The sequence below is a fragment of the Coffea arabica genome, chromosome 7e (genome assembly GCF_036785885.1).
Source record: "Coffea arabica cultivar ET-39 chromosome 7e, Coffea Arabica ET-39 HiFi, whole genome shotgun sequence".
Lineage (NCBI taxonomy): Eukaryota > Viridiplantae > Streptophyta > Magnoliopsida > Gentianales > Rubiaceae > Coffea > Coffea arabica.
Window position 1 is genome coordinate 8,945,696 of NC_092323.1, and position 61,702 is coordinate 9,007,397.

Sequence of the window (61,702 nt, forward strand, 5' to 3'; positions counted from 1 at the left end):
TTCGCGTAGTGCGGCCTTAGTTGGAACCGTTGATTTATAGAGAATGCATTAATGATTTTTCTCAAGATAGTGCAACCTTGGAAATGATCGATATTATTGAGACATCCCAGTTAAAATTAGCAATTAAATCTGGCACAAAAGATATTTATTTTGGAAAGAAAGGATGATGATTGAAAAATCTCTTAGGCACACTACTTGTTTTGAGGGAATAGGAGGGAAAGAATATGGAATTTGATATTTGGATTACTTTCTGAGGAGGAAAAGAAAATAATTGAGAAAGATAAGATTTAGTTATTTTTTTTTTATCAACTTACTTTCTATTCAAAAGTGGGTAAAAACAAAGTAAAAAAAAAAAAAAAACCAAGATAAATGAAAATTTTAAAATCCCTAAAAAAATCTATATTTTTAAATTATTATGAATAAAAACGAAACTAATGTGTGATAGTTTCCTTTTCTAATGTTTTCTTTTTTTTTTTTTTTTCCTTTTGTATTTAATCCAAACAAAATAGACGGAATCTGCTTTCCTTTACTCTCATTTTCTTTTCTTTTTCTTCCTTTTCCTTCAACCCTAATGGTTGTGCTTTAGAGGTCTTGAATTCCATTATCCTTAGCTCTTTCCGGTTCTTACATCCAATCTAAAACCTAATCTCCTTATCCCTCCCTGCTTCTTAAATCCGACGTTGGTTACTCTGTTAGAAAAATATTTTAAAAAAAAAAGATTGGAAAATCTCTACAATGACCTCTTACGAACCCATAGTTTTGGGCTTAAAATAGGATCCAGTTGGTTATCAAATCTCCTGGTAGTTAGGATCCCATAAGAAGCCTTCAACAATTGGATTCTGTGGTATTCATCGTCCTTAACCTAAGGCACGAGCAGCCTAAACCTAAGGCCCAAGCAGAGCCTTCTGTATTTCCAACGGATGTACTAAACAAACTAACCATTCGAGGGTTCTGTCGTTCCTAATGGAGTTTTATGATCACTAAGTATCAATTTTTGTCTGTTGTTCATAAGCACAAACCATAATATCCAATTATTGAATTTTTAAGGCTATTTGCACTACTTCCAAATGAAAACACGCTCAACATAAACAAATGAATAGATCACGAAGAAACTTTTCCAAGATTGAAGACACCTCCATTGTTTAGGGAGCCAGCTTTGTCACTTACGATAGTGGTTTAGGATGGTATGCCGAAATAATAATAATAAAAGAAACAACGTGGAATGATTTCTAGTACTTGCAGAATGCAGGATGAGGCGGTCAGAATTTCTTCTTCTGTAACTAAAAGTCTGAAACATCTCAGTACCAGACCTTATTAGTTCACAAGATGAGTAGTTACTGTTGTAATTGCCCCGAAAAGGAAATGTCTGATGGTGCCTAATGTCAGTCTTTTTTTTTTTTTTAATAAAAAAAAAGTTAAATTAGGCAGTAAGCATATATAGAAGGAGGCCAATTAGTCTTCAATGTCTGCATTTAAATGGTAAAAATCTAGGTGTATTATTAAACAACAAACGCTGTTTTAGGAAAATCCGAAAAGGGAAGTCATGGAATCCTTTTGTGTATTATTATATTTAAAAAAACGCTGCTCATGCTCATGTACTTCTTTTCAGGGTCTCGAATTTAGACTTGTTCCTGATATTTACACAATTTGAATTGGACAACTTGTTTAATAATTTACAGACAGAGAAAAAGTTTCCTAACAAATTCCTGCTCCTACTCTTTTGGATCTACGATATTTTCTAACATGCACCCTCTCTAGTTCTTCGGGAAATCATCTTCCTCCTCAAATCCAACACAACAAACCTCTCCTTCCATACTCCAATCTCTCAGCAGCAACCATGGCCATAGGGAAGGCCCGCAGCAACAAGAGATCATCCAGCAGTTCACGCTCCTCCACTTTGACAACCACAATCTTGGTAGCTTTGTGTATGTTCGGATTATGGCTGCTGGCACCCAATACTCTTATTGTTTATCCACGTACAACTACTCGAACTTCCGCTACAACTTCCTCTCAATCATCCTCCATGTCCGACTCTCATCAGATTCATCCCACAGAACCTATCCCCAAGAAAAGCCAACCCGTTTTCCAAGACACTCAAGGGGACCTCCCAGAAGATGCCATTCAAACTGATCACGGGGCAACGCATAATGACCACACAGATGAATCGTCAGAACTCCCAAACCAGAGTTCGACCGAGAGCAAAGCTCAAGCAGAAACTGACAATAATGTCAGTGAACAAGAAAATAACGGCGATTCGGACAGCAGTAGTGACGACAACAATGAAGCAGAAGGAGATGATGGTGGTGGTGGTGATAAGGGCAACAGGGATGTGAAGGAAACGGATCCAGATGTTGGAGAGAATCCACACGGCGCAGAATCTGTTGATGAGCAGCAACTACAAAATCAAAACTCCGAGGAAACTTCTATTACTCAAAACCAAGAAGCTGAGGAAACAAGGGAAGAGCATGCAAGTGCTTCAGCCGAAAACAACCAAGAAGAGGGTACCAGTGACGACAAGCTTGATGACCATCAAAGTTCAGACAACAATGAGCATGAGATATCAGATGAAGATCAACAAAAACGATTGGAACAGCATCAACAGCAGGAAGATGATCAAGTCCAACAAGGAAAATCACAAGAAGATACTCAAGGAACATCAAGCCATGATCAAGTGGAACATGATGAGGCACCCTTAGCCCAGACTGGAAATCACATTGATCAGTCACAGCTGGGGGGCCGGAAAAATCCTGAAACTCATGAAAGTCAGCATAATATTCTCCACAATAACAATTCCATAAAGAACATCTCAAGTGAAGAAACAGGCAGGAAAGCAACTAACCCGGACACTAGTGATTTCTTTCCAACTGGAGAGAGATCTCAGATACCCAAGGAGTCAAAAAAGAACTCCTGGTCAACTCAAGCTAACGAATCTGAAAACCAGAAAGATAGACGACAAAATGGACAAGATGATCAAGATGGCAGTATTATTAACTACAAATGGCAACTATGTAATGTTACAGCTGGTCAGGACTACATACCATGTCTGGATAATGAGAAAGGAATCGCAAAGTTACGCAGCAGGACACATTACGAGCATCGTGAAAGGCATTGCCCAGAGGATGCCCCTACTTGTCTTGTTCCACTGCCAAAGGGATATAAAAAACCGTTACAATGGCCTCAGAGCAGAGATAAGGTAGAATAATATACGATATACTGCAGTGCTTTACAGAAATGTGCATTAACTAATGCTTTTCTATTTGAACAAAGCAGATATGGTATCATAACGTACCTCACACAAAGTTGGCAGAAGTCAAGGGGCATCAGAACTGGGTGAAGGTATCTGGAGAATTCCTTACTTTCCCAGGAGGTGGTACTCAATTCATTCATGGAGCACTGCATTATATTGATTTCCTAGAAGAGGTAACTGCATGTACAACTATCATATAACTTGTCAATTTCCCTGAAACTATACTACATTTCAGTTCAAAATAACAAAGTCATATCAATTGAAAAAGGAAAATGAGTTCAGTGCAATAGAGAATGTGATGAGTTAGTATCATTTTTCCCTCCTCTCTTCTCACCTCCACCCTTTTCCTACAACTGGTGCAGGAAAAAGGAAAAAAATTGGAATTAAAAATAGGGATAATTTCAGAAACCTCCCCTGAGGTTTTCGACAATTTCACTCAGCTCCCTTGAGATTTACATAATTACAGAGACCTCCATTATTGTGATAAAAAAACAATAATGCCCATTATTAATTGTCAACTCATTGAAAAACTCTATCAAATATTAAACTCTCTCATCGATTATTAACCAATAATTCAAACCACAGTTTTTTCTATTTAACTATCTTTTCTTTTTCTCATATATCTATTTTTCTTTCAAACTAATTTATCTATTATTGTCAACCAAATGTGTACTGTCGCTACTAATAAAATCATCATACACGCTAAACCACCAATACTTATATATCTTAGTATTTATTCCCAATTCTCGATTTTCCATTATTAGTAAATAGTTTCCTTGCGCCCATTGTTGTTTCCAATTTTTGATAGGTATTAGCAAATTGAAATTGTCAAATGACAAATTGAATGCTAATTTCATTATCATTTTGATGGAGATGAAGATAGTGACAATGATAAAAAATAAAAATTAAGGATAAGAAGTGGAATAGAAACTAAATATAAGTTATACTATTATGGTTATCATGAAAAAAAGTATTCTTGATATATATTTATAACTGCATTGTGTTTCTATTTTTACTTTACAATTATTGTTATTATTCCCATAGAGAGAATTTGATTGATTTTGAACTCTGTGCCAATGGAATATATTGGATATTGATATTAGTAGTGATTGTTTAAATTATTTTGTATTAAAAAGGTAGCAGTCATGGAATTGAAATTTTGGAATATTGATGAATATTGTAGTATATCAAGTAAAATCTAATATTGTTATGAAATTGTATGTAAATTTTTGGATATATGATGTAGCATTTATAGTTGATACAATGGTCTGCATCCGGAATTTTTAAGTAAAAGAGAAATATTAGAATAAAGATAAGCGTTTATTTAATGATAATTTGGATGTTGATAAGTAAGTAATAGTGGTAGGAAATAAAGATAAATGAAATAGAGACTGGAAACCATTTTTTCCTTTACATTTTTGTTGTTAATTATAACTCAAGGGTATTATAGAAATTTTGGAAAAAAGTATATCCTTTTGGGTCTAGATATTACTTAAATAGTGAAAATAGGGGAGGTAAGTATAATTTTTAGAACTTGAGAGGAGCTTTTTGCAATTGTTAAAAACCTCAGGGGAGGTATGTGAAATTAACCCTTAAAAATAACTAGGAAAGGCATAAAGATGCTACTTGAGCTTTCCTTGGTATTAGGTTTTGTCCTGAACATCCCACTCTGTGCACACACACACTGATTTTCCCCAGTCAGCTTTGAGACAGCCCCTCCACTGCTTCTTGTGATTTTTCCAAATATATTTGGCTGCAGGCTGTTCCAGATATAGCATGGGGTAAGCATAGTCGAGTGCTGTTGGATGTTGGATGTGGTGTTGCTAGTTTTGGTGGCTACCTCTTTGAAAGAAACGTACTCGCAATGTCTTTTGCACCTAAAGATGAGCATGAGGCTCAGGTTCAGTTTGCCCTTGAAAGGGGAATACCTGCAATAAATGCAGTGATGGGTACCCAGAGGCTGCCATTTCCAAGCGGAGTCTTTGATGTTGTGCACTGTGCTCGCTGCAGAGTTCCATGGCATGCTGGAGGTTTTCCCCCCTAATTTTCTGACTTTTGTTTCTAATTAAATTTGAACTTACATTATGTCTATATTAACATTGCTTAGTATGCTAACTGAGAAAATTTAATCAAGGTGGTGCTCTTCTTCTGGAATTGAATCGACTCCTCCGACCAGGAGGTTACTTTGTCTGGTCAGCTACTCCAGTGTATCAAACACTTGAAGAGGATGTTATGATATGGAACGGTATGAGGCTGATCAATGATTCTCTTGATCCTGTCTATTGGCCAACTGTCTAATTATTTGCATTTATCCTTCCAGAAATGTCCAATCTAACAGTTTCAATGTGTTGGGAGCTAGTCACTATCAAGAAGGATAAATTAAACTCTATAGGTGCTGCAGTCTATCATAAACCAGACTCAAATGAATGCTACGATAAAAGGAAGCACAACCATCCTCCAATGTGCAAAAGCGATGATGATCCTAATGCAGCCTGGTAACAGAAACTAAATTCCATCAGCACTGTAAATTCTTGTTAAACTTGATGAATGACAAAAATGCAATTGTCCTTTGAAATTACAAATTTATGTGTCATCCTCACCTATGTAGAGCTGAACTAGTGCATAGAAAATCTGGCTCACAAAGAAAAAACAGCAATTTACAAAAATGGCATATATGCTTTCTATTGTCAAATATTCAAGAGTCATTATAATCTTGCATAAACCAAAGATTATCAAATTTTGTGAAGAGTATTAACTCTAGAAGCAGAACAATCTTCTGGAACTCTAGATGCGATAAGAATGACTGTAAAATCATAGAGGGACAACCACTTTTTTAATTGGTTCAAAATATGTGGACTTTTACATGCAAGGGAAACATCTTCATATAATTAGACACTTAGCCTCAAGCAAATTTACCTAAAAATTAGTCCATTTGAATCACAATTCTCCATAGATGAACATATGATAAGCATAATGCGTACTCTTACAATGAGATGTACTTTGAGGCAGCAATCAAGGAACCCTATTCATAACCTCCATTGTCTTTTAGGTACATACCTTTGCAAGCATGCTTGCACAAAGTTCCCATTGAAGCAAATCAAAGAGGGTCAGATTGGCCAGAGGAGTGGCCTCGTCGACTTCAGACACCTCCATACTGGTTGAACAGATCTCAGATGGGAATTTATGGAAAGCCAGCTCCAGAAGACTTCACAGCAGACTATGAACATTGGAAACAGGTGGTGAGCAAGTTATATCTTAGTGGACTGGGCATCAGCTGGTCAGACGTGAGAAATATCATGGACATGAGAGCAGTATATGGGGGGTATTCCCAATCACTAAAACGTAGCATGATACCAAGAGTTGTTTTGTGGATAAAACTAATTGAAGGATGGTGCTTTGCAGGTTTGCTGCAGCACTGAAGGACCTAAAAGTGTGGGTAATGAATGTGGTGAACATAGATGCTCCAGATACACTTCCCATTATCTACGAACGAGGGCTCTTTGGTATTTATCATGACTGGTGTGAATCCTTCAGCGCGTATCCCAGGACATATGACCTCCTACATGCTGATCGTCTGTTCTCAAGGCTAAAAAAGAGGTATAACAGGTTGCAATACCATTTTCACCTGTTTGTCATCCTTGATCTGGTGACTCATGTCTTCAGCTTTCACAGGTGCAAACTCATTCCGGTGATGGCAGAGGTTGACAGAATAGTTCGGCCTGGAGGTAAATTCATTATGCGCGATGACTCCAGCACAATCAGGGAAGTTGAGAATGTGTTGAAATCTCTGCATTGGGAAGTCCACTTGACTTTCTCTAAGAACCAAGAAGGTATACTTAGTGCCCAGAAAACTGAATGGCGGCCAGACTCTTATGCTGCTTCTTCATGATTTGCAGATGACAGCTCTAGTTTCTAATCCTAAAGGGTTCCAAGGTACTCAGCAAAAGTAGTAGTCAAAGTTTATTTCCAGCGTCATTCTTTCAGATTATACATCCATGGAATTAAAAGAATGAAAGAAAGAAAGAAAAAGAGTCTTAAGCTTACCAAGAGAGCAGAACTTTTACAGTTAATATTCATGATTGATTCTAGAAATAGTCAAGAACACATAATGGAAACAAAATCAGTGTCTAACTGATTACGGCGTGTTGACCTTGAAGGGAGCAATTCAACAAGAAAGCAGCTGCTATATGAAATCTGACAACTAAGTATAGCAGATTCAATAGATTAGCTAAAAACTCCAAATAATTGGCAGCAGTCATCGGGTGAATCTAAGCCTAATTCTGCTTGATGATGTAAAAACAGGTTAGTCTACCGGTCACTCAAAAACCAGTTGGCTATCTATTTAGATTTCTCATGGTGATGTCAGATAGAAACTTAATGATTAATGAAAAAACTACGTGAAGCTCCAACAGCAGTTGAAGTCTGACCCAAAAACAAACACCTCCTGCACACATAGACATGCAGACACAGATAGTGAGTGCAGTGAAGAAGAAACAAGCCAAGGGCAAAAAAATTGTGTTTGGTAGGTCAAGCAATCGACTCTATGAGCGCCAAGTGACCAAAGAAAGTGATTATGAAAAGCACTATGTGCACAGAATGAGAATCTTTTATTGATATCAGTTACATTTCCAATGTCTCAAAGTAGCTTCAATTCTCATGAGAGATTTTGATCAACAGAAATTAAACTTAATACTAATTATAAAGCAGCAGAGATCGAACCACCTCGCATTAATTTTATTTGGGTCTAACCACCCAAAATCACCTTCAGGTCCTAACAGTTAAAAACGCAAGCCTCCAATTTCAAGTCCTTTTGTCAACCATTGCCAAGAAGACTATGCAATTGACCATCTCGAACAGCTGCCTGGAGATCTAAATTACAAGAAAGAAAGCTTGGAAACAGTGCTTGCATTCTGATCAAAGATTTAATAAAAGCATGAAGTAAGAGTGCTAACCATCACAACCACCAACATGCTTTCCATTCACAAATATTTGAGGAACTGTACGGCGGCCCACCAGATCCAGAAGAACATTTTGAATTTGATATCCATCATCTGAACAATGTTCAGAAGAATGAAATCATAGGAAGCTCTACTTTGCAAGGAAAAAAATTGTTACTTTGAAACTGAATAATACAGCTCTTGAAAGATATCTCTATATATTGAGCTTGTATACCTCTAAGATCAAGCTCCACAACAAAAGGCTGCTCGTGTAGTTCACTGAATATATGCTTGGCACGTAAGGAGTATCTAAAATTAGACAAAACACCAACCATAAGGATGAGTAGGAGATGGAACAAGTTCCACTTTAACTGAGTTTTTGCGTGCTGGATGTGTGAAATACATAACACTGCTTCAATGTACTGAGGTACCATTTAGATGCTATCCATATAGCACACACACAAAAAGAAAACCAAAAAAGAAAAAAAAAAGGAATTATTAAAGAGATATAGGTGCAATAGGAATATATCAGTATCCAACAAATGTTCTCAACTAATAAAAGGAACAGAAGGCCCAAACTTATCTTTCGCACGTTATTTGACACAACATATATGCAACTGACATAGATCCCCGTCACCTCAGCACAGCCATGAATAACTCAACTGACCCAGTGTAGTGAAGAACAAAAGGTATAAAATAAACACACTAAATGGCAGGAAATAGCAAACTAGTAACACTGCCATTGGCAGCCTGTCTACCAGCACTCCACCACAGAGCTCCAAACTGCAATGACAAAAGGTAGCTTAACTATTACATCCATCCATTTGCAACCGATGTTCAAACTTCTTGTGCTAAACAATAACCTTAGCCAATCCAACCTCAACCAACACTTTCAGTTCAGCCACAAATTAGCCAAAAAAGGATCACATGAAATTGATCCACATTAAGAACACAACACAAAGTATGCAAGTTCACTAAGTAACAACTATCAAAGCTTTCTTGGACCCTCTAAAGAGCAGTTGTTCTGCTTAAAATTCTCGAAACTCTAACTCTAAAAAGACTTGGATATCCCCGTCTTTCGTACCCAAATTGGTCCTTCTATTTTATTAACTCATTTCGACCTTTGCCTCCACAGAATCTGAGCTTATGATCCCAACTAAAAGAGTTGTTTCATGTTGGCACGCAGTTTGTGAAAGGGTCCATCGAACGACGGAGCAACCAGTACATAATTAATTGATCCATTAACAAAGTAATTGTTCATATCGGAAGCATGAATGCTAATTATCCAGAACAAGCCCTGCATTAGGCAAATGAAATTTACAATCTTGGCCACCATTCATTAGCTAACAATAGAATCAAGCATACATCTGAGCTAGCCAAACTTCTTCACAAGCTCAGCTTTGGGGAGGAAAGACTACTGTTCCCATTGTGAAAAAAAAAATCCTTTGACAAGAAAAATGACCCAATTTCTAGTACTAAAACGAGTTAAAAGAATGAAAAAGAGCTTACGGGCAATAAGATTTGGAGAAAATTATGATTTTGTTGGAGTAGATGGCGTTTTGAACGAAGGCTGATGGAGAATTAGCAGCTATAGTCTTTCTCGGTGCAGCAATTGAGGTAAACCATAACACTCCGATTGTTGTCACCGTTACCAAGAGACGGCGATTATTCCAGGTTGTCATCAACATCGCCATCGCCGACGCCGTTATCCAATATCGTCAGTCTACCGGAAAAATCAGCGGGCTTCTTTGGGCTTTATGAACAATCATGCATAAAATTCATAAGTAATAACTTTTAACTTTATAGCTATTCCTATCCGGGAAAAATCCACTTTTCATCCTCAAACTTTGTGATAAGACACATTTGGTCTCCAAACTTTTCGTCAGAACACATTGAGTACATAAATTAACGATTTTGTGCCACATTTAGTCAAAAAAGGGGAAATTTTTTCAATTTGAACGGTGAAATCCACGTGACCGTTAACAAATGTCCAAATATCGAAAAAATCAACACAAGTCAGACACAAAATATTGACTAAAGTCCATTCTCTGTCTCTATCCCGCTGCTTTTCTTCTCCAAATTTCCCTCTTTCCTACTTTTTCACTGGTTGAAATATTTCTGTCCTCATAGTGGAACTTTCTGAAACTCATAGTGAAGCATTCCAGTTCGATGATTGAAGACCACCAAACGTGGAAAAAATGTTTGTTCGAAAGAAATAGCTCAACGATCGTGCATCCCCAAATTACGGTAAAGAGTTAAATAACTAAATGTAAAAATTTTTAACTTTTGTGTGTATAATATTTAGATGTGGTCCCTGATGTTTGCATTATGGGTATATTCTGGTTACTTTGAGTTGTATTGGGTTGAAAAGATTAATTATTTTTAATTGATTGTCGTATCTGACAAATGCATATGGTCCTTATTTGTGATTATGATAGTAAGATGGACCCATAAGATGTGGTCTTTATCTGTGATTATTGAGTGCATTGTTGTTAATGTTAATATATATCCTGTTGATTATTGAATGGTTGATATGTGCATTTTTGTTATCAGAGTAAGGCAGTACACTTATAACTCTAAGATGTCACCATAAAGGGTTAATTTCCTATACTCCTCATCCACGTTATGAGGGTGGAGATGCATGTGTCATTGACTATGTTAAAAGTATTGGTTTAAGTGTCTTTGAAGTAGACAAATTGACTAAAAGTGCTGGTTTGTATGGAGACAAAGTGTATTATGGTTGGAAAAATAGCAATTTTATAAGGATAGAAACAAGTAGAGAATTGCATGGATACATTAAGAGGATTGATGGTTTAAATATGAAAATTATTTTGTATGTTGAGATATCATTCCATGAAATCTATGTTCAACAGTTAGGCTATGATCCGTATCAGATTGGTGAGAATGAAGGGGCTGATGGTAATAACAATTTGAATACACCTAATGCTGATCATAGAAAGGGAGGGAATGACAGACAATGAGGCTAATAGGAACAATAATAATGATTCTGATTCAGGGAGTGAATCCTTCTTCTCAGCAGTGGACTCTGATTATAATATGACTGATAGGGATGATAATGAGTTGCATGATAATGTAGACAAAAATGCTGAATGGTTAGGTGTAGAGCACCATAAGAATTTTCAAAAAAATAAGCCAACTGGAATTGAAAGGGATGACAATTTGGTGATGCCAGAGGACAATGATGTTGCCCTATCTTCTGAATCTGATTTTCAAACTCTGAATGAACATGATGATGAAAAAATCAGCAATGAATATAGAGTCTTCAACCCTAAAGATATTGACAATCCAACATTAGAGTTAAAAATATTGTTCAGTAATATAAAAAAGTGCAAGTTGGCTATCACAAATTATAGTGTAAGACAGGACCATGTAAATTTGTGAAGCAAGACAAAATAAGATTGAGGGCTAAGTGTAGAAGTGAAGGGTGTGACTGGCTTATTTATGCTGCAAAATTGAGTGGGGAAGGTAGTGTGTAAATCAAGACATTTGAGGACACCCACAAATGTGGTTTCACCTATGACAATCCACTTGTAAATTGTGGATGGGTTGGCAAAAAGTATACTGAGGAGTTTAGAACTAATCTTAAGGTAGGTATGCAGCACTTTAGAAAGACTGTAATTAAGGATAATAAGTGCTCTTTCTCCAAAAAATAAATATACAGGGCCAGGAGAAAGGCTATGAAGATTATTCATGGGAGTGAAACTGACCACTATAGTAAGTTAGGAGCATACATGCATGAAATTTAGAAATTCAACCCTGGAAGCTCCATTATATTGAAAACTGTGGATGGATCTACAAGTACAGCAACACATCAACAAAGGTTCCAAAGGTTATATATGTGTTTTAATGGAGTGAAGCAAGATTTTTTAGTTGGATGTAGGCCTTTGATTGGAGTTGATAGTACATTCTTGAAAGGATCAGTTGGGGGAGTTCTATTGATAGTGTTGGATTAGATGCTAATAATATCATTTATCCAATTTCATATGCTGTAACAGATGGAGAAAATAAGGAATCTTGGACATGGTTCTTCAAATTACTCAAAGAAGACTTGAAAATTGAAAGGAATTTTGAGTGGATTATCATGAATGACAAGCAAAAGAGGCTGATTCAGGCATGTGACAATGTTTTTTCAAATGCAGCTCATAGATTTTGTATGAAACACATGCATGGCAACTTTTCATCCGCTGGATTCAAAGGTGAAGCTCTGAGAAGAGCCTTATGGGCTGCTGTAAAGGCAACTACTCCAGCAGAATTTGCCAGCAAAATAAAAGAAATGGCATCAATTGACATATATGCAGCGAAGTGGTTTGATGATAAACCTCCATCTCAATGGAGCAGAGCTACTTTAGTACTTATCCAAAGTGTGATATCTTGTTGAATGATGTGTGTGAGTGTTTCAATAGCAAAATATTAGATGCAAGGGAGACACCAATCATTGAAATGTTAGAATTGTTAAGGTTGTATATGATGCAAAGAATGCAGCAAAATAGGGACTTGGCTCAACAGAGGTGAAAAAACTATATGTACTGTTTTAGGATTATTGAGAGAATAGAAAAAATGATGGAAAATGTCACCCAGTGTTTTCCTTTCAAATCCAATGATGACTTGTATGAGGTTTCATGTCCATATGGTAATCAGTATGCAGTAAATATCAAAGACCATACATGTTCATGTAGGAGATGGGAGCTGACAGGAATTCCTTGTTCCTATGCTATTTCTATACTATGGATAGCAAAAAAAGATCCAATGTTGTATATATCCAATTGGTATACAGAGGAGAAATATTTGAAGTGCTATGAAGGCTGTGTGTGTCCAATAAGTGGGGAAATAAATTGGGAGAACATTGATCTCAAAGGTCCAAAATCACCTCTGTACAGTAAACCATCTAGAAAACCAAAGAAACAAAGGAGGCGGAGTGCGGATGAGGTAGAACAAGCAAAGAAAAAATAGAAAAAAAAATGAGCAGAGTTGATGGTGATAAGATGCAAATATTGTCTGCAAAGAAGTTACAATGTGAGATCTTGCAAGCTTAGCAAGGATGAACAGTGTGTAACTGAAGCTATCCATGAAGCCTTCCAAATTCCTCAGAATACCACTGCAAATGTTGAAGACATCTCTGTAAGCTGCAATGATACTGAAGCTGAAGCTGAAGCTGAAATTGAAGCTGAAAAGCTAGTTACATTTACTCATCAAATTTTTGACAAGAATTCAGTTGATAAGGCAGCTCCAGTGCCTGTAAGTATTGTATGGTCTCACTTTTTCTTAATGAACATGATTTCTTTAACTTACTGTATGTTTATGTTATTGTTTTTGTAGAAAAGAAAGAAGCAGAAAAAGGGGGATGCAGCTAGACTAACAGAAATAGTTGTTGATGTTGGTGTCAAAGAGCCTGTCCCATCTTCACCTAATTTGTATGAAGTTTTTGGTTTAAAAAGATCTCAAGTGAACTATAATCAACCATTACACCTAAGAAATGACAAGGATAAGATGCCTCTCACGATTAATACTGAATTTATGGACGTGGTTGCTACCAAACAAAGTGTTGCTGCTTCGTCTAGGCTGAAGGGAAAAAAGAAATTGCCATAAACCAAAAACTTGATGGCAATCTTTTGCTTTTGCTGATGCTTTTTATGTAATAGTCTTAGGCTCCGTTTGATAACACTGAATCTGAATTCTGAATTCTGAATTCTGAATATTGAAATAATTAATTTGCTGAATTTTAAGCACTGAAAAGAGATATATGAATGTCTGAATCTTAATGCTGAATCTATTTATACTGTTTGATAAATATTCATAACTTAATGCTTAATAAGCTAAATTGTACAATTTTGCCCTTCTATCTTTTAATCCAAAAAGGAAATAGAACTTATGATTTAATTAACTTAAAATTGTTAGGTATGAAAATGACAATGATTGTGAAGAGCAATGCATACAATGACAATGTTTCTTTGTGTGGGAAAAGGGTATGATTTTATCGTTTTGAGAATGGGAAAACGAGTTTTTAATACTCCAAAAGCACATTCAATTACATTTCTCAATCTTGCATGTGCTTGGTTAAAGCGTTCTTCTTTTGATCTTGGACGAAAAGCATTTCGAAAATCAGACAACCAATATCTAATATTTCGATATCTTGTCATAAAGCCACGTGTGTGTGGATAAGCTGCATCACATAAATAATATTTATCTGCACAAAAAATATATATATCAAAATATAAATGTTTGTGGATGAAAATTATTGCAAAAAAAATACTATTGTTAAAAACAATTTTTGAATAGAGAATATCAGGTTATTTTGTTTAATTAGATAAGGATTTTGAATAGGAAATATTAGGTTGTTTAATTAGATAAGGATTTTGAATGTAATTAATAAACATGGACATATTTGGTAGATAAGATAAAGTAGTTGAAGTAAATCTCTTGATTCTTATCAAATTAAGCATTCAGTTACCATTCTTGTGCTGAAAAAAAATACATACAAATTCAGCACCACTTAATAAGTTCAGCATGTGAATTTTTATTTATCAAACACCCACAACATCTGAATGTCTGAATGAATTCAGTTTCAGCACTTTTTTATGTTATCAAACAGGCACTTAGTCTTAGTTTTTTGCTGATACTTTTGAACAAGACTTGTCTTTTTTAATAAGACTTGTCTTTTTGAACAAGATACTTTCATTATGGTGCTGATCATTTTGTTGAGAACGTTTATGTTCTTTGAACAAGTTGTCCATTTTGACATTATTTTAAGTTCTTACTAAATGGAAATGATATCAATTTGTGTATATTGGCTTGTGAATACGTCACATAAATTTCAGATTAGCTTGTCATTGTTACATACAAACAGTTTATCTCGCATAGTGCTAGTCATCTTTTTGATGTGTTACTCTTATTTCGTCCAAGGCAATATCTTTCTGCTAAAACAAAACAATTTCATTACCAAATTTTGTACAACACACAATGCAACAGCCATTCAAAACCAGAAGTAGAGATAGTAGTACATATAAACATTCTAAATCAGACTACAACTGCAAATAGCATTATCATCATTTACAAGATCCCAAAGCATGCTATTTCTACGTTTACAAATTCAGTCAAAATTCTGCCCCATGAAAGGAACGAATCACAGTCATCAGCCTTCCCTTCGATAATTAATTCCAAGCTTAGTACCAATTTTCCTTCTCTTGCATGTCCCCTATTTTTCCCAGCAACAGATATCATAAGCAGTATAACCAACATCAAAATAATACAAATCATAATTTGTTTCCTTATTTGGTCATTTTCAATTGTTTCCTCCATCTTATTTATCATTTTTAGCAAACCTGGTATTATGCTCCTTCCTCTTGCACAAATTGGTTCATCAAGCCATTCGAAATATTTGCACCTATCTGGCCTCTGCAAATACACCTATATTGTTACAATAAGGGCATTTTTACACTTTACTTACAAAAAATTACACTACGCTTACCGGCCATCTTGGACAACCATAGGATCTTCTTCCAGGATTATCATCCCGCTAAGAAGTTGTCAATTTGGGTCTTAATCCACATCCACACACACGAGTACTGCTATTTGACGAAATCTACGATTCTGGGTTTCGTGACCTCATTTTGCTGACAAGTACGCATTGAGGATGAAGTTTTGTTGCTTGATATGGTGGATCTCTCCATTAATTCTATTGGATTGGAAAAACTTTGTTGAATCACTCCATTAACTCTGCTAATTTCAAGCAGCTTTTCACTTCATTAACTCAGTGGGAAAGGAAAAATTTTGGAGAAGAAAAGCAGTGGGTGGGTTAGAGAGAGAGTCAAGCGGGATAGAGACAGAGAATGGACTTTAGTCAACATTTTGTGTCTGACTTGTGTTGATTTTCCTAATATTTGGATATTTGTTAATGGCCACGTGGACTTCACCGTCCAAATTGAAACAATTTCCGTTTTTTGACTAGATGTGGCAAAAAATCGTTAATTTATGTATTCAATGTGTTCTGACGAAAAGTTTGGGGACCAAATGTGTCTTTGTCATAAAATTTGAGGATGAAAAGTGGATTTTTCCCATTCCTATCGTTTCAGAAAAAATAAAATAAAATAACTTTATAGCTAGTTTGGGAGTTTAGAATAGGAAAGAAAAGAAGAGAAATGTTTCTGTTTGGATTGATTATTTTTTCAAAAATTTTTTAAATATAATAATGTTACAATAATATATAAATAAAAATAATTTTAAAAATATTTTATTTATATAATATATTAAATATTTCAAAAAAATATTTATAGTAAATATTTTTCATATATATTGCTATAATAATTTTTTTCAAAAAATACCTCAAAAAACAGTTAATCCAAACAAATGTTGTTTGAGAGTTTAGATAAAAAATAAAATGATTTGGAATATATATGTCAATGAAAATTTGTTCAATACACGTTTAAGAGGATAAAATGAACATTTTGAAAATTTTTGTTAGGCTTTCTCAACTTTCCTCTGCTTTCCGGCCATACTTCGGAAAATTTTGTCAAATATAATAGCAGTAGACCATCCATGCAAAATCATCTAGTTCCCTTTCTTTTCTATCTCTCAACAGAAAGAAAGTTTTTTGTTCTCATTTCCTTTCTTTTCTTATCAAATCTGATCTTCCAAACTAGCTAAGAGTTCCCATTCGATACTCTTTAATCTTTTCTCTCACTTCAATCCTATGTTCTAAATTTGTTATTAAAAATTTTTTAGGCTCAGCTCTCAAGTCTTGTTTTATGCCACCATTTTGTTTCTTTATTTGTTTTTCTTATTTTATTTTACTTCTGAGCAAGTAAGAAAAGTTAATTGCTAGCTTGAGGGGTATGGCTAATCAAAGAAAGTCGGAGAACTTTTTTTTTTAATAATTAAAAAAAGTTAACTGTGTTTTAAGAAACTATGTACGTATGTGTTTTCGTCTTAATATGATGAACTTAGGGGATGGGGCCTCACCGGTCTCATTTCAATCACTTAAAAGTTTTTAGGTGTAAATAAATTAGAATAGAGTGTAAAGAAGTTTTGGTTAGATGTAAACAAGTTGGGAATAGGGTGTAAACAAATTTGAAATGACCATTTTACTATAAATTGTACTATTGAATCCTTAAATTCTAAAGTTTTTTTATATATAAAATATGATACTTCCATTAAATCTATATAATGACAAAAATTGCATTATAGACAGATACAATAAAGTTACACAATTACGTTAGATTTCAAAGTTGATAGTCCCAAATTCGAAACTTAATACATCTATTATGCATAATTACAATAGATCCCAAAAACACATGTAGTTCCAATTCCGGAACTTAGACACACCAAATGTGAGTAAATGTGTTTTTTTTTTTTTTGGTAAGAAGTAAATGTGTTTACTCAATCGACTTTAATCCCAAAATAATCGCCACGGTCATAAAGCTACAGCAAATAAAAAGATTTGTAGCTCGATTCACTAAAGAGGTTAGCAATATAAAATATTCGAGGTGAATGGGGGAATCGATTTTTTAATCTCTAGAAAAGAAAAACGATGATATTTAGTCAGTCAATTGTGACACCACAATCATATTAAATCTATGTATGAAGTATCTAGGCTCTACGCTAGATTTTACCGTCCAACAAATTGGATGGTACAAATACAATTAGAAGTTGATGACACTATCCAGCCTTTTCAATACAATACAACAAGCTGAAGAAATTTTTCAATCGACCGTCTTTTAACTTTTGACGTTTCCGCTTTCCACGTGTACTAATTCTCTCGGAGATCACCAAAGAAAAATGGAAATGAAAAGCAAACTCTCTTTTTTTAATATATAAAAAAAAATCAAATATTTGCTCGTCAATTCTTCACCAATCAGTGGAGGGGAAAAAAAGAAGAAGAAGAAAAAAGCCCCAGAAGCATACAGAATCAGCGATAATTCAAAACATCAGCTCTGTTCGGAAGAAGCATTGGGGGAATCAGGACTGGTTTTGTAAAGCTTGTTGTAGGCCTCCAGCTCTTCGTAGTAGATGTCCCACACGCACCTAACACATCCGCTTCCACAACAGTCATCCGGCAACGGCTTCTCCGGCGGCGGAGGAATATATCGGGGTGTTGACTTCTCCAATTCCTTCTTCTCCTCTTCTTTTTCACCGTTCAAAATCGTCGATGTACCGCTAACTGATTGAGAATTATCAGCCATGGTATCCTGGATGCCAGAGTTCTTACTATTTCCACTATTGATTGCACAAAATAATCTCGGTTGGAGCTGGGTGGTGGCAGCCGTTATTACGGTCAGATTTTTCATGGATTGCTGTCGCAGAACATTTTGGTGCGGCGGCAGGAGATAGATGATACGAGGATTACTGACGTCGGAGGTTGTTATGCCTGAAGAGGTTACGTACGAGAATGAGGATGCGGGACGAAGAAGAGATTGATGATGTTGGAGGAGGAGGAGGAGGGCCGTTCCCATAGGCTTTAGGCTTTAGAATTGGTCCATTCGCACTTTCTAGAATTTTATTTATCTGTTTGTAAAAGGCCGGAAGGACATTCTGGCGTCATAACGCGTGGGCAATCAGTGGACCCAAACGAATGTGCGCTGTCCAATAAATTTACTGGTTTTGGGCCGGTCCAAAATAAGCCACCCTCCACGGACAGTAAATACTTCTAGTATTATTCAGAACAATTGTCTAGTTGCACGCACCAGAAGAAAATCGCTTTTAAAACTGTTTTAGGGAGAAGGGCAAAGACAGAAGTTTTCCTTCTAACATGGAATGTTTAATCCGTAAAAGTAGAAACTTTGAAAGTATTGACAAACGAAGCATTTGAATATGCATTATACAAGAATCACTCAGATGGTATTACTGAGCTGGAAATGCGTCCTGATACAAGTAGAACATGGTTTCCTGACTGAAGCAGCAGCATAACATTTCTGGTAGTACGGTTGTATGGTTTTATGGTTGTTTAGAAGTCGATGAGTTCTGCATAATTTGACAGAATTTGCAGCAATTAATCCTATCAATGGTTTTGCTTTAACTATAATTTTATCGGTTGCCAGAAGAGCAGTGCAACCGCTCTTACTGTCTCATTTGATCTTTCTCTTCTAGTTTGATCGCTTGAATATCCTTCTCAATCCCGACAACAGCAGTAATAACCCCAGGTAATCAAATTTATAAGCCAATTTGATGAAATCCAGCTTAAAATCATTCCATGGAGGATACCTTGGTTCCAAGTCAAGGTAAAAGCTCCTCTGCAGAACTGCTTTTTCATGGCTGAAGGTATCGAAAGAGTACTTGCCGTGATACCTTCCAATACCACTCTCACCAACACCTCCAAATGGTAATGAATCGGCCACAAACTGCAATTTTTTTGTTGGAAAGGAAAAAGAATGATGGTTTGAACATGTATGCTTTTGCATCAACTACGGCTGAGAGCTTACAACGAAGTTTGAATAGAAGTACCTGGACGATTGCATCATTGAAGGTTATGCTTCCGGATGATGTTTCAGATAAAAGCTTTTTTTTGAATCTTTCATTCTTTGTGAAAGCATGGATGGCAAGCGGTTTTGGTCTCAAGTTTATAAACTCAATGCTTTCCTCAATTTTATTCAACTGTAACACGAGAGAGAAGATATTATATCAAACTTCTTTTCTTGTAGATTAACAGCTTCATTTGAGGCCTTCATTATGAATACTTTTTCTCTTACTGTGATGATTGGCAGCAGAGGACCAAATATCTCTTCAGACATTATATCAGCATCAAGAGGAGGATCCAACAAGATGGTTGGTTCAATCATCCTGTGCAACATCAGTCAAAAGTTTGAAGGCAATAAGTAGCACGCATCCATAAAGATCAGCTTGCACAATACACAGATTGACACAGCACTTACAAATTTTGTTCGTCCCATGAACCACCGTGAACAATGGATGCTGCAACTCTGGGGTCCCCAAGAAGATTGCTAACTCTATCAAAGTGGCTTTTGCTGACAATCCTACAAAGATTCTTCAAGTTTGGCATACTGTCACCAAAAAAAGCTTTGATGCACTTCTTCAACAACTCAACCTGAGAAATCAAACCAAGAAATCATGGTAGATATCTATTTCAAAACCATTAGATCCAAATGGAGGACGAGCCTCACTCTTTAGGAGCATGCCATCATTACCAGAATTGAAGCAAATTTCTCTTCCACGAGAACATAATCAATCCCTATGCATGCCTGTCCACTGCACAGTCCCCACTTGCCACCAACTATTCTCTTAATGGCCACCTTGGAGCCACATGGAACAAATTAGAATAAGAATAGTAAACGCATACATCGTTTATGTATTCGTCTGCAAATGGGGTAATGCAATAACACATTCTTGTAGTCTAAGACAAGAAAAACAGTTGTTTTCTGACTTCTCATTTAAGCTCATGAACCTGCTTTAGTCTAAGACAAGAAATATACATCTCATGTTCTGCATTTTAACATTCTTTTAGTGCTTTTAAATACTATAGGAAACCTCTAAATCTGAAATGGAGAGAGAATCGAGGATGGTTGGACATTTTCCCCCAAGCTCCAGAGTTACAGGTGTTAAGTGATTTGCAGCTGCGGCCATGATTATGCGTCCTACTCGTGAACTCCCTGACAAGGTATGATCAAACAGAAAATGATAAGATTCTGTCCATCATTCCTTAATGATATGTGTTGGGATGGTGGAAGAAGGTAATCTTCTCCTGGTTGCAAAGACAATTCACTTATAAAGCTCATTTTTTGTACCAAAAGTGTAAACTGGCTAGGTAATTTCACTCAGTTATCAACAGCAAGAACACGATACATTCCCAGGGAGAAAAGGATTAAACAGTAGGTGACCTAAATAAGAATTACCAGTAAAGAATATCTTGTCCCACTTCTGCTGCAGTAGTTGTTCAGCTGCATCATGTCCACCTTCAATGACTTTTAGTGCTGCTGAGTCCAAGTAACGGGGGACTGTATTAGCAAGAAAAGAAGAGGATGCAGGCGATAGCTCTGAAGGTTTCAAGACCACTGTGTTTCCTGCAGATATTGCCCCAATCACTGGGTCCAAAGCCAGTGCTGCACAAAGAAAGAAATAAATTAGCCTAAAGGACATGTATCAACTTATTTGAGATGCTTCTCCCTGCCTCTAGTAAAAATAAGGCTCACCAGAAACTCAAAAGAACCTGTAACTCACAATAAACCACTACACTTATCGTAGGAGGTTTGATGGAGAAAGGAGGTCAAGATCTTATTAGCATGCTTCTATTTGAACATACACATCAGCAATTACTAGTTCCTTGACGACTATCAAAATCACATTGGATTACAACAATATCTAATTGAACTTACAGATAGGAAAATTCCAAGAAGCAAGGATCAATACTAGGCCAAGTGGCTCAGGTAATACTTCTGCTCTTGCTGGGAAAAAGAGCAATGGTATTTGGCCCTGTTTAAACGGAGTTGTTAGCAGCTGCAAGAAATCGAGATGAATAGTCCATCCCCCCTTGGTTTTACTTTGATCACAGAATAAAAAAACCGTAAGTGACCGTTAACCTAAATCTAGCAGCCAAAAAAATTTCAAGTTACCCAAAGTGCTTACCAAAAAATCATTCTTGTCTATGCTTCAATAACCAGACTTCAGCCAGCACTTATAGAACGTACTTCCTCAACCAAGTTCAATTTGTATCTAAACCTATCTAAGACGAAACTCATTTGTGCACTTCTTTTTCGTTTCTTGGCAACACTGGTATGTGAAAAAAAGTTTATAGAACATGCATGCGACCACTATGTTAAAGTTGATAGTGAGCAATACATGTATCAGAAAGAAAAATTATGATCAAGAAACATATACTCTCAAATTGAATTCCAGTTCAGCTACTAGCTTACCAATTTAAATAGCTCTCTACTTTCGAATCTTGAACCAGATTGGCCAATTTTACTTGTTTGTAAAAATATGCATCGAATAGCACTACATTTAAGCAGCTAAAGTGATGCACACTAGCGACACACCTTCTTGGGAGCCATCCATTTCTCAACAGAGGCCAAAGCGTAGGTGGCTGATTTCTTCAGAACACCAACCTGTTAGGGAAGGCAAAAAAATAAAAAAGAGGGGAAAATAAAATAAAAGCATGGCATCATCAAACAGTTATAGTAACACTTAGAATTTACTTTGGAGGTGTCCCAAATGGTACAGTAGACAAATCATAAAACTCCAACCCAGCATTAACTATCTGTTGGCCCTATCAAAACTGGCTCTTAGCTAAATGAATAGGGATGATCACAATGGATATGTTAAGAAACCAAACAGTACTATGCTGGATGCCTGATATTCTACCGTGATACCAATAACCAGAATAATTATGCAATTATTAAAAAAGAAAAAATCTTACTTCATCGCGATAAGCTTCAACGGGATGCTTGCCCAGATCTTGTTGAAGCGCATCAAAAATGCTGTCTTCGTTCTCATCAAGGAGTTTGAGAATAGCTCTGAGCTGGGCCTTTCTCCATTCGAGGCCTCTGGTTTTTCCACTCCGGAAAGTTTGCCTCAACTCTGCTAAGTTTCGGGCCAATCCGGGCGATTCCTCCATAGTTACGCTGAGAATGACAATCAAGACTCTGACACCACCCTCTTATGATAATATCAGAATATCTGCTCTCAATTTATATATACATATATATTCCATATCTCTACCAGCTCTCAGTATCTATTACTACTATTAATCAGTATTCAGGTACTAATACTACTTTCTAACATAGTATTTTGTTCTGGCGGTTTATCAAACCCACCTTCACGTTTCCATTTTATTTTGCTATTAATTTCCTATTTTGTGTTTTCTTTGGTGTTTTTGTTGAGGAGGAGGAGGAGGGGTGGGGGTGCGGGGGAGTGCTTGGGTCTGCTTACGTGATTTGCACTAGTAGTATTTTATTCAGGAAGACAAGAGAGGGCTGCAGCTTAGTGATGTGAAATCGTCGTACACAAATACTGCTGCTGTGCTCGTTTCCATTTCCGCACAGCTAGGACTTTTAAAGCGTCGGGGTCCAGAGTGGGACGTCGTTTGACAGCCAGCCAGGTCTGGTCCTCCGAAAGGACTGTTGAAGTTTTAATGCCTAATCACGGAAAATGCACAGCATGTTCGCCAACGTTGGTGACGACGACATAATCAGATCTCCTTCTGCAATTTCGATTTTTTTAATATTAGAAAGTTAGGAAACAGACAACAACTCGTAAGTATTTTAACAAAAAAAATTTGCTGCTTTATCAATCTATCATGAATCCAGGATCCTTGTTTTATTACAAAAAAAAAAATGTCATAGGTTACTTTTTTTCCCATTTTTCTTTTCTTTTTTCTTTTTCCCTCTCACTTGTTAAAGTACTCTATCTAGTAACTAGCAAGATATAGCGAAATTGTTGCCGCAAACTGTAATTTTCCTTGAAATAAATTTGAATAGTCCATTTCAAGATGTATATTATAGTTTTGAAATGTAGAACTAATTCAATTTAAGTCACCCCTAAAAAGTAGTAAAAGGGTTTGATATGTTTACTGAGCATGTTTGGATAGTAAATCATTTTAAATAATTTTTTTAAAGATAATCTGTAATACTTTTTTAATGTGATATATGTAAAATAAAATAATAATTAAAGAATATGTTGATAATACAAATAAATAAAAATTGATAAATAATGCAATTTCCAAACAAACCTACACTTCAGTTTTCTAGATAATCAAGGCATTCATAGAATCCAGAAGATTTGACAATATCCCCCTTTTACAGCTTCCCAACGTTACAGGTGGTTATGATTTGTAAGGTTGTCGGCACATCTTTGTGATAGTAGATATAAGATTATTTGAAAAAAAAAAAAAGGAGTCTTGTATTATTAGTGTAATACTTCTTCTAATGTCGCCTGTGTGAAATAAAATGATAATTAAAATATTATTAGAAATTATTTTTAAATAATATTGAAAACCTTTTCCAAATAATTGATTTCCAAACTGAGCATGATTTTCTTGTTTGCTTTGTCAAACTTAATTGATCATGCAAACAAAGGCTTTTTTCAATGAATATTTCCAATTTGATTTCATACTGTCTGCGATTTGTTCTTTTTTATTTTTATTTTTTTAATTTGATCAAGATACAAAACAATTGTTTATTGCTTTGCATTGCAATCTCAACAACAATATGTATGGACACAATATTATAAGGGTTATTATCACTTTGCCCCATTAACGTTTAGTGCCACTATCAATTTCCCTCTTAACATTATCTTCAATCACTTTACCCCACAAACTAACGGTCAAACTTAACGGAGTTTGTTAATTAAAGTGAAAAGATATATTTAACCCTTAAAATTATTATCACTTTACCCCATAAACTATAGTTTCATTATCAATTTACCCCTAGATTATTTTTTAGACAATTTATCCTACCATTAAACCAACTTAGCAAGTTAAAAAACTTTAGAATAATATATCCTTCTCTTTGTATAATAAAAATAATAAAAAATTTAGAGTGACTCTTCTCCTTTTTAGTATCGAGAAAAAAAAGTCAAAATATTAATTTCTTTCTTCTTGGCAATCTTATTAATATCAAAAAAGAATAGAAAGATAAAAAGGGGGAGGGGGAGAGGGAGAGAGCTCAGTTCTTTTTAAAAAAAAATTACAAATAAGAAAGAATTAAATACTTTTATTATTTTAAAATTATTTCACTTTTCTGTTTACTATCAAATTCCAATCCTAAACCCGACAACCTTAATGTAATACAATAATATTAAACTTTTCTTTATTTTCTTTCTTTACAAAATCTAATTTTCTTTCTTCTTCTTTTCTATTTCTTTTTCTTTTCCTAGTATTAATAAGTGTAAAAAAAAATTTGAGAAAATTCTTTTATTTTTATGTTTTTCGATCTCTTAAAGTGAAAAAAATGGAAGAATAACCATTCCAACTTTTTTATTTTTAATTATATATAAAAGGGTAAATATATTTAAAATTTTTTGATATACTAGTTAGATTAACGATGAAGTAAAATCCCTAAAAAATAATGTTAGGAACTAAAGTGATTGTATCACTATAATTTAAACGAATAAAGTGATAATAACATGTTTAATTCTCCGTTTGGATTTCTTATTTTTTAAAAAATAAAAATATGTTTGGATTAGCTATTTTTGAGGATATTTTTGAAAAATGTTACTGTAGCAAAATTTTTATAGTATATTTTAGAAAATATTTTGAGATATTTAAGAATAGAAGAGTTTTTAGAATATATTTTAAAATTTTTTTTAAATATTAAAAAAAATTTAGACTACTTTTTAGAGTACTTTTTAAAAATTTTAATAATATTTTAAAAATTAGTTTTTGAAAAACTCTTGAATCCAAACAGAGCCCAAATTTTTCATAAATAATATTATAGTAATATGCAAACAAAAATAATTCAAAAAAATATCACATCAATACAATATATTAAAAATAACTCCAAATATATAAAAAATAAAATCTACACATTTTTTCCTCCATCTATCACCACCACTGCCATTATCCCCCATTTCTCCTCTTTCCTCTCCTTCACTCTCCCCTATCCCTCTCCCGCCACACCCTATCACTCCCTTTCCTCCCTAAATCTGGCCTTGAATAGAGACTATGAATCTATGATCTAGCTGCGGCCAAATCACAACTAAAAGGACCACGATCTAGTTGTGATGTTGTGACTAGAGGCCTCGATCTGGTTTCGGCCAGATCGGGGGGAAGGGGAGGAAGGGAAAAGAGGAGGGGGTGAGATATGGTTGAGAAAGTAAGGGGAGGAAAAAAATGGGATGAGGAAAATTGGAGGAGGAAAGAGATGGAGGAGGGGAGGAGGAAGAAGGAAGAGAAAGGGGGAGGAGGGAGGAGTAGAATGGAAGGGATGGTGGGTGATGATGATAATTTTTTAAAAAATATTATAAAAAAATTTCAAATTTAAAAAATATGTCAAAATATATTTCAAAAATATCACAAAAAAATATTTATAATAAAAGATTTTTCATGTATATTGTTATAATAAAATATTTTTAAAATATTTCAAAAAAATAACTAATCCAAAAGGAGTCTAGTGTACTTAAAAAAGATTTGTTCAATTCACCTCTTAAAATGAAACGTCTTTTCTGGTATCCTGTCAGCTGGGACGGCATTTATGGGCAGTTGAAACAGCCTTAATGATCAACACTTTCAATCTACTCAAAGTAGCTTGTTTCATAAATTACAAGATTTATGACATGTATCTACCCCAAAAACACATTAAAAGCACAAAAAATTGCTGCTTTTTCCTGTTGTGGGATGGGATCCATAAGGAAATAGGCTCCTTCAGCTTCTTTTGATGAGCGAATTGATTCATGTAGCAGAAATCACGGGACTTGAAAACCTGTGAATTGAGCGAATGACATTTTAGATAAGTCTAACCAGTCCAACAACGTTAAATACCCTTTTTTTTTTTTTTTTCCGGAAACGTTAACAGTGACAACGTTAAATACTTGCGAAGTGTCTAAATCATTCCCCTGTATTCAGCAGCGTAGGACACCATTGGTCGTCGTAGAATGCAGAAGCTACGAAGAATACATCTTTTGTTTCTTTTCTTTTTCTTTCTGTTTGCACGTAGGAGATTTTTGTTTGTGTTAAAATTAACGATGCCTTAATTAGACCTGCCAAATATATTGGGCTGACCTGAGCTCAATTGGATCGGTCCTAAATTTAGTGGGCTGAACTTCATACAATGTGAACTAATCAAAACATAGACCAATGTCTTTTGCCTAATTGAAGTGTGAGCTGAATTTGGATTGGACTAAGCTCAATCCAATTAATAGTCAGCTTGAAAAATGTCTATCTCATGGCTCATGTGGGTAAATTAAGAAGATTTGTTTATCTAAATTCAGTCGAATATTTAAAGTTTTTTTTTGAATAGTCAAATATTTAAAGTTTAGATGGTTAATTTTATGATAAGTTTTTTTTTTCAATCTCTAATTGCTAAGTTTATGGATATTCTGGTAAACTGTGTTATTTTTTGTCCTAAAATTCAAACAACTATTTGTAAATAGGGATAATTGCAGAAACCTCCCCTGAGATTTCTGACATTTGCACTGACCTCCCCTCTAGGTTTAGAAATTGCATTCACCTCCCCTGAACAGTAACAATTCGTTGCAGAAACCTCCTTGACAGCTTTTGCAGAAGTGAGATAAGAATTTTCTTCCAATTTTGCCCTTACTTGCTTGACAATTATTATTTGCTTGACAATTGCTTAACTAATTATCTAATTAGTTAATAGTTAAACTAATTAACTATTAACTAATTATCTAATTAACTATTAACTATTAACTAATTAACTAATTATCAAATTAACTAATTAACTAATTATCTAATTAACTAAAGCTGTTGTCTGTCCGAAACTAACAAACTATTTGCATGTTAAACTAATTAACTAATTAACTGCTTAACTAATTAACTAATTAACTAACTAACTAATTATCTACCTAATTAACTAATTAACTAACTAACTAATTAACTACCTAATTATCTAATTAATTAATTAACTAATTAACTAATTTTTTTTATCTAATTAACTAATTATCTAATTAACTAAAGTTGTTGTCTATTCGAAACTAACAAACTATTTGCATGTTAAACTAATTAACTAATTAACTAAATCTGTGTCTGTCCGAAACTAACAAATTATTTGCATGTTAAATTAATTAACTAATTAACTGCTTAACTAATTAACTACCTAATTATCTAATTAATTAATGAACTAATGAACTAATTTCTGTTTATCTAATTAACTAATTAACTAAAACTGTTGTCTATCCGAAACTATTAGATAATTAGTTAATTAGATAAATAGAAATTAGTTAATTAGATAATTAGTTAATAGTTAATTAGTTTAACTATGCAGAAATAGTTTGATTAGTTAATAACTATTAACAATTAGATAATTAGTTAATTAGTTAATAGTTAATTAGATAATTAGTTATTAATTAATTAGATAATTAGTTATTTAGTTAATTAGTTAATTAGTTAAACTATGCAGCAATAGTTAATTTAGTGTAATTTTTATTAACAAATGTTTTGTTGGGTTTGATGAAAGTACTCATCACATTCATTTGGTAAAATTAAATCATGTCAAGGGTACTTTAGTAAATTGATCCACTTTTGCCTATCAAATTGCCTTCAACTTTTCATAGGGGAGGTCAGTGCTATTTCAAATTTGATAGGGGAGGTCAATGCTATTACTATAAAGGTCAGGGGAGGTTTCTGCAATTATCCCTTGTAAATATATATGGATTAACTAGTTGTTTCGCTTAACTAGATTTTGTGAACATATAAAATAAATGCATGACATAAGTTTGGGTCTACCCTAATTAGACTCAATACTTGACTTTTTCCTTTTTGATTCGAGCATGAGTTGCAAAAATGTGAGCCTAACTGAACTAAACTTGGATTTAAAAGAATTACATTTTATTTATGGGATTTGAATTTGAATATGTCAAAACCCAACTCACAAAGGTCAATTGACAGGCCTAGCCTTAATAGAGCTAACATTTGCAATCGGGGAAATATCCCTTCTATTACTTTTTCTTTGACAACAACAATTCCTTTTCTTTTTTTTTTTTTTTTTAGTGTAAATGGGAGAATTCAAACTTGAGGCCTCTTATTTGCATTCCCATCTCCTAGATAATAATTCTTTTTATGAATGTTTATATAATAAGAATTCACAATATCAACTTAATTTAGTAGAACAATCTTTTCTAATTCATTCTATCTTAATAATACAAACCGAGTACTTACAATTGATATGTAACTCATATTCATCTTCGATAGTCCGGCATATATGATCAATTTATACGGCATAATCATCGTGAATATATTGAAAACGTATGTTTGGGTATGAGATTATTTGACATAACAAACACACAATCTCTAACTGCATTTTTAATAAATTTTATTAATAAAAAATATTATAGTAATTATTCTAAAAAATTCAAGTAATATTCTATACAAACAACTTCACATTGTGACAGCATATCTATATTGTTTGTATTGGATGTACAAGTATATAGTGGCAGCATATAGGCCTTGTTTGATAATCTAATTTAGTATTTAAACTTAATATGAATTTAGATCTTAATTAAGTGGCACTAAATTTTCTAAATAAAATTTGCTATCAAAATTAAGTGATAAACTATTCACTCATCGCTGAATGTGATATCACTCAAATGTATTAGATTTAATATTTAACAATTCAATGGATTCAGACTTCAAATTTCAAATTTCAGTTTTATCAAATGGACTCTTAATCTCTAATGTTTACATCATATTTTAAGCCGAACCAGTCCACATGGATTTTTATGCATTATAGTCCAAAATAGAAACAGACTATATATATATGTATATGTATGTATCCATCCTAATCCACTCCCAAAATTGCACACACTCCAAATTGATGCTATGTTACAAGATGGAACCAGTTCCATTCCGATCAATCAAAGCACATTGTGCAAAACCATGAAGAGAAATATTCCATCCCAACAAGCACGAAAAGGTAATCAACCTAACAGAGGGAGAGTGTGACCACATGCGGTAGTATCCCGTAGGTCACCGGTTCGAGTCCCAGTAACGAAAATGGGGTAACCCAACAACCCGAATAAGGGTTGGGGCCTGAAGTGGGGTCAGATCCTTTTTTTTGACAAAAAAAAAAAAATAACAGAGGGAGAGTGTGGGTATTTCTCATAGTTATTAAATTCACTCTAGTCCGATGATTCAATCAATCAAGTTGATGAACCGTCTATCTAACTGGACTGAGTTGGTAATTTGACCGTTTAAAAAGGTAAATTATTGACAAGTCAACAATTCATCGATCCAACCAGAAGAACTGAAAACCCGCCCAAGTTTTGAGAAACACTTGGAGCAAAATTTGAGTTGCATAGGCCACTAGCACAATTCAAACTTGGGATCTGTCAGATGACTCGGCACCTTACCAATGGACAAAATGCTTTTATGGGCTATTGATTATTTTATAATATTATTCTATTTTCTTTCAAATCTTGAATTTTTCCTTTTTTTCTCCTTTAATCACTCCTTAAATAAGCATTTCTTGAATCTTTAAAACTCTCATACTTTATTCCAAAATGATATCTTACCATAATTCATTCCTGACATAATAATTACATTGATAAAATTTTGTAATTGAGAGAAAAAAACTACATAAAAGTAAGATGTCATGCTTTAAAGTTGGTTTTTATTCCTAATCAAAATTATTTTGACCTCTAATAGTTAATTATTTAATAGCTCATTGAAAGCTAAACAAAAAACTTTTATAACATAATTTGTCAAGATTTATATATACAAAATTATTAAATATTATATTTAATTAAAAATACATTTTAATAATTCACCAATTTAATTATCCACTCACTAGTTAAACCAATAACTCACTGGTTCACTCCCTTCGTCGGGTTCTTACTCGGGTTTATTTTTATTTTACTCTTTGTCACAACCCGAGGCTTGACAACGATGTTTTTTTTTTTTCTACGACTTGTCATAATCAAAAGGACCCGACATCACATGTTATGAGTAGTAATGAGAACAACAAACCTTTCACTGATATGGCAAACCCTTGCGCCTGCACGACGCATCCACTTTTAACCTCACTTTCCCTTTATAGTAACGGATCAGTCATGCTTATCAACCTAGCTTTGGTACCACACCTCCCGTTTTCTCACAAACTCTTAATCTATTTTTAAGGTTGTTCTTGTACTTGTTTGTTCTTCGAGGAGGAGGAGGAGGAGATTCCAGGAGGAGATGGGTCGTGGAAAGATAGAGATCAGGAAGATTGAGAACTCAACCAACAGGCAAGTTACTTACTCTAAGAGAAGAAATGGTATTTTCAAGAAAGCCCATGAGCTCAGCGTTCTTTGTGATGCTAAGGTTTCACTCATCATGCTCTCCGATACCAAGAAGTTCCATGAGTATACTAGTCCTTCAATAACGTATGTCCTATGACCATAACTCTTGTGGTTTCCTGTTTTTCTTTTATAATTTTGGTGATGCATGTTAAATCCGTCGAGAAGTCTTAAGTAGAATGTTCTTGATTTGGTTTGGGTAGGACTAAAAAGGTCATGGATGATTATCAAAGCGCTGTAGGTGTTGATCTCTGGAGCACGCACTATGAGGTGTTTTTCTTAAATTTCTCGCTAATAATTGCTTAGTTGATTATGTGTGTGTGTGTTTTTAGTAACTAATTTGCATGTGTAGAAAATGCAAGAGAATTTAAGAAGATTGAAGGAGACCAACAATAAGCTGAGGAGAGACATCAGGTAGAGTATTAAGATACGATGATATTGGAGTAGCAACTCCGTACGTATTGATTAAGTGTGATAATACTACTAATTCTTTTTTCTGATTCATGAGTGTGAAGTATCTACTGATTGTACGTCAATGGAATTTGTTCCACAGGCAAAGAATGGGTGAAGACTTGAATGATCTCAACTGGGACAATATGTGCCGTCTGCAAGAGAAGATTGTTGATTCTCTTGCTATCATACGCCATAGAAAGGTTCCTCCTTGTACTTTGCACTTTTTAATTTATACGAGGCTGAATATTTTTTTTTTCCTTCCTTCACAATTTCGCAGCAATAACATGGTGGACGTTGTCAATTAAACATATCGTTTCCATTCTGAAGAAATCAAGAATACTGGAGTGTGGTTATTATTTACCAGAGAATTCATTCATTACTTGGTTCATGTCTTGAACATCAGAGAACAATTTTATTTGTATAATACTCGTCTCATACTTCGAAAATGAGTAAACACTTTCATTTTTATATGGGAACTCTCACGGATCTTTGAACTAGTATATATACACCTTGCCAAATCTAACTCATCATGTCCAAAAAATATCCATATGGATCTTTTGTACTCGAATGGATTTTAGTCTTTGCGATGGTTAGAGACTCTCATTAATAGCAATCGACCAGGTATAACTTCCTTCTTGTGAACTTATTTTCTTGCATATATATGCAGTTGAAGTTGCAGGGTGAATTTGTTCTTTCTTTAGACTCAAAGAAAAGCAAAAGAATTTACATATAGATGAATTAACATTATTTCTTCAATTGTTTCTCTTTGCAACCTTCAATACATGCACCTTCAGGTAGGCGAAAGAAGTGCAGAGTTCTAATGGAACATGCAATTGTCGTCTAGCTAGTCACCTATCCATAGCTTTCGATAGATTTGGTTAGAACTGAGAATACATTTTACGAACTGTTTTGCAGTACCATGTGATCAAAAATCAAACTGATACCTACAAGAAGAAGGTTGGTGATCAGCTTTTATGCTTCAATTCATTCTTTAAAAATATTCGCTTCTTTGCGCGCCCATATAGTTTCTGTCAGAAAGAAAAATATCCTGGGATTACCCTTTCAATTAATGCGCGCAGGTGAGAAACCTGAAGGAAAGACATGGAAATCTTCTGTATGACTTGGTAAGCAGATCACAGATACACCTTCATCTAAAATGGGTGGTCACTTCTCAATTAATTATCTTTATCTTCCTAGCTGGTAGTTTAATTATCTTGGTAGCCACTCTTTTGGGATTCCCAATTTCATGATAATAAAGAAACTAAAGAAAGTTGGTGTGACTGTCGAGTGAAGGAGGCAAGATCATGTGAAGATCCAAAGTATGGGATTGTGGACAACGCCAGAGACTACAACTCGGCCCTTGCATTAGCTGATGGAGGGTTGTCCAACCTCTATGCTCTCCGATTGCAGTCGAGCCACCCCAATCTTCAGGACCTCCGACTTGCTTAAACTTTAAAAGCTCCAAGAACTGGGGATTTATCTAATTTATGTTCTTATCTAATTTTATCCGCAAAGAACTAGTGGATGTGCTAGTCCTCGTATGAGAAAGAATGTTAGAAGTAATTTAAGTTGTTGAAACTCAAAAACTGCATTAACTATTGGGACGAGGTTTTTGCTCATGCAATATCTACTTCGATGCTGTAATGCGATTTTTAATTTCCTTTAAAAACTTCATCTGCGCTACTTGTTGAGAGTTGGGTTAGTTTATGGTAAAAGTATCCTCATGTATGCAAAGATCGGGAGTTAGGATTAATCTTTGTACTACTTTTTAAAGATTGTAACAACTGATATGATATGCAGTGAATATCAGAGTAGCACTTATTAGTTAGTGCTACAATATTCTAGAGTGACATATAAATAATTATATATGTGTGTATGTGCATCGGATTTTCTTGTTTCCTTATTCTTGGCTGTGTTATATATATATATATATATCAGATGTAATTATTATCTGAAGCCTCGGGTTCGAATCCTCTTGCTTACACGAAAAAAAAAAATATTATCTGAAGCTACAACCCCAACTAAACATGATATAACGGCGTTCAAGTACTAAAAAGAAATTCAAGTTTAGTACTGGTAATTACTATAATTTTCTTTGGCACATTGGCCAATGGCCAGATTCTTACTAGCGAGTTGCTTAATTACCAAGCTATGGTTAAATAGCTATGTGATCATTTTACGGGTTTGTGTGTGTGTGTGTGTTTTTTTTTTCTTCACGATTTTTATTAGCAACTTCCGGATTTTAATTTTTTTTTTATTTCTACGTAATTATTAACTGATAAAACTGCTTATGATAGTACTGGTAAAGAATCAGATTGTTCGTGGTTGGTTATTCCTAAGCAAAACTCAAAAAGTTGGTGAAAATAAATAATTGATGTGCTAAAGTCAACTCCGTGAGGTACAATGGGAGTTACCCTCTAGTCTACAAAACCACAAATTGTACTCCTTGAGGTACAACGTATTAAAACTTTTTTTTTTTTTTGAAAATTCATTTTTCTTCAAAAAGATGGTAGCTTGCTGTGATATTAATGTATCTATTGCTCCGAAGGAAACTAATGTATCTATTGCTAACACCAAATAAATAAATAAATAAAGTCAATGAACAAAATTATGTGGTTGACTTTGTGGGCCATAGTCGTCTAAGGTGAATACTTATACGAGTACCAGTAGATTTAAAAGTTTAAACTAAATTACACATTAAACAGAAAAAAAATAGGAAATTAAAAAAAAGAAAAAAAAAAGAAGAAAGGTGGCTACGGTGATCGACGTCGACGAAGAGCTCCACAGACGATCACTCTTGGAATTCGGTATCTTTCATTTCGGAAAAAGCTTTAGACTTCAAATTTGCCAACTGGAAAACCTACTGCACATTCAAATTAGTCTACGGACGAACAGTTTTTAGGTTTTACTGCAGAAGCTGGAAGGGGAGAGGACCATGGCAGCTGCGGTTCCAGTCTCCACTGCTTGGATTCCCGAAGATGACCTCTTATTGAAGAACGCTGTCGAGGTAACTGCCTGCCTTTAGTCTGAGTTTCTCAGAATCATCTGCTTTATTGTTTGGAATTGAGTTTTCACTTCATTTTAGGAATACTATGAATTTTTTTTTTTAATTTGGTTTCGTATTTATTCGCATTACAATTGAAGTCTCGGAATTTTTGTACATTTTACTTGTGCTTGACATATGCTCTAGTTGCAATTATGGGAATCAATTCAGTTATCATATTCCATTTTGTCTGTCTGTATGTATGTAGCAATAGTGATATAGTGATGCTTGAACTAGCTAATCCAACTGTGTGGAGCACAAATTACGCCAAATTAGGGGGCGTTTCAAAATTATAATGCTCTGAGACTTTTATTTCTGGTGGAAGATGAGTGTGCATTAGCTATTGTGGGATTTGGCTTTTTTTTTTTGTAGATAATTTTTCTAAATTACTAGCTGTACATTGATGAAATAATTAGGTATTCTAGGAATTATATGAGTTTAAGGTGCTTTTCTTCATCCTTGAGGTTTCATTAAAGGTGACAGCACTTTTATGTGGTTCCTGAAGGACCGACCTGTTAAGGTTCTTTAAGTCGGAGTGAGTATTTGCTACTTCATTGTTGATATCATAAAGAGAATTGTAAGCATTGCTATCATAAAGTGGGGAATGGTGTAGCATTGTGTGACTGGTTCTCGTGCAAGGAAGAATACCATCATCAAAAGGAGAAGATGTTGCATTGAAATGTCGAAAACCGTCAACTAGATTGTCTGCTGTCTGCTCTTAATTTAGCTATTGTATTTCTGGAGAAAGCTTGAAATAAAGAACAGATTGCTGAGAAGTTGTCAATTTTTGCTAATAATAGTCCCTTTAACCTCCCTTCTTGTTTTACTCTTTAATTATCACTTTGAATGCACTTCTAATTCAGCTTTTCTGTGGGCTTCCACGTCCTGGATCATAAATCTTGTGTTCTTTTCTTTGGTTCCAGGCTGGGGCTTCCTTGGAAGCACTGGCCAAAGGGGCAGTACAGTTCTCCCGTAGATTTACCTTCCAGGAGCTGCGAGATAGGTGGCATTCCCTTCTCTATGACCCTGATGTGTCAGCCCAGGCATCTATTCGCATGTTTGAGCTTGAGTTGTCTGGGTTCAATCCTTTATCGAGAAATAATAGGTTTGATCATTCCAAAGTAAGTAGGGAGGTACCTGAAAAGAGGAAAATTGTGAGCATCCGCAAACAATATTATTCCATGCGGAAGAAATTTCGCAGTGAGTTTTTCAACCCTACTGACCTTGGTTTTCCAGACGAGCCAAATCTTCACGAGAGCAGTGGAAATGTGGCTGATTTCCGCGGATTTGATCGGGATCCACAGGACAGCAATTGTGTGCTTGGAAACTCTATGCAGAATCAATTTGAGTTTCAGGAAGCAGAGATAGAGATCCTACGTAGTGCGTTTGCAAAACCAACAGGGAATGCATCTGTCACCTCTGGTGCTGTTAGTACACGCACATCATATCTCACAGGATGCTCTAATACACTTGAAGATAAGCAGCCAAATGGACTGTTCAGGACATATGGATTTCCTGAGGATGTTTCCACTCCACTAAGGCAAGATGGAACTCCTTTTGAGGCAAATGTTAAATCTAGGGTAATGTCTAGTTTCATTCAAAATAGTTCAGTCAACATTGGTGAATGCTCTGGTATTCAGGAGCCTGGCCTACCAGAAATACCATCTAACAGTAAGCTCTTAGAAAGTTTGGAGATGCAACAGTTGTCTGCCTTTGATTCAAGAAAGGAGAATCCACGTAATGTTCTCCGGGGATCAAGACAGGAATGCGACATGAATGCGCCTGCTGGTAATTCATCATTTCACACTATTGGTTTTTCAGCTGCAGATCCTAATCTGTCCCTTTGGGAACCAGTGCAAGATTTTTCTGCAAGTCCTCTGCCAGTCAGTTTGAAGCAAGGTGATGCAACTCAGGATGCTGAAAAGATGCTTACTGATGATGGAGCCAGCAATGTGAAGAATGAAGCTGTCTATAATGGTGTTGATTCGGGGCCGTTATTGGGTGTCTCAGAGGGTGAGTTTGGAGACCTTCCAGATTCACTTTTGAACCTTTCAAATGAAGACGACATTCTCTTCATAGATGTAGATGGGAAAGAAACTAGGGATAAATCTTATTCTGATAATGTTCATTCACTCCTCCTAAGTTCTCCAAATGATGCTCAGGAGGACAGCTTCAATGATATTGAACCTCAGGCATTGGTCACTGCAGAAAGTTGTCGTACTGATCCTCAAGGTGAAGATCTTGATAATTCTGGAGCTATTACTTCTTCCACTCATGCTGGTGATCAAAATGTTCAGCATCCTGAAATTGATGAGCCATCTGCATCAACTTTCACGTCTAATTCTCATGCACTTGGTGATGGCAATATTTGCTGCACACTGAACACTGAAGACCCTGAAATTCCTTGCAATGATGATATATTCTTGCTTATCCATCCTTCGACGTCATTTGCACCTCCTGCAGCCCAAGCAACCCCTGTAGAGACTATGGGCCTATCTTCTGCTGCTAGTCCAGAACAAACTAGACAAGGAAACTTGTTGATGGATGCAAAAGATCTTCCAAGATCTTCTACCTGGTCTCAGAAGATTGGACCAAATATTTTGCCAGAAACACGTCCCACCTGCTCTCTCGTGGGTTTTGGAGTAAAATCAGAGTTATCTGATATGAACTCTAAAAGTTTTCTTCCAAGGGATGCTAACAAGGCTCTCGGAGACTTGAACCAATGTAAATCATCGAATGCAAATCAAAGCATACCAGCTAGTAGAGCACTTGAGGACAGTATTTCTAAAGTTGACTTGAAGGTACTCAGATAACACGAGCAACTGTGGCTTCTTACATGATCAGTTTCTTCACGACTGTCATTGTATTTCTAAAGCTGTTTCTTTGTTGTAAGCAGGCTGGAGAGTGTTCAGTGTCATTTGTGGAAGTACATAATACAGTAGCAGGCTCTTTGAAAATAGATATGTCAGATTCAACAACAGTAAACCCTTCAGCATCAGATCAGGAAGAATTAGGGAGTGATAAAGATGTTCCTTATTTTTCTGACGTTGAAGCTATGGTAATTGTTTAAAGTTTTGTTTAGCTATGCTTCCAACTACCATAGTAAACTTTATTAAGCTTCTATTCCTTTGCATGTCAGATACTTGAAATGGACCTAGATCCACATGATCAAGACTTACATAGTTCGAAGCAAGGTAATTAATCTAATTTTGTTTTGATCTGTACAATTAGAATTACCTGAATGCTTGATTTTTAGAATTTTTCCATGTTTGTGTTTGCAAAGTCTTTGTTTCCCCAATTCCCTCTTCCACAAATAGCATAGAAAACTGATTGGTGGTCCCATAACATGATATAACTTGTGATTCTGGAGTATAGCAGCAGGTAAACTGATGCATGTTACTTTACTAGTTTACTATCAGATAGGGGAAAAAAATTCCATTATTCTAGTTTAGGTGCATATAAAAATTGGAAGCATAGCTATCATAAACTGAGATGAAAGGCTTATGAATTTGTGTGCTGGAGTGAAATTCAGAATCCTTTTCAGTAACATTTGGTCATTATATAGCTGAAGTTTTGAGATATCAGTATGAGGACGCAAAAAGGACTATTATAAGGCTGGAACAATGTGCTCAATCATGTCTTCAAAGATCCATGACATCTCAAGGGGCCCTTGCGGTTTTTTATGGTCGTCATTTGAGGCATTACATCAGAAAAACTGAGGTAGGCATCTAGTTCTGTCACTTTCTGAATTTGGTAACTGTGCTTCGCAATTCATTGGAATTATATGCTAATTTCCATTTTTTACATGATTATTTTACTTTTACACCTCCTCTCTTTCGGTTTCTGCTTAGTTCCTTATCTGTTAAACAGCATGTATTTTTGTAGCTTTCTTTTCAGTTTTTGTGTTTCTCAAGTGGAACATCTGTTCAATAATTTGGACACTAGAACCATTTTCTACCTTTGTAAGTAACTTGGCCTTTGGCACTTTCTGAAGCTTCGCGTGGCCTTGAACAAGTTAGAAGATAGATTCCTTCTGACGAGTGTCAAAACTCTGAGTGATTCATGCAGGAGCTGAACAAAAAAAAAAAAAGCATTAGCTCAATATTTTCATGAAATAACTCCTTTCAGTTTCTTGTACATTATCTATAAAACTTCTTGTAGATTGAAGTTTGTTCAGTCATAATTTTGTTACTACCACCAATCTGCAGGTTTTCATTTTGCCTTTTTCTGTAACTACCTCTACCATATATCCTTGAAGGAGTACAGATGCAGTCTAAGGATCTAGGCTCAATTTCTGTATTCCAGTTTGAAGAAGTTAACAACATTTTTTTGGATATCAAATGACTCTGCTCTTTTTAAAGTTTTATAAATCATTCTTGCGGTTCTTGTTAGTGATATTCCATTATCATAGAGTAGTGCATTTACATGTACACATCTCAGTCTGTGAGTTCTTAGCACAGAGTAATCTTTGAGAAAAATGCCAGAATAACTCTATTTGGTGAATCTGATTTAATAGGTTGTACTTGGAAGATCTACAGATGATTTTGATGTTGATATTGATCTAAGAAAAGAAGGGCGCGCTAATCGAATTTCTAGACGCCAGGTAGGATCTTCCATTAACTGATATCTTTGACAATATGTAAAGCTTATGTTTTCTTGTGGACAATGAGGATCGCTTCTCAGTCCTCACTATGGATAAAATCAAATGAACCGAAATTTGATTTTATAAATGATGCTTCCTCTTCTTCATTTGTTTTGGCATTTCTTCTCTGTTTTCAATCGGAGTAGTTATAACTACTGTTTTTGCCCTATGTAGGCAATTGTTAAGATGGAAACGAACGGATCTTTCTACTTGAAAAATATCGGGAAGAGTTTAATCTCAGTTAATGGCAAGTTGGTTGCAAGTGGACAACTGATCTGTCTTGACTCCAGTTGTTTGATTGAGGTATGTTTCTTTTCCTTCTGACCTTTTAACAAAGCAGTCTTCTTTGTCATGATTTTCCTCCTTTCTGGGATCCTTCTATATGAATCAATCTCTTGTACTTTTGACTGTTTCAATCAACCTCTTGTACTTTTGACGTTGAAACGGAATGAATGCCCCAGTCACTGTTGTTTTTCATTACCTGAAATAGAGGAAGTCTCATGACAAGTGCGATTTTTTTAAAGTACTCTAGCTAGATTTGAATCATTCCCATTGATACCGATCTGAAGTACACCCTGGCGGTGTGTATCTATGGCCCAAAAGTAGGAAGGAACTTCTTGATAAGCAAGTTCTAGAAAAAAGAATCTAGCGATTCTTGTGCTCTAAACTATAATATGAATAAATATGACTTTACTCATCAAACTAAATCAAATATTAGAAGGAATACAGGAATCTGCTTCTGGTGGCAACAGTTTAGTTTATTTACTCCAAACATTGATTATTAGTCTTTATGGGAAAAGTGCTGAATGCGCATAATTAAGATTTTTTTAGCATGGATGTATTAAGTTATATTTGTTTATTGTACAGATTAAGAGCAATTTACTGCTTTTTTAGTCTTCTGCTTTTGCTCGTTACATAATTTCTTTTAGCTGGTTGACAAGTTTTGTGCTTATCCTAACCAATTAAAATGGCAAATATGTAGATAAGGGGAATGAGCTTTGTGTTTGAGATCAACCAAAAATACGTCAGACAGTACATCAATAGCATGTCAAGGGATAGCAAAGGGAAGAATAGCAAGTTTGAATGGTCACCTGACGGAGAAACTTGAGTGAAAGAATTCATGAAAAAGGTGCTTCGTTTCCATCTCTTCCAATTAATCTCCTTTTTATTTTTTTGGTCATAGGAATATGTTATGTGCATTGACGAAATTGTACATATGTAATTCTCTTCAATGCAATGCAGATATCCAATCAAGCTTTCATCTGTATCTTTGTTGCTTTCTCTCTTTCTTTCTCAACTTGTTCTGGAATCCCACTTTTATCTTTTGTTTTGACGTCGTTTTTCCCTTCATTTTTGTTTTGGCGGTGGGATGAATTGTGAGGATCATTTGGGACTATAAGAGCAAAACTGCATCGGCTGGTAAATTCCTGCATCAGTTTCACCAGCGGCTCGAAGTCAGCACTAAACTGCAGCACGGTTTAACATCACGGCACAGAAAATTACTGAAGAAAACATCAAATAGAATCACGAAATCCCCAATGTTATCAAGATCGCAAACTCTGAACAAGTGTAACAAATACATGAACCAAGTTGCTCCCTGGTCCCTGTTAACATCTACTGTATCTAAATTAATGCAGTGGGCCTAAGAGTTCCAATTATTTCCCTGTGACTTTCTTTCAACGCAAAGGACGTTAATTGGACATTTTAGCTAGTTATTTAGGCTTAATAGAGAGTCTCCCAGGAAGCTACTTTTTCACCTTCATCCACTTCAAACCGTGATGCAATCGATATTGGGGTCATCAGATAAGGTGATAGGCCATCCCAGCAAAAGATTTGGTCCCTTTTTCTTTCTGAAGATAAAGGGTATGGGAAGGGCTAGTTGGGGGTCGGATAAGTTTTAAAGTACTCATGATTTGTTACTAGTAGAATTTGCATTTACACTCTCTCGGCCCCTAGATAACGTGACGCTGAATATTTTAAAAAAGGGTAACGTGTAGTTGAGGTGTTGATATTTTAGAAAAGCCAACTTAATTAGGAAATACAAAATGATAAGTAGGGTAAGAATTGTTAGTGAGTGCATTCAAATGATAAGTTGGGTGTGATTTAATCTTTGAAAAAATAGTTTACAACTCGCAATGGCAATAACTGCACTAACAAACTTATTCCGGGTATTTTGAAACGGGAATACTTAAAATTGGAAAATAATAAAACTATTCCTTTAAATATGAAGAACTTTTTTTTTTTTTTTTTTGGTTATGGAAAACAATGAACCTAAAAAATTGTTTGGTGAGCTTTTCTGCGTGCAGTCCCCTACAATTTGTTACCAAATAGTATTTATTATGTCATCAATGGACGAATAAAAATTGTATATTTGCGGATGGGAAAAGTTGCGGACGAACAGAGGTGCTTGCTAATATTTCGAAGTTAGTTAGCAATTATTGAACATCAATAATAATAATAATAATAAACACCATACATGCTGAGGCTACCAAATTCAGTGCCAGCTTGAGGGATTTCTGGAAGTTAGTAGTGTCACCATATGTGGCATACCGGACTACATCCAAATATTGAAACGTTTATGACTTTTTTTTATACTGTAGTTGAAGAAAATGATAGTAGATAGTTTGGTAGCTTGATTTGGTAGAGGAGTGGTGAGATGTGACGTGCCTCATGAAAGTTGAAAGTGCTTTTCCACTTATTGGCGCACATAATTAATTTCCATGGATCGAATATTGTTGAAGATGCCTAGGCAGGGTTCGTTGCATTGCAGGCATTTGGGGTGTCTGTAGTAAATGGAAAAATGTGAATTTTCATCAGAACATGGCATGTTCATATTCTCCGGTGGCAACCGCTACAAGTTGCGAAGGGAGATATTCTATTTTATGGGTTGTACAACGTATTATTGGAGTGTTTTTATAAACACGTGTCTCGAAAGAATGTATACGCCTTGTATGGAAAGGAATTTTTTTTATTAAATTTATTTTTACATTTTTCGTAAATACATTTTTCGATTATTTTTTTACGTCACATATATCAAATCGTTGCAGTACATTTTTTACAAAAACTCCAAAAATTTACAATCCAAACACAATAAATTTTCCTGGCTATAAAATCAACGAAGTATGGTCTTAAAAACGGTCATTTTGTATTTGACTCTTCAATTATTGATCTACTGTCAAGTAAAAAGAAAAAAAGAAAAAAATTCACAGTATGGTGACCATATATATCTCTTTAACTGTCAAAACGATGCACGCATAATTCTATCGTATTTGGTTATTGAAAGGAAAAATAGTCAACAATGAAGCCCTTTTACTGAAAAGATAATTTTGACCCACATGTTTGATTGTTTAAGATTAATATCTACCACAAGGTAAGCCAGATGACCACATGCTTATATGTCCATGGAAATTCTCATGCATCTTTTAGGGACTTTCTATTGGACGTGACGTTAGATTTTCTTGTGTACTAAGTAAAGGTGGCTTAGTTAGAGTATATGTTGTAAGTCCCACAGACAACCAAGAGGGGGGTGAATTGGTTTGATTAAAATCTTAACCAAGTATATGCACTTTTTGCTCTAATGAAAATTTACCTTCCTTTTTAGTAATGATCAACCAAGTAGATTAGAAGACAATAGCAATATTGATCAGAGAAGCAAGTTTAGATAAGCAATGAAGATTTTATTAAACAGAAATGTAAAATAGAGAAACAAACCAAGTGTCTACCAAGCTTTACCCAAACTTGAAGACCAAACACTAGGAAGAGCAACTTCTCTTTGATGAACGAAGATCAACTAGATGTACAATGGAGGGAGCACTTCCTCCTTGCCCTAAGCCTCACTTAGTCAAGCTAGGAAGTTTTACAATCACTCAGAAAACCCTCAACAAAGCTACACTAAAGATCCTTTCAACCACAAAAGAAATGCTCAACAGAAATTCACACCACTTTAAAACAAATCTGCTTTGGAGACTATTTTCTGGCTAAAATATCTCACTAGATCTTGTAAACAAAGTGTGCCAAAAGTTCCTACTTCGTTCAGACCAGTTTGATTTTAAAGGGAACCAGAAATGAGCTTCATCAATGCTTCCAACGGATAGAAGGCAGCTGAAGAGTCAACTAGCCGTTGGGGCTGTCGGACGTCCGACGATCAAATCATCGTCCGAACCAATCGTCCGATGGCATCCAAGTTGACGTTCGGACGTCCGATGCGTCTTGATCGTCCGACACCGCAGCGTCCGATCGTAGGCAGAGAGTTGGCAAGTCAGCTTGGAATTTTTCGGACGTCCGATGCGGTTGATGAGCGTCCGATGGCAAGCGTCCGATCCTTCCGGACGTCCGATGCTTCCTCACGAGCGTCCGACAGAGCTTCCTTCTTGATGCTCTTTATCCTTTCGGACGTCCGACAGATTCCTTTTGGCCGTCCGACGTGAGTATCCTGTTTTTGCTTCTTCTTTTGGTTGAAATGCATTTCATGACCTATTCATACCTGATTCTTTGATATGTAAAGACACTTATAATCGAAGAAGGTTAGATACATTTCAAAATACCAAGAATAGCAAAATTGTCATACTTAAAGGACAGTATCTTTGATTGGAACAAAACAATGACTAAATTCATTCATTTTATTCCAATCTTGTTTGCCACATCCAAAGCAACGTAGTCAGGAGATAAACGAACATATGCTTTCTTTGTTCCATCAGACCTGATCAAAGTGTTCACTTTCTTGGTTAGTATAAACATTTCAAATTACTTTGTGATCATCAAAACCAAGAATAACATTCTCCCCCTTTTTGATGATGACAAAACAAAGGTTTGAAATGAAATTTTATGATTGCAATGAAAACTCCCCCTTTCAAAATAGACAAGAACTCCCCCTGTCTTAGTGAATCACAAAATTTGAAAATTTTGGAAAACTCCCCCTCACAAGGCTGCCCATCCGAGTTAATCAATTAAGCATATCAGCCAATCCAAATTTAAACAATCAATCCAACATATCCTAACATCACCAATCATCAATCATGCCAACATCACCAATCATCAATCATCTCCCCCTTTTTGTCATCACAAACGGGCAACCAATCACATCACCACATCCACAAATTCACAAATTTAGACAAGTTCACACATCAAAACTTAGACCATCAATCAGAATAGACAATCCACAAATTCATTACATTCACATAAGCAGAATAGACAATCATTCATCAAAATATTCAGACATCCATCAAAACAGTACTTAGACATCCAAAACGAAACTTAAAATATCCATTACATTACACATTCATTGTTGAATACTACAAAAACATAAAAGAGACAAACAACATGCAAATGTCCTAAATGATGAACTAAGTGGATCCAGGTGTCCTCCGAGAGAGCTGATATTGATCAAGATCCTCCTCTTCAGTTTCTTCATCATCTTCAGCAGCCTCTTCAACTGGTGCCTTGCCTTTATCTGATGTAGAGGTGCCATGAGGAGTCACAGGGGTTGAAGAACCAGGATCCGGAATTGATGAACTTGGATCAGTGGGGTGGCAAAAAATTGATGCAACATATCAGGATAGTAGACATTTGGCATAGAAATAAGATGTGACCATTTCTGGAAAGCAAATAGACTCAGAATGGATTCTAAACCTATGGAGCGAAATTCAGAAGGGTTTACAGTTCTTTGAGAGATGACACCCTTCTGGGATATCCAGGAGTATTTGTCTTTCGCAGCATCATCAAAGAATGTAGGAGGAGGGACTGATTTAGGAGGCGGTTGAGAGGAGGTCCCCTGTCCAGATTCAGGCTGAGATGTGGGTTGTGGGGTAGGCCGTGACATTTGACCCTTGATAGCTCCCCTTTTGAAGCGTTTGGATGTCCGTTTGACAGTAGGAAGATCCTCATCCTCATCCCTGAGTGGATGCTTGCGTCCGGCAGTAACTTTTCCTCCCCTTAGATTCACCATTGTTCTAAATGTGTGGAATGGAGGATGCAAATGATGCACACAGCAGTAGGGAAGTGAATCGCACAGAAATATTGGGACAAAAACACCTTGAACGAGATTTGACAGAGCGGTTATGCAAGAGTAGGGTTGTGAGGAAAATTTGGGGATTTGCGAAATGTTACTCAGTTTGGTGAAATGATCAGGAGAAATGAAACGCAAACGATGGGGAAATGTTTTGGTTGAGTCAATTTGGGAATGGTAGCTACAGAATGGTACGAATTTGAGAGTGAGGGAAGAGAGAGTTTTCGTCCGAGAGGAAATAGGATATGAAGAGACTGAAGCAAATAGGGAAGAAAGTTGATTTAAAAAATGAGCCGTTGCACTGTCGGACGGCCGACCGAAGTTGTGCGTCCGACAGCTGCGTCCGAACAAGCGCAATCTGGAAAATGACTGAAGAACATCATCGGACGTCCGTTCATCTTCTTTCGGACGTCCGAAGACCCAAAGAAAATTAAGATGATTTTTCGATTATTCCTAATTTTGATCTTAGATGAATGAACTGTTCTAATGGCAAAGCTTTCGTAAAAATATCAGCAAATTGATCTTTAGAACAAACATAATTTACACAAATTTCACCTTTTTGAACAAGATCACGAATAAAGTGATGCTTTATATCTATGTGCTTTGTCCTAGAATGATGAATAGGATTTTTGGTCAAATTGATAGCACTAGTATTATCACGGAATACAGGCATGCAGTCATACAACAATCCAAAATCATTCAAAGTGTGCTTCATCCATAGAAGTTGAGCACAACATGCACTAGCGGCAATATATTCCGCCTAGGTGGTAGACAAAGAGATTGCACATTGTTTCTTGCTAAACCAAGAGACTAAACAATTTCCAAGAAAATGACAAGTTCCACTCGTACTCTTTCTATCCACATGACAACCTCCAAAATCAGCATCCGAATAACCATATAGAGCAAACTCATTAGATCTAGCATACCAAAGACCATAGTCTAATGTACCTTTCAAATACCTAAAAATTCTTTTTACAGCATTCAAATGTGATTCTTTTGGACAAGATTGAAATCTAGCACACAAGCAAACAGCAAACATAATATCAGGTCTACTTGCGGTTAAATAAAGTAGGCTTCCGATCATACCTCTATAATGCTTTTCATCCACATGATTACCTTCTTCATCTTTGTCAAGCTTTGTAGAAGTGCACATTGGAGTTCCAACTTGTTTTGAGTCCTCCATGCCAAACCTTTTCAGCAATTCCTTGGTATATTTTGCTTGATTTATAAAAATTCCCTCAAGAGCTTGATGTATTTGAATTCCAAGGAAGAAATTTAATTCTCCCATCATACTCATTTCAAATTCATTTTGCATAGTGGTGGAAAACTCCTTACATAGATACTCATTAGTAGCACCGAAAATGATATCATCAACATATATTTGCACAATAAGAAGGTCTTTCAACACATGCTTAGTAAAAAGTGTGGTGTCCACAACACCCCTTTTGAAACCTTTTTCAATCAAGAACCCACTTAATCTTTCATACCAAGCTCTTGGAGTCTGTTTTAAACCATATAAAGCTTTAGATAGTTTAAACACATGACTTGGAAATTTTGTATTTTCAAAACCGGGGGGTTGATCCACATATACTTCTTGATCAATAAAACCATTTAAAAAAGCACTTTTAACATTCATTTGAAACAATTTGAAACCTTTAAAGCATGCAAACGCAAGAAGCATTCTAATAGATTCTAATCTTGCTACGGGAGCAAATGTTTCATCAAAATCAATTCCTTCTTCTTGTGCATATCCTTTAGCAACTAATCTGGCTTTATTTCTTACAACACCACCTTTATCATCTAACTTATTTCTAAAAATCCACTTTGTGCCAATGATAGGCTGATTTTGAGGTCTATCAACAAGTGTCCAAACTTCATTTCTTTCAAATTGATTAAGTTCCTCTTGCATTGCCAAAATCCAGTTTTCATCCTTTAAAGCATCATTGACATTTTTGGGTTCAAAAAGAGACACTAAAGCAAAATTGTCAATCAATTTTCTAGATGAGGAACGAGTGTTTACTTTCTCGGATGGATCACCAATTATAAGCTCTTTTGGATGATTTTGGCTGAATTTCCAAGCCTTGGGAAGATCTTTGAGTGGATCATCATTTTTGTCTTCATCTTCCTCTTCTTGATCATTATGAACTTCATTTTCCATTTCAGTTGCTGCTGGTTTAGAACTTCCTTCATTTCCAATTGACAGCTTTTCCATTCCTGCTCGAACACCTACATCATCATCCTCACACGGACTTTTGGAATTATCATCATTGGTTTCATCAAATGTTATATGTATAGCTTCTTCAATCACAAGAGTTCTTCTATTAAAAACTCTATATCCTCTTTTATTCTCACAATATCCCAAAAATATTCGTTCATCAGATTTTTTATCAAACTTACCAAGATGTTCCTTTAGATTCAAAATAAAACATTTACAACCAAATACTTTGAAATAACCAACTGTAGGTTTCTTATCAAAAATCAGCTCATAAGGAGTTTTCTTTAAGATAGGTCTCAAGAGAATTCTATTCATCACATAGCATGCAGTGTTTACCGCTTCAGCCCACAGATATTTAGGCAACCTACATTCATTTAACATAGTTCTAGCAGCCTCTTGGAGAGTCCTGTTTTTCCTTTCTACAACACCATTTTGCTGTGGAGTTCTTGCAATAGAAAACTCATGAGTTATGCCATTATGATCACAAAATTCTGGAAAACCACAATACTTGAATTCTGTTCCATTATCACTTCTAATTCTAACAATTTTTAATCCAAACAGATTTTGCACTTTAGCAAACAATGAAGTGAAATTCTTGAATGCATCATCCTTATGAGCAAGAAATATTACCCAAGTGTATCTAGAATAATCATCTACAATCACAAAACAGTACTTCTTACCACCCAAGCTAGAGATTTGAGTAGGGCCAAATAAGTCAAGATGCAAGAGTTCTAAAGGTTTGGAAGTAGATACACACTTCTTTGGTTTAAAAGAAACTTTTGTTTGCTTTCCAAATTGACATGCATCACATATTTTATCCTTTTCAAAACTGATTTTTGGCAAGCCTCTAACTAGCTCCTTTTTCGAAATTTCCTTTAGTAACTCCATGTTAAAATGACAAAGTCTTCTATGCCACAACCAAGGATCTTCATTTGAAGCTTTAAGACATTTTAAGCTAGAAGAATCAATTTTATCAAGAATCACAATATATATGTCGTTGAACCTCTTACCTTTGAACACAACATTGTATTTGGAATCAATCACAATGCATTCATGCTTTCTAAACAATACATTCAAGTCTTTATCACACAATTGACTGACACTAAGCAAATTATAACTCAAGTTATCAACTAAGAGCACATTATGAACAAAAGTTTCACCATCCTTACCAACATCACCTATTCCAATTGTTTTAGCTTTCACATCATCACCAAATGTCACTTTTCCACTTGATCTTGATTTCAGCTTTATGAACAAAGCGGGATCACCGGTCATATGCCTTGAACAACCGCTATCAATGAACCATTTGGACTTGTGTGAGCATTTTTCCTGAAAAGAGAAAGTGTTTGGTACCCATTTTAATTTTTGGGTCCATAATAGTTAGCATTATATCTAACTAACCACATGCATTTCATCCCTTTGTTCAGATTTCTTTTCACATAGCAATCACTTTTCAAATGCCCTCTTTGACAACAAAAACCACACATAATGGAAGAGTCCTTAACATGTACTGGTTTGACATATCTTAATCCACCTTTTCTATATGTTGTGAAACCATGTGCATTTTTGTTGTGTGCAAATGTTCTTTGAAAAATAGTAGGATGTGTAGGTGACATGTTCCTTTTGATAAACTCCTGCTTCCTTGCTTTCAAAGTCTCATCCAAGTTGTCCATTCTCCTTTTTAAATCACCATGTCTTTCGTTCAGCATTTTACAAATATTTGTCTTTCTATCAAGCTCATTCTGAACATCAAATCCGGCTCTTACAAGACATTCATTGTCAGTTTTTAGTTGTTTATTTTGTTGAAGGAGACATGCATTTTCATGAATGAGAAAAGCAATTTTCTGTTTTAGCTGTTTGTTCTTATCATAAGATTCCTTCAAAGCATTATGCAGTTTTTCAACAAAGGATTCAAGATCATCATCTTCTTCATCATCACTTTCAGATTGAGAGTGTATGGGAGTTACCTCATTATCTCCAATAGCCATGAAGGCCATTTGAGCTGATTCTTCCTCTTCTTCAACTTCCCCTTCAGAGTTGCATTCATTCCAAGTAATCTGGAAGTTGTTGAATCTTGGCTTTCGATCAGCTTTTCCATCTTTCATTTTCTTCATGGGGCATTCGTTTGCATAGTGTCCAGGCTGTCCACATTCATAGCATTTGTCCACTTGCTTCTTGTTGAATTCTTGTTTTCCTTTGTTCCTTGCATTTGATGAATAATTTTGGAATTGATTGTTAGGTCCTCCCTTTCTGAACTTTCTTTTATTCAAGATTCTTTTGAAGCCTCTTGTGATGAGAGCAAGATCATTATCATCACCATCCGAATCTTCATCATCCAAGTGAGCTGGATCATCTTCACTTTGAGTAGTCTTTAGAGCAATATTTCTTTTTGCTCTAGCATCCTCTTCCTCCTGCACTTTAGATTTCAGTTTTAACTCATAAGAGGTTAGTGAGTTAATGATAGATTCAATAGGCACAGAACTTAAATCCTTAGCCTCCTCTATTGCAGTCACTTTATTTTCCCATTCTTTGCCCAATGCATTGAGAATTTTTCTGTTCTTCTCTCCCAAGGTGTACTCTTTGCCCAACACCTCGAGATCTTTGATCAAGTCAGTGAACCTGCAAAACATTTTGTCAATATCCTCAAGAGGTTCAATCTTAAAAGATTCATACTTTGTGACCAAGATGGCCTTTCTCTGTTCTCTCACATTGTCACCACCCTCATGGATTTCTCTTAACTTATCCCACATTTCTTTGGCTGATTTACAGCCTTTCACTCTAATTGATTCATTTAAATCTAAGGCACTATAAAGAACATTCATGGCCTTGGCATTCAATGTGAGGTTAGTCCTGTCTTGAGCATTCATTTCAGCTCTCATTTTTTGCCGAAGCAGCCCTGTATCTGCATCAAGAAAGTTAGCTTCATGCGGTCCTTCACTCACAATAAACCATAGTTCAATATCAATAGATTGTAAAAAGATAATCATCCGTTCTTTCCAGCTAACATAGTTAGAGCCACTGAACATGGGAGGCCTAGTAACAGATTGCCCCTCAACAAACATAGCATGACTGGTTGTCATCTTTACTCCAAGCCGTTAGAGCTTAATCTCAAGGAGACCAAGCTCTGATACCAATTGTAAGTCCCACAGACAACCAAGAGGGGGGGTGAATTGGTTTGATTAAAATCTTAACCAAGTATATGCACTTTTTGCTCTAATGAAAATTTACCTTCCTTTTTAGTAATGATCAACCAAGTAGATTAGAAGACAATAGCAATATTGATCAGAGAAGCAAGTTTAGATAAGCAATGAAGATTTTATTAAACAGAAATGTAAAATAGAGAAACAAACCAAGTGTCTACCAAGCTTTACCCAAACTTGAAGACCAAACACTAGGAAGAGCAACTTCTCTTTGATGAACGAAGATCAACTAGATGTACAATGGAGGGAGCACTTCCTCCTTGCCCTAAGCCTCACTTAGTCAAGCTAGGAAGTTTTACAATCACTCAGAAAACCCTCAACAAAGCTACACTAAAGATCCTTTCAACCACAAAAGAAATGCTCAACAGAAATTCACACCACTTTAAAACAAATTTGCTTTGGAGACTATTTTCTGGCTAAAATATCTCACTAGATCTTGTAAACAAAGTGTGCCAAAAGTTCCTACTTCGTTCAGACCAGTTTGATTTTAAAGGGAACCAGAAATGAGATTCATCAATGTTTCCAACGGATAGAAGGCAGCTGAAGAGTCAACTAGCCGTTGGGGCTGTCGGACGTCCGACGATCAAATCATCGTCCGAACCAATCGTCCGATGGCATCCAAGTTGACGTTCGGACGTCCGATGCGTCTTGATCGTCCGACACCGCAGCGTCCGATCGTAGGCAGAGAGTTGGCAAGTCAGCTTGGAATTTTTCGGACGTCCGATGCGGTTGATGAGCGTCCGATGGCAAGCGTCCGATCCTTCCGGACGTCCGATGCTTCCTCACGAGCGTCCGACAGAGCTTCCTTCTTGATGCTCTTTATCCTTTCGGACGTCCGACAGATTCCTTTTGGCCGTCCGACGTGAGTATCCTGTTTTTGCTTCTTCTTTTGGTTGAAATGCATTTCATGACCTATTCATACCTGATTCTTTGATATGTAAAGACACTTATAATCGAAGAAGGTTAGATACATTTCAAAATACCAAGAATAGCAAAATTGTCATACTTAAAGGACAGTATCTTTGATTGGAACAAAACAATGACTAAATTCATTCATTTTATTCCAATCTTGTTTGCCACATCCAAAGCAACGTAGTCAGGAGATAAACGAACATATGCTTTCTTTGTTCCATCAGACCTGATCAAAGTGTTCACTTTCTTGGTTAGTATAAACATTTCAAATTATTTTGTGATCATCAAAACCAAGAATAACATATGTTTTTACAGGATAATTAAGAGGAATGGAAAATGGAATTCCTCTTGCTCGAAAAATGATTAACAGGAGACACAAGCTTTACTCCCTTTTTTTAAGGCAAGATTTGTAGCATTACGCGTGTAAAGTTGATTGCACAACCAACCATTTTCAATAATCATTTTCACAAAGAAGCCCCTTTTTTGGTTAGTTATGTAACATTTGCAACTCTCTCCCTAATACCTCTTCTCGAATGACATTAAAAGATTAAACCACTGAGTTTGACTCAGTGGCCATAAAAAAGGGACAATAGGTGGGGATTCAACTCCCATTTGCAGCCAAAAAAATTCAAGTAAGGTCTGTATATCGACTTCAAAACCAAGAGCAAGAATTTTTTCCTTCATACAATGGATAGCAAATTATTCAAAATAATATTTTGCTTGTATTATAAACATATTTTTTAATTAATTTTTTTATATTTTTAATTTTTTTTATCTCATATATATCATCTCATAAAAAATATTATCATAATCATTTTAAATAATATTTTAAATAATATTCTATCCGAAAGAAAGAAAGAGAGAGACAGAGAGAACAGTGGTCCGATATATACTCAAAGTAATCAACTCCACCTAAAGAAAACTGTGATGCGGGACAGCAGTGTATTTTATTTTATTTCATGAAGGCGTTCAGTTAATGCATTGCCAGTTAACGTTAGAAGCTGAAGCTGGCTGGAAGATTTTTAACTTATTTAAAAAAAAAAAAGAAAAAGATTCTCCCTTTCTTTTTTTTTTTCGAAAAAAAAAGGATCCCCACTTTCTATGACTATAAATTGCTTAGTCGCATGGCTCCCCGGGACAGATACAGCACAGCAATTTCCCTACCAAATTCAATTCCTGGCTTCCAGCTCCCCCCACCCTTCATTAATCACTGGTTCTCTAGTGTTCCTTTGTTTTCTTTTTCTTTTTTTATTTTTTTTTTAAAAATTATCTCTTGTTTTGCTAAATACAGCAGTGTAGTGTTAATCAAAGAAACATAAGCAAAAGTGTAGTCAGTAATGGTGGATTCTCCTGTGGGACTCCTCCTCTCTGCAGAAGAAGTCTGTATTTCTGACACCTCCACCCGTGATCAAAGCACTCACCCTCTCTTGCATCACAACCCCCGATGCCTCCTATGTTTCCTTCCAATTCCCAAATGAAATGAAAAGATCTTTCTTTGTGTGGCACTATCAACACTGAAAGCTGCAGCACTGAAACCCCACAGCACCCCAAGGACAAAATCCCACCCTGCCTCCAGCATCATCCATCACCACTTCTTTCCGTCCTCCCTTCCTTCCTTCCTTCCTTCTGCTTCCCTTATCTTATCTACTAATAAGTACTACACTCTTCACTTCATAAATTCCAGAAACTGAAAGACTAAGCAAATTAACAAGATGGGCTCTCTTTCTCTACTCTCTTTTTCTTCAGGTCTGGTCTTAATCATCCTCCAGCTAATGTTCTTGCATGCACACTCTAAAACATATTGGAAAGATGTTTCAGTCTTGAAGCAGCTCAAAGACAGCGTCGACCCCAAGTCGGTGACTCCTGGCTCGTGTTTGAGCTCCTGGGATTTCGGGGTCGACCCGTGTGATAATCTTTTCGGCGATAAGTTCACCTGCGGCCTGAGGTGTGACGTCGTCCTGCCTTCCGGGAGCCGAGTCACCGAACTCGCTCTTGACCAGGCGGGTTACTGGGGCTCACTCGCTTCTGTTTCCTGGGAATTGCCTTATCTTCAGAAGCTTGATCTCTCCGGGAATCATTTCACTGGCGGGATTCCCGACTCCTTCTCCTACTTGACTCGGCTTCAGCAACTCGGTCTTTCCGGCAACTCGTTCTCGGGATCGGTGCCTGACTCGCTCGGCGCTCTTTCCAGCCTCGAGGAGATGTACCTCGATAACAACAATCTTGAGGGGACGATCCCATCAAGTCTCAACGGGTTGTCTAATTTAAAAAGGCTCGAAATTCAAGGGAATAAGTTCGCTGGCCCGTTCCCTGAGCTGGGCCAACTGGGCAACCTCTATTTTCTTGATGCTAGTAACAATGCCATCTCCGGGGAGCTTCTTGCCACATTTCCGGCATCCCTCGTCGAGCTTTCCATGAGGAATAACAGCATAGAGGGAAGCCTTCCGGCTAGTTTGAGTAACTTGCCTTATCTACAAGTCTTGGACCTGAGTCATAACAAATTCAGCGGGTCAGTTCCCGCGAGCCTGTTCACTCACCCGTCCTTGGAACAGCTGACTCTGTCTTATAATCAACTCGGGTGGGTCGAGGCTCCGGCGAATTCAGGTCTGAATAGTGAGGTCATTGCTATTGATTTGAGTAATAATGAGATCCGTGGGTTTCTGCCTGGGTTCTTGGGCATGATGCCCAAATTGTCAGCTTTGGCGTTGGAAAACAATAAGTTGACGGGCATGATTCCGACACAATACGCCCTGAAGGTACTGTTGCCGCAGGGTCAAGGGGTCTCCCAATTTGAGAGGCTATTGCTTGGGGGAAACTACTTGTTCGGACCCATACCGGGGCAGTTTCTGGGTTTGAAACCGGGTTCGGTTACGATTAATTTGGGAGACAATTGCTTGTACCGGTGTCCACTGAGATTATTCTTTTGTGATGGTGGGGAGCAGAAGTCTTTGATGGAGTGCAAAGCCTTTGCCCCATTTATTCCTTGAGAATAGGTATAATGGGGTCTTGTGTTTATGTTGTAGTAATTCCTTCAATTTTTAGATGGGCAATTCGTGATTCTCTTCCCGGGGAGGGAGAGATTTATGTGTATAGTGTATGAAGTGTGCTTGTGTTAGGGATGCCAATGATAAATGATAATCTTGTACTAGAAAATTAATAAAGACGTTGACATAAAGAAATATTTCCAGATTATGTGACTCACCTTTCAATGGAAACAAGGCGAGGTAGTTGAAGAAGACATGGACTCCCATCCCATGTGATGATGATTCAAGATAGAGATCAATGAGGGCCTGAATCGAAACAGATAGCATCAAGGCTACTGTGCCCTTCCCAATGCCATTGATTGACCTGCTATTTTCTTATCCTCAGGAATGCATTTGTGCAGTTTGTTTATGCCCGAGGCTAAGACCCACTAGGGAATTTAGTACAGAAAAGAGAAGATATGATGGACACGAATTTCATTCAATATTATGTATGTTGTTCCAGAGTTTAAGAGAGAGAGTAGAAGAAATGATCTCTTTTTGTTTGAGAGTTGTGAGAGATACGAAAGGAAATGCTAGTCTAACTAGCTTCCTGGCCTCCAGGAGTCAGCATTTCCTAAGGCAAAGAAATGATACAGAGCTTATGATCTAGGATGGTATTCTGGTGATTATTATTGGCTGAAATTTGTATCATTTTTCCATGGTTTTCCCTCTTTCGGTGTGTTGGAGTTCCCGTGTGGATGGGGAAGATTTGGGATGTGGTTTTACCTTCTGCACTAGAAGCCCGTGAATTGTATTACTATAAATGTTTTCAAGATTTTGAGAGCATGGAAAAAAGCAAAATTTATCCCCTGATGATGTTAATAATTTTTAAGTAGCCGCATCATCAGTAGGAAATTTATGGATCTCTTAACTTTAGCCTTGAGGTAGGAAGTGTAGATGTCAACCTGGACTAAATCCTAATGTTCTGGTAAAATGAGGATAACACTTTCTTTCTGTTCCATATAGTCCTCGCTTGCTATTCAAGAAAGTTCCTTCCACCTTCAATAGTACAACTTATTTGACGCTTCTTTGGATCAGACACATTATATTATTGTTTGTGCTTTTTGGCCATTGAAACTGGCAGACAGCATCCACTCTGAAGTAGTAACAAATTATGGAGCATTTTGTTCTCTGGTTTGTAATTCTTGATGGATGATGGTGACTTTGAACCATCGAGTCTGATACTTCCCAACTTGTTTCTTTGGGTCTAGCCACGTATCCTCAACTCTAATGGTGCTTGGAACTTTATGTATTTGTTTTATCAGCTGTCCCTGTCATTTTCCACTGTCTGCAAATCATATGCTTCAAAAACCTTCACCCCCGCTAGAAAGGGAGGATAAAATGCTTAATGGTGCAAATTCTCTTCATGATTTCAACTTTATTGTTTAACCTCCACTGCCACTAGGATGGAGGAGCTCATGCCCAACTTCGACCCGCAGTCAACTTTTATCCGCTTTGGCGGTTGGGAGAATCACGATACAGCTAACTGGCGGAATGATCAGTCTTAGGCTGCTGCTCCCAACATTTTTCTTAAACTCAGAATGAAGAAGCATCACGAGCGAAAGCATACCCTCTTAAATAATGGTGACTGGCCAAGTCTTGCAATCGGCAGCTAATCTTTTTCCATTTCCCTCGGGTCAACAGCTCCGAGGACAGCTGCGCAGGCATTTAGGCCTCGGGAGAATCATTAACCACTCGTGAAAAAGTTGGAAATGGATCACTTGCTCCAGAGCTTCGGTCTTGGTCATTATCCCCTCCATTTGCATAATCAATTAAGACTTGAGAGAAGACAAAGTCAAGAAACATTTCTGACTCCAATCTCTTTCCAAATATAAATAGAACTTAAAAAAAAAAAAAAAAATACTAGGCAAGCATGTTTAATTATATTTTACCGAATCTGTACGCTTCATAATTGCAAGCAGAACGTCTTGTAAGCTATCTAAGACCAATCACTCCCAAAGGTTGAATTAATTCCGCACACTACCATTTAACAGTGTGCAGCTTCAGCCAAAAAGCTCATTTGCATATTACTCAGAATTCACAATGACAAAGGTGCTGAATCATATATGCACCTGGTGCCAAAGAAGGGCACTTCTGCTAATGTTCAGTTTCTTCCTCTTCTCTGCCTCATTCTTAGCATCTGATGCTTGTCATCCAGCGGACAAGGCAGCGCTGCTAGACTTCAAGAACAAGATCACATCAGACCCCTCAAAATTGCTCCATACATGGACTCCAACAACAGATTGCTGTAAAAGCTGGCAGGGTATCGCTTGTGACACCTCTGGCAGAGTAGTGAACGTCTCTCGATCTGGCCTTACTGGTGATGACTTCATACTCGATACATCCATGTCTGGAACTTTATCTCCTTTGCTTGCCAACATCTCCTATCTTCAATTGCTCGACCTCAGCAACCTCAAGGATTTGCAGGGTCACATTCCTCCCGAATTTGGCAAGTTATCGCGCCTAACTCTTCTTTTTCTCGATTCAAACAAGATTACGGGATCCATACCTGTTGCATTGCGATATCTATACAAGCTGAAGAAGCTATATCTCAGCGACAATCAGCTATCTGGTACTGTACCTTCACCTATCTTTGAATCTTTAACATTGCTTTCAGAACTTGGGCTTTCAGGAAATAGACTGTCCGGTCCAATACCGTCTTCTATTGGCAAGTTAGTTTCACTAACTAAGCTTGACATTTTCCAAAACAGCTTCTCTGGTAGTATTCCAGAAAGTCTTGGAAATCTCAAGGATCTAGAGTATGTTGATTTTTCGTATAACCAATTGACTGGAAAGATACCAGAATCAATTGGTGGCCTCTCCAATTTAGTGCTGTTATATGCAAATCATAATCAGCTTAGTGGAAGCATACCTCCTTCTATCTCTGGACTCTATTCATTACAGTTTTGCCGTTTATCAGACAACACGTTAACTGGCAGCATCCCAGCATCAATTGGCAATCTTCGGAATATTCAACGACTGATCTTTGAGAACAACAGGCTTACTGGGAAACTACCTGCAACCATAGGACATCTTGCTGGTCTTACAGATATATTCTTCTCCAATAACATCTTCACAGGAAAGATCCCATCAAGTTTTGGCAATCTGCGAAACTTACAGACGCTAGATTTGTCACGAAACCAACTCAGTGGTCCGATCCCTCCACAGGTAGCTCAATTGCAGAGATTACAGTCGTTGGACCTGTCATTTAATCCTCTTGGACTAGTGAGCATACCCAATTGGTTCCAAGAATTAAAGGTATTTCGCCTCTTGTTGGCTAAAACAGGTCTCCAAGGACAGCTTCCACAATGGTTGGCTTCATCATCACTGTCAACTCTGGATTTATCAGACAATGCACTGACAGGAAAATTGCCCAATTGGATAGGAAACATGACAAACCTCTCCTATCTGAATTTATCGAAGAATGCATTCCACTCTTCAATTCCGGAGGAATTCAAGAATCTCTCCCTTCTGATGGATCTTGATCTTCACTCCAACAAATTCTCGGGAGGGCTGAAAACCATTTTGTCGAAACATTTCCAAGATCCACTTGGGCGCTATAACTCCATTGATCTTTCCTACAATCTATTTGGTGGTTCCATGGAGGAGGCCATTGGAGGCGAACCGTCATTAGCTTCCCTTGTTATCCTAATTCTGTCGCACAATCGACTAGAAGGGTCCATACCGAAGTCACTAGGAAAATTAAGTGGACTGATGACTTTACTGCTATCGCATAACTATTTGAGTGGTGAAATCCCGGAAGAAGTTCTGAATCTAAAATCGCTCCAAGATTTTGACGTCGCTGGGAACAAGCTAAGTGGAAGAATTCCTGCTCACAACGCCACCATCCCAAAGACTGCATTTTTAGGCAATCCTGGCTTGTGTGGAGCTCCACTACCTCCTTGCAAGCACTCCTAATTATGCATCTCTCAGAGATCATCCTTACTGTTACATTTTGTGGTTTTTTAAATTTATACACTACTATATAATTCATTGGAAACCAGTGTACGTTTCGAAGGCAGCATACTTGATGAGAAAAGGGCAACTTATTTTTCCATCATAGCTAAAAAAATTTCTTACCTTAGGCCAGTTTCTAAGCTGGGGTACCAACTACTACTAACTTGCAGTGTATTTCCCCAAAAAAAAAAAAAAACTACTAACTTGTAGTAGGAACTCTTGTGCTGAGCCTAAAATAATAGTGTGCGTGATGGATACTAAGAAAATGACAAATCATAGGAATAGTTTACGAATGAAGAAGCAGTTTTCATATTGTATTTTCTGGGTAAAAAGCCAGTGATTGTCAGACAAAGGTCCCTTTTTCCGGTGCCTTTTTAGCCTTTTCCTTTTGGTAGTTCCTCTTTCTTTTAAAGAGCTGCATCATTATCCTTGAATGCTGCTAAACTTTTATATAATGTCAGTAACTTTCCTGAATGTCCTGGTCTTGTTTCGATTTACTATCAAGAGAAAATGCCATTATTCCACTTCTGCGGTTGGACAAACAAAGAGAAGCTTCACTATCAAATTAAAGTGGAAACATCACCAGGCAAAAATTGTATCAAAATCACCAGGCGAAAATTGATATAAACTTTTATATAATGTCAGTAACTTTCCTGAATGTCCTTGACTTCAATCACGGATGTTGAACAACCTCTAAAGCGTCTATTACATTATGAAGGTCACGGATGTTGTCAAGTTATTCTTCTACAAATTAACTCGTTCTACTCCAAAAAAGTATGACACAGCAATTACACTTAATATGCTAAGAAGTGCTTTTGTTGAACAGTGAAAGGGTTCTGCGGTGGTTTCCTTTGGGAAAAAGAAAAGGATGGTAGGGGTGTTGCGAGAATCGAACTCGCGACCTCTCGCACCCGAAGCGAGAATCATACCACTAGACCAAACACCCGACCTGATTCTTAAGTAAAAAATATCAATGTGAAATTCGTCACATGAAAAGTCGGTTTTTCCCTCGAGTAAAAGACTCTTAAAGTACGAAAATATTGTACTGATTGTTGGAACAACGAGAATTGAGAAGGCAGAGCCATGAACCTTTTATCAGCTCTTTCCAAAGCTACCATAATTTCTATCTAAGCCTTATAAATTCTCACGGAATTAAAATTCTTTTCATAGAGTCGTCTCTCTGATCATTAACTTCAAAACCTAACCAAGGAAAACGAACCGAGACCTCAAATCTTAATCAATTTCCTTGGTTTCGCGGGTTGGTTTCGCCGCAAAACCAAGCCTTGATTGAATGACTTTTTTGAAAGCATATGGTTCAAATTCCCAAAACCCAACTCTATCGAGGAAGTGCCCTGCCCACAATTATGCTTTAACCAGTAAAACAAAAGTACTAAAACTTGTAATGGTTGGAATAGGAACTTTTGTGCATTTTCACAAATTCATTCCTGTACCATGTCACATGATTGGATCTGGATCATTGGTTTTGGGGGGGGGGGGGGGGGGGGGGGAGTCAAGCACTTTGTAGTTCGTCCCTCCTTCATATGCAAAATTCAAGTGCAATCAACACAGACTGATGATGAACAAACAAAAAAAAAATCCTTTTTTTTTCTATTATCTCCGGCAAGCAAATATCCCATTAATGTGAGGCCTACACAATTAAATTGACAACCGTCTCAAATGTTGACCTCTTATAAACGCTTGAATCCATTTGTCTGTGTTTGGGAATTTTGTAGTAATCTTTCCGGCTATCAATGCATGAATCAAGATGGTTGACAAATTTTATTTTATTTTTGACAAAAGTTTTTGCACCAATTGCGTGAAAGGGAGAAGATAGAGTAAAGCATGGGAGTCAGCATGCAATTCAACGCTTTGCATGTGAAGACTGAAGAGCAAAAACCAAAAAAAGCCGCTTTGCATGTGACTACGTACCGGATAAAGCAGCAGCGGCAGCGTCCTCTTCTTCTATCTTAGCCCACTTAGTTTATTCTCCACAATCAACGACAAACACCACCGGCCCATCAAGCCCACTTTTTCACTACCTAATTATTTTCTCTAATTCACTCCAAACTCGCAACTGAAATAAAAATTAAAATCATTAAAAGTTTTTCAACCTCCTTTTCCTTTCTCACCAAAAAAAAAAAAAAGGGAGAGAATAAAATTCAAGCTTTTGAATTAAGACTAGTTTATTCAGGATATCCGTTACCTTACTTGTGACGAGCTAATAACTTTTCTTTTCTTTTCTTTTTTGTTTGGAGGATTACTTTTCTTGAATGAGTTGTGCTACCAATCAATTTTTTTTTTTTATGCTTTCCTACTGGTTTTGAGTCAAAGATGGGTTGGGAAAAAATTTCCAACTTTAACGGACAAAATTGTATTCTCTCTCTCTCTCTTTACATCTTTTTGCATAAATAAACAAAATAAATTCTGTCTACACAGAAATTGAACAGCTGCATGCCATACATTAGTATTTGTAATGCACAAGTTGCAAGTCACATGGCATGCCTGACGATTTCCGTGCCTAAACGAAAGAGACCAAAAATTGGAATGAAGACTCAGCAAATCAGTTGGCCACTGCTGCCACATGCCTTGCGGAGTGTGAGGTGAATTGTTTAAATCTCTCGTCAAAATTGACACTTAATATGGTTTCTTTTAGATTCATATGAATACGTAATGTACTCATATGGGTTTAATGGTGGTTCGGCCCCCATCGATTTTTCATGACTCTGTTGGATCACCTCCTCTTCGAATAGGTTAGAGTAGGAGTAAAAGTAGGTGTAAATCATAACAGTTGACAAAAAAAAAAAAAAAAACTAATTGAATTGACGTCCACCTAAAGTTTAAGGTAGTCAAAATATGTTTGCTCCTAGTTGCAAATGCCTGAGAACCTGCAAGTCCAAGAATAGGATTGTGTGCTGGGTAGATCAATGAAGCTTTTAACATTTTTATGTCGAGTTGGCAAGCATGTTGACTAGGTACAAATTTCAAATTTATCTTCCACAATAGTCTATCATGAGAAAATGCTTAACCGTTTGATCGACTTGCTTTCTTTTTTTTGTTTTTGTCAATTTTTAGTATTCATTTGCTACTGATCTGGAAATTAAGACAAAAGGTGCTATTCATTTTGTAAAAGAAAAAAAAAAAAGTATCATTTCTAGGCACGA

General features: G+C 36.3%; 7 protein-coding genes and 1 non-coding gene across 9 annotated transcripts; 5 read left to right on the forward strand and 3 right to left on the reverse strand.

Moving 5' to 3' along the window:
- The first annotated feature begins 1,837 nt into the window (after window positions 1–1,837).
- On the forward strand, window positions 1,838–7,170 carry LOC140011221 (probable methyltransferase PMT24). Its single transcript, XM_072059976.1, has 8 exons — window positions 1,838–3,193; window positions 3,271–3,420; window positions 5,007–5,277; window positions 5,382–5,492; window positions 5,568–5,742; window positions 6,297–6,569; window positions 6,650–6,844; window positions 6,920–7,170. Exons 1-8 carry the CDS (start codon window positions 1,838–1,840, stop codon window positions 7,134–7,136), a joined length of 2,748 nt encoding a protein of 915 aa, XP_071916077.1. The 3' UTR covers window positions 7,137–7,170.
- A 665-nt stretch (window positions 7,171–7,835) lies between these two features.
- Window positions 7,836–9,968, reverse strand: LOC113699383 (glutaredoxin-C3). The gene is made up of 4 exons (XM_027219724.2): window positions 9,694–9,968; window positions 8,420–8,493; window positions 8,200–8,298; window positions 7,836–8,116 (listed from the first exon to the last, which is right to left on the reverse strand). Exons 1-4 carry the CDS (start codon window positions 9,876–9,878, stop codon window positions 8,061–8,063), a joined length of 414 nt encoding a protein of 137 aa, XP_027075525.2. The 5' UTR covers window positions 9,879–9,968; the 3' UTR covers window positions 7,836–8,060.
- Window positions 9,969–19,202: 9,234 nt separating this feature from the next.
- On the reverse strand, window positions 19,203–23,124 carry LOC140011057 (aldehyde dehydrogenase family 3 member F1-like). Of its 2 annotated transcripts, XM_072059063.1 has the most exons (10): window positions 22,565–23,124; window positions 22,185–22,253; window positions 21,525–21,621; window positions 21,045–21,251; window positions 20,680–20,801; window positions 20,340–20,444; window positions 20,067–20,239; window positions 19,884–19,974; window positions 19,639–19,788; window positions 19,203–19,535 (listed from the first exon to the last, which is right to left on the reverse strand). In XM_072059063.1, the coding sequence occupies exons 1-10, from the start codon at window positions 22,760–22,762 to the stop codon at window positions 19,281–19,283; spliced, it is 1,467 nt and encodes a 488-aa protein (XP_071915164.1). In that variant the 5' UTR covers window positions 22,763–23,124; the 3' UTR covers window positions 19,203–19,280. The 2 variants fall into 2 exon arrangements, with proteins under 2 accessions (XP_071915164.1, XP_071915165.1); XM_072059064.1 differs by lacking the exons at window positions 22,185–22,253; window positions 22,565–23,124 and adding an exon at window positions 21,775–21,903 and having other exon boundaries at window positions 21,525–21,688.
- A 7,743-nt stretch (window positions 23,125–30,867) lies between these two features.
- Window positions 30,868–33,164, forward strand: LOC113697871 (agamous-like MADS-box protein TM6). Its single transcript, XM_027217463.2, has 7 exons — window positions 30,868–31,179; window positions 31,296–31,362; window positions 31,445–31,506; window positions 31,646–31,745; window positions 32,461–32,502; window positions 32,625–32,669; window positions 32,839–33,164. Exons 1-7 carry the CDS (start codon window positions 30,992–30,994, stop codon window positions 32,992–32,994), a joined length of 660 nt encoding a protein of 219 aa, XP_027073264.1. The 5' UTR covers window positions 30,868–30,991; the 3' UTR covers window positions 32,995–33,164.
- A 1,056-nt stretch (window positions 33,165–34,220) lies between these two features.
- LOC113698796 (uncharacterized) lies at window positions 34,221–40,888 on the forward strand. The gene is made up of 8 exons (XM_027218743.2): window positions 34,221–34,552; window positions 35,512–37,389; window positions 37,485–37,646; window positions 37,728–37,782; window positions 38,154–38,308; window positions 39,105–39,191; window positions 39,405–39,533; window positions 40,213–40,888. Exons 1-8 carry the CDS (start codon window positions 34,481–34,483, stop codon window positions 40,336–40,338), a joined length of 2,664 nt encoding a protein of 887 aa, XP_027074544.2. The 5' UTR covers window positions 34,221–34,480; the 3' UTR covers window positions 40,339–40,888.
- Window positions 40,889–52,708: 11,820 nt separating this feature from the next.
- Window positions 52,709–54,753, forward strand: LOC113701713 (uncharacterized). The gene has a single exon (XM_027222471.2). It carries the CDS (start codon window positions 53,274–53,276, stop codon window positions 54,546–54,548), a length of 1,275 nt encoding a protein of 424 aa, XP_027078272.1. The 5' UTR covers window positions 52,709–53,273; the 3' UTR covers window positions 54,549–54,753.
- A 1,665-nt stretch (window positions 54,754–56,418) lies between these two features.
- On the forward strand, window positions 56,419–58,623 carry LOC113701712 (uncharacterized). Its single transcript, XM_027222470.2, has one exon. The coding sequence runs from the start codon at window positions 56,628–56,630 to the stop codon at window positions 58,500–58,502; it is 1,875 nt and encodes a 624-aa protein (XP_027078271.1). The 5' UTR covers window positions 56,419–56,627; the 3' UTR covers window positions 58,503–58,623.
- Window positions 58,624–59,415: 792 nt separating this feature from the next.
- Window positions 59,416–59,487, reverse strand: TRNAP-CGG (transfer RNA proline (anticodon CGG)). Its single transcript has one exon. It is a non-coding gene; the product is annotated as a tRNA-Pro (tRNA).
- Between the last annotated feature and the right edge of the window lie 2,215 nt (window positions 59,488–61,702).

Coding starts and splice junctions, on each gene's coding strand:
- LOC113701713 (XM_027222471.2), top strand. CDS start 53,274: ATGGGCTCTCTTTCTCTACTCTCTTTTTCTTCAGGTCTGGTCTTAATC.
- LOC113697871 (XM_027217463.2), top strand. CDS start 30,992: ATGGGTCGTGGAAAGATAGAGATCAGGAAGATTGAGAACTCAACCAAC. Junction 31,363..31,444: donor TCTGGAGCACGCACTATGAG/GTGTTTTTCTTA, acceptor TTGCATGTGTAG/AAAATGCAAGAGAATTTAAG. Junction 32,670..32,838: donor GAAATCTTCTGTATGACTTG/GTAAGCAGATCA, acceptor TGTCGAGTGAAG/GAGGCAAGATCATGTGAAGA.
- LOC140011057 (XM_072059063.1), bottom strand. CDS start 22,762: ATGGAGGAATCGCCCGGATTGGCCCGAAACTTAGCAGAGTTGAGGCAA. Junction 21,622..22,184: donor AATGGATGGCTCCCAAGAAG/GTGTGTCGCTAG, acceptor CCGTTTAAACAG/GGCCAAATACCATTGCTCTT. Junction 21,252..21,524: donor TTCTTGGAATTTTCCTATCT/GTAAGTTCAATT, acceptor TTCTTTGTGCAG/CACTGGCTTTGGACCCAGTG.
- LOC113698796 (XM_027218743.2), top strand. CDS start 34,481: ATGGCAGCTGCGGTTCCAGTCTCCACTGCTTGGATTCCCGAAGATGAC. Junction 39,192..39,404: donor ATCGAATTTCTAGACGCCAG/GTAGGATCTTCC, acceptor TGCCCTATGTAG/GCAATTGTTAAGATGGAAAC. Junction 39,534..40,212: donor ACTCCAGTTGTTTGATTGAG/GTATGTTTCTTT, acceptor GCAAATATGTAG/ATAAGGGGAATGAGCTTTGT.
- LOC113699383 (XM_027219724.2), bottom strand. CDS start 9,878: ATGGCGATGTTGATGACAACCTGGAATAATCGCCGTCTCTTGGTAACG. Junction 8,494..9,693: donor TTCTCCAAATCTTATTGCCC/GTAAGCTCTTTT, acceptor GTCTAATTTTAG/ATACTCCTTACGTGCCAAGC. Junction 8,299..8,419: donor TGTGGAGCTTGATCTTAGAG/GTATACAAGCTC, acceptor AACATTGTTCAG/ATGATGGATATCAAATTCAA.
- LOC113701712 (XM_027222470.2), top strand. CDS start 56,628: ATGACAAAGGTGCTGAATCATATATGCACCTGGTGCCAAAGAAGGGCA.
- LOC140011221 (XM_072059976.1), top strand. CDS start 1,838: ATGGCCATAGGGAAGGCCCGCAGCAACAAGAGATCATCCAGCAGTTCA. Junction 5,493..5,567: donor GGATGTTATGATATGGAACG/GTATGAGGCTGA, acceptor TTATCCTTCCAG/AAATGTCCAATCTAACAGTT. Junction 6,570..6,649: donor ATGAGAGCAGTATATGGGGG/GTATTCCCAATC, acceptor GGTGCTTTGCAG/GTTTGCTGCAGCACTGAAGG.